Below are 72,089 nucleotides of genomic sequence, written 5' to 3' on the forward strand. Positions count from 1 at the left end.
TAAAAGTATAACACAAAAAGGTAAAGGGATCAGCTTTTGTTATCTTCATTCGAAAAATATTCATGTACAACTTATAATGGGGAACTTGAATGTTGCACCTTTTCTTTGCAAGATATTGTAGGTTTAAAATGGTACGAATTGCCATCTTACTTAATTGGAAGGGCTCTGTACCCTTTATGATGCATAGTGTATTAACTAATTGCATCATTTAACGTGTACAATTTATGAAGGTGTAAAGCAGCCTCTAGGGTGCCGACATTGTACCAACTCCAACGGGTAAGTAATTGAACCACTCGGTTACAAAGAGTAAATAGTTATCTTAATTAGATATGAACATTTATTTAGGAAAGTAACAATAATGAACTATCATCGCGTCAATTGACATGCATGTATTTATCTGAAAGTTCGGTAGGATAGCAGTTATACTTTTATTTCTAAATCAAAGAGTGGAGGGTTCGAGTTTCAAGCAATGATGTAAATTTCTGTTTTGTAAAAAAAAATCACAGCACTTGCATATCGAACCACTCATTAAGGTAATGACAATGAAGCCTACGAATTTGGTCAAATCTTGAATTGATTCAGACCTTATTTGTGTCTCTATCTAAATTAATTACATTATATTGTGACGCCGAGTAGGTCTGCATTTTCCAGTCGGAAAAATAATGGGCATGGACATAATAATCTTTTAAATAATGACACACAATGCAATTAAGAATAACATAAGAAAGTTTTGGTAGTTTTGTCAATACGATGATACAGCTCTTCCTTGGGGTCGAACAATAGAACGTTAAGGCGGTGGGTGCCGGGTGGCGCTAAGATTGAAATCAAAATTGACGGAGCGTTTCAAAATGTCAAGTTATGCGGCCTTCCCTGGACTGTCTCACCAAGATAGTATTACAATGCAGCAGGCTTTATTACATCCACGCCAGTTACAGCATCTTCCTCGGGTAGAATGCTGCGTAGGCCACTTTGTAGAAAGAAACAAAGAAGTGGTGGGATTGGGGAAAGATTTGTTCTTTCCCGATCCAGCATCTGACTCTAAACTTCTTCGGGAGATTTGCTCTATGACGCACAAGATCCAGTTTGGATTGATTTGGTAATACATGAAGAGGTTTTACAACTGAAATGACTTCTGGGTCCCGTAACACAAAGCTTAGTGATTAATCGTACGCTTGATTTTCACGATTGATTGTGCATTGTAGTCAATGCAATCAATCGTAGAAAAATGTTCTAGGATCATTGCTAAGTTTTGTGGCACGGGCCCCTGAATAGTCAATCCAAGCCAGTAACATTAAAACATACGTCCCGATGACGTTTAGCTCTATACTTTAACGTTACAGACCCTTCCGACATACTATGTATAAAGGAACAAATTATCGATATAAGGAAAACCTATGTATAAAGAAAATGGTATAAATAAAGGGTTCTTCTGGAAAAGAAAACCTTCAATATAGAGGAAAATCTATATATAAAGGGAAAAAACTCAGTATGTAGCAAACCTGTTTATTGGATTTTTTTCCTATTACTTGCAAGTGGCTCTTTACTATCTATGTTTTGCAGTCTTGGGATTCCCATTGTACGTGAACATGTTTTATACCTGCAGGACCCTAATTTTGAGCGCTGTTTAGGCCAAGTCATGGTCAAAGCGTTGTTTTAAGTACGTGTTTAAAGTATGGTAAGCCAGGAATGAAAAGTTGAAATGTGTTTACACTTCGTATTACTTGGTGTTGCTGATGCATCACTGTGCGAAAAAAAAGATATGTTGCAAAAATAGTCTTAAAGAATTTAAGTTTTCGGAGATACTTTCATACTTCATAATTACCAGCATTATGTTTTTGAAACAAAAATATATGCCCTTATAATATAGTGAATATGAAAGCGTAATTTTCAAATATTAGAAGCCATGTAGACAGTGAGAACTTGCCCTTATAGTGCATTGCCCCTGGACACAGAAGAGATATCTCCCTATGTATCTTAGTCAAAGCATCTAATATGTGCATTCTTTGCATCTAGCTTCAATCGACTGGGCTTCATTAAACCAGCAAGGGAAGGACTGAAGTTAGCGGCTATCAGATCGATACACCCCTCCCATGTTTACCCCTTCCATTCCAAATCCTCTCCACGAAGTCTTAGATTGCGAGAGGCTCTGCAAAAGAGAGGGAGAGGGAGAGAGCTAGGGAGTGTGTGTGGGTGTGCGTGTGTGTGTATGTGAGGAGACGGAGAGGATCTTAAATCCTTCTTGTTACAGTCACATCCAAAGAAACCGATCAAGGCCATTACGTTAATTCCGATGACATATCCTTAGTCGATTAGGAGTTGGTCACTTTGATGTGACTGTGCATTAAGAAGAATGAGAGAAGAGAAGGGAAGGAGGGTCGGGGAAAGAGGCAATGAAAAAAAATTGCTGGCTCGCTGAAGTATGGCTTCTCGCGTCGGTAGTGCCAGCAAACATGGGCCGGACAATTGCACGGATTTGTCGTAAAGTCGGGATGAAATTGCATCTTTTCAAGGAGTATTTGCTGTGTACATTCATGGGTTCGTTCTCACTGATTGTGCATTGACTTTGTATTCTTGTGCCCCCAGCGAAGTTGTGCCTCAAACTCTGCATGGGCCCTGGGTACGTATTTTGTAGGGGGTGCTGATGTTAATTTGACAAAATAAGAAAAAAAGAGATTCACTGAAAATTTAGGTAATTTTGGCTACATTTGTCGAATTTTTCACACCTACTATGCCTACCAGAATTCCAAAGGGTGCTGCCCATGGATAATAATACATGCAGCACCATACTAATTTTCAATCTAGTATAGTTCAATTCTTTGTAATTTATTAAGAAGTAAAATAAAAGTGAAAGAACTGCGATCCCTCTAAAATTATTATATTATGTCATTTGTCTTAAATGAAATCCATGATGATTTTGTTATTGCTGTGAATGTTAAGACTACAGAAAGTTTTCTTCAGTTCTGATTGAATTAGCAATAAAAAATCCTTTAGCAGAAAAGTCGCATTTAGGTTTGCGGGCATCACACACAAACTCACGTTCATAACTCATATTTCTAACGGTTTTAGCCAAGAACAGGAAGACGTTTCTCTTCACAAGGAACGAACCAATGGAAGACCCACCCCCCCCCCCTTCCCTCCCTTCATACAAACACACACACACCCTCACACACACATCCTTGTACATTCTCATCATTACCACCGATTGAGGACCCAGAAGTGCATGTAAACATAGAGACAAGGAAATTATGCTCAAAATATTTAGCAAATATCGAGGTGTTGGCCAGGAGGATATGGGAAGTGTTTGGACAAACTGTGAAGGTGTAGAGTAAGGTAATCATCCCTTAAATCGCTCACAAATCATCGTCGTTGAAATCTTTCGGAAGTCTTTACCTTTCCCCATTGAATAAGATAGGAAAGTAAGTTCCTTCTCTGCTTGAAAACGGAAGGACATTTTCCAACTTTTCAATTAACAACGTAATGCATTTTTCTCCTCTCTATATATCAAGTCCTTATCAATAATCCTAAATTTGATATTTGCATTTCGCAGCACTCAACCAGTATATCTATATATTTCCTGTTTTTACAAATATAAATAGAATGCAACAAAAACTTCGGGTAGCACTATCCGTCCCACAAAACATCTCCCATTCCGATATTTTCATTAGACATCCTCGTTTTCAATTTTTTTATGCAACAGTCTCTTTCATATTTGCCTTTGATTATTTAGCAATCAGCATACCACTTAGCACGGTTGTTTTCCAAAGTAATCTCCACATTAATGATTATCATCCACTGAAGAATGAAAATAACGCTTTTCCCGAGGGACTTTGTAAGTACAAATTTTGCTTCCAGCTGTAGAAATGATGTATATTTTGTTTTCCAAATCGTATGCTCTTGTCATCACCGTTTACTGTTTATTCGCTTTGATGTAAGCAGGGTACCCCACCCGCCATTTTCTTTCATTTCTATTCTTCTCGCTCGATTTCCCTTCACTCTTTCATTTTCGCTATTTCTGCACACACACACGCACGCACGCACACCACCCCACACATAAACATTCTCTCTGAATTTATTTGTATACATGTGCATGGTATTTCTTTTGAAGGCTTTATTTCTATTGCAACCGTGGTGCATTTGTTCGTGTTTTATGAATTATTCCTTTATCACTTTTCGTCTTTCCTTCCATCTCCTCTGTCCCCCTTTTTCTCCTTTGTCTCGTTCAGGGTCGTCCTCTTCTTTTTATTCCATTAATTTCTTCTTTTCTCTTTCTTTTTCTTTTTCTTTCTATTCTTCTTCTTCTTCTTCTTCTTTCTTATTCTTCTTCTCCTTCTTCGTCTTCTTCTTCCTTCTCCTCCTCTTTTTTCTTCTTCCTTTTCCCTCCCTACATATCTTCTGCTTTCTCTTCCTTTTTTCTTCTCTTTCATCCCATTTCCTCCTTTTCTTATTTTCCTTCTCCTTCTCCTCCTATTCCTCGATCATTATCTTTCGGAAGACGAGCGGACAGGCAAAGGCAACCTACATAGTAGGAATGGAAAGAGCAAGCGGGCGGTGCAAACGCATGTGTGCATCATGTTCATGCATAAAACGAATAGGGGATAGTGGCACAGGAAAAATAAAGGAAACAGAAAGCTGTACATTCATCAAAATTGGAAGGATACATGTATCTTTAAAAAAAACCACTAAGGAATGTCGCATCCATAGACGGCATTTCAAGATCGATAGGAAAAGTGGAAATCGAGTGCGCTTTTTGCTTTCATCACTAGAACATCAATCGTAAAACCCCTGCGCTTGACAATGAGTCCCATAACTGCAAAAGCATGGAAATTGAAATTTGTACAACTTCCCATACGGTACCCTAGCTCAAAAACGTCCACATTGCTATTAAAGCCTTTCCATATTGGAAACTTGGTACTCTCTAAGCTGAGAGTAGTTGTTTCGGCACAAAATGTTCCGCATTGCAGTTTTCATGAAAGTGACATGTAAATGCATCTTTGTCATGTTTTTGCTGTTTTATCATGGAACACTTTGTTTTCATCTAAAATCTTACCTTAATCCAAATGTTTCCAGGGGATTTCGATAGAATGTGGTTCTGTGATAAACAGCTAGCAGACCTGAAGCAGAGATGTCCCGGGTTCGAAACTTCAGTGGATATTCGTAAACTGGGTGATTTGACATCAGCTATTGTTCCAGGCACATGTACATTTCGAAGAAACAAACGTATGCACATTGAAACCAATGCACTATTCGTCAAAATGTATAGAGTGTTTGCCTGGTGTATTACTCATATGCAATCCCCGGCAAAAACCCTCAAATGAATGATAATTCACCAGAAGGTACATGTACTCAGAGATGATGAAGAAGAAGAATTGCATGCGAGTCGAGTCCTGGGTTAGTTCTTTTCCCATTGTGACATACCAGGCGTAAATGTTTATATCTGGCTAATACAGTTCTGTCATAAATATCGCAGATTCAATGAGAAAATCGTGTAACCTGAGGAAGCTTTAATACACTAATTAGATGGCTAGTCCATTCCAAACCCATTATAACAGTAACACCGGTAATAAAGACCTCAGTAATGGAGGGATACTACGTTATTTCTAATCAAATACCGCTCGGTTGAGGATTGGAGTCCCGTTGGTGTAAATTTAGAGAGGTGTCATCTTGTCAAAGTTCCAACAATGCTTGGATTTGGGAATAATCAGAAGTGTCAAATAATAAAGCTCCAAGACTGAGAATCCACGAAAGCTCCAGTCGAACTACACGATGAATGAAAGACATAACATTGGGAGGGATTACCGATTAGAAAGCAACTTTATTGTAAATAAAGGGGATTAATTCTACCCTTAAAATGGGCACCCCCAACAAGCATTAGACTGACATTCTTGTCACTCTATTATGCTATTCTTTTTAACTTGAATTGGGCCAGTATTTGAGGCCCGAGGAGCCATTCTAAATATATTACGTATAGTGCATACCCTGAAAGAATAGCGACGTGGAAATGATCACTTTCACCTATAGGCCACCGCACACCTTACATTTGATCTGCGACCCGATTTTAGAATAAAAAGCAGTAGACTTTTATCCTAATATTGCGACATGGAATGTATTACTGTGTAATGTTCTAAATCATCGTACGAATGCCTATGTTCAAGTTTGTGACTATGCTGTCATTCTCATTAGAATAAAAGTGATTTAATATCTAGCCGCAAATTTAATATCAAGTCGTAATGATGTTATATTTATAGCAATTGCACGATTGGCTTCAATTTGAAATTAATTTGGCCTTTACACCAAACCATCCAAAATTGTTATATTAGTATTCTGTTAATTTGAATCTTAAATAAAAAGATGAATTTCATTCACATTTTCAGAAAATGAACAAAATGCAATTTGTTCTAAAATCGGGTCGTGGACCAGCCGTAAGGTGCGTGGTTGCCTTAACTTGTACTACGAATCCTGGTTATCATTGTTTAGAGCCTTATGAAAACTTAACTGATATATTGCAAAGATATATATTGCTGGTCATTAAAAAACAATAGATAAATCATCATGCCACAATCTGCTTCACACGCTGTTGGGCGCCCTCCGCGGTGTTTATTGAATATATTCATCTTCATGTGTAAAAAGTGTAACTGTGGCACTCATTGAGGGGTGTATAGTGGTGGAATTAATTTGGTGGGTTCTGTCAAAAAAGATAATTGTATACGCGTTGCTGATTTTGGTGAGGATGATGATAAAATCGGATTGATTCAAGTGGTGGGTTCGCTAAGGAGGTATTTTACATATTTTACCCCAACTCTATTCCCCTCTCTTCCCCCTCTATCCCCTCTCCCTTCTCTCTCCCCTCTCTTTCCCATTACTTTATTCTTTGTCTTCCTTCCCACTTTCTGATGTCTACATATTTGATCTACGTAATACAAATACCTCTGAATTTTTAAATGCTTCCTTCTTGTTATCATCCTTTTGGAATATGTGTCAGTATTTTTATCTCTCATGTGAGGATGAAGGAAATTTAGAAACTTAAATCTTGTCAGTTGAATTACTCTACTAAAAATATTTGTGTTGTATACTGTATGAATAAGTTTATATCATGGACCTGCCATGCTAGAAATAATAATAATATGCAACACTTTTATAGCGCTCAATACGAATGCTTATAGGCGCTGCGTGCTATTACAAAGACATACCTCCTTTTATTTATCGTTCGCTGGCCAAATGTTTCCTTAATTGTCTGTCATCATCTACTGCTATAGTCGTACCAATGGAATTGACTCCCAGCCGACCGATGTATTGAAAATTTTGAAATAATGTATTAGCTCTGGTCGGCCTGGCGTCGAATTCACTTAAAGGTGACTATGCATTACTTCCTAATCCTTTCCCACGAGCATGACATGACACATCAGTCTGTAGCCTTAGAATAATCGTTCCCAACTTGGACAAACCTTTCCTTCATTATCTTCAATCGAATCAATCTCATCGCCCAACGTGTCCTTTCCAGTAATTAGAGGGTTTGGACCAAAGTAAGAGACACCTGACCACCCTTCCTACCTCATGTCCTTCAGAATAACCACTGGAACCACGCACACAATACAACCACAAGACCAATTCATCAACCTTGCATTAATACGCGACACGAATGCGATGATTAAGCGAAGGATAACCTTTTTTTATATATACATGTATGTTAGCAATGTTCTTTTGGAACAAATCATGTGAATCATAAAACAGTAATCTAAAAGATAATACAAATATGAAATACATAGAATAAGAAAAAGCAAAAATAAACAAGTAAAAGAGAACATTTATATGAATAAGATAGGGAAAGGGAAAAAGGTTTTGGAAAATTTGAACCCCCCCCCCCCACACACACAAAAAAACGTGCGTTTCAAATCTGTTGAGAGTATCATTCACCTTTTCATTACCAGAAATCTTAGTTCTTCATACTTGGTTATTCTTATACTGGCTTTTAGTTCATGATAATTGTCATTATTTTGTAATATACTACATGAAGGAATTTATTCTCATTCTTCTTTTTCGTTCTCATGTCTTTATTTTGCTCCCGACCCCCTCCTCCTCCTCGTGCCCTCCTCCAGACTTCTTCTTCTTCTCTTTCTTCTCCTTTTTCTTCTTCTTCTTCTTTTTCTTCTTCTTCTTCTTCTTTTTCTTCTTCTTCTTTTTCTGTTTCCCCTTCTTCTTCTTCTTCTTCTACCACTACTACTACTATTACTACTACTACTACTCCTACTACTACTACTACTACTACTACTACTACTACTACTACTACTACTACTACTACTACTGTTACTACTATTACTACTACTACTGCTACTGCTGCTGCTGTTTACTACTACTACTACTACTACTACTACTACTACTACTACTGCTGCTGCTGCTGCTGCTGCTGCATACTACTACTACTACTACTACTACCACTACCATTACTACTACCACAACTACTACGGCTTCTACTACTATTACTACTACTTTTTCTTCCAATCAGTCCTTCTTTTCCCTCTGCTCCTTAATATTATACGATAACAGCTTGACTGCTGCCGAGATTATAATTTTGCCTCGATTTGCGACGCAGAACGAAACATTGAACACAGCAAAGCATTGAAAATGCAAGTCGAATCATATGAACAGTTGGGAGGTCTTTGTCGGAAATTGTAGAATCGGAACAGCAGTCTCGTCCTGCTATTCACAGCTGACAAAAAAAAATCGCAAATACGTCGTTTATCAAGAGTCCAGGCCTAAACTGTTCTTTCGATTCACCAAACCCCGACAAAGACTTAATTGTCATGAAGAGCATATGGCAATGCATTCTCTACGTTCCAGAAAGCGTTCTGCGCTGCGGTTGCAAAAGTATCCATTATTATTCGAAATAGAAATATGAAATAGAAATACTCAGAAAACCTACAATACCAAAAAATTGATAGGAAACGGACGGCAGGAAAACATTATGATTCACTTGTCATATATAATACATCATAGTATCAGATAGATAATGAACAAAGAAACGTATGCTTTCATTGACTCCATTGCTATGAAAATCACCTCTTTTCATCAAAAATAAATGTACATGAATCGTATACTCATATACGCATATTATAAAGCCATAAGTGACCATAATCACAATGGTTTGTTATATTTTTAAGCTCGGTTTCAAAATGCGTAATCGCTTCCATGGAAACTTTAGGGTACTTTCCCTGTTTACTTTAATTATTTCTAAAAAACAGAAAATAATTCATCATCCTGTCTTTTTCCCCATTCAGCAATCAATCAAAGGTCAATACCTACTCTGGAATACTTGTGTTACAACGAATTGGACAGAAGCTAAACGGGTAAAATATTCATTAGCAGTGAAAGTGGCCTTTTCGGAGATATCCCCCACCCCATTCTGATGATGGTTCTAGTGCTCAACAAAGAAAGGAAAAAGAGAAAATATCAAGAAAAGTAGAGAGAGGAGAAGGGGAGTATTGGCAAGGGGCTGACGTGAAGCAATATAATGTCTCTTACGTAAATACACACACACCTACCCACCCCCTCCACACACACACACACACACACACACACATATTATATTTGTTATCTTGAAGCTGCCGTTAATTGGTTTAGTGGCATGGTCGTACGCAGAGGGGACAGGGGGAAGATCCCCTCTCCAAATAAATGTTGTAACTTTCATTTTTTACTTACAATTAAAAAAAAAGAAACACCAAAAGTGTGCATGATATCATTCCATCTACTTTAGAAAATGCAAACTCATTCCCAACGACAACTTCGCTCGCGACCTCGCTTTCAAGTTTCTTCGAAAAATTTCACGCGTCCTGCCCCCATGAAAACAATTTCGCGTAAGCCCATGGGTTAAGGTGACCGACTGCAGATAATACGTCAGACAAAAAGGCGGCTTCAAAGCCGGCGTCAGAGGCGGCCTTAAACCGTCGCAAGTGCATCAGGGGTCTTGGGGCGGTGATACACTTACGCTGAAAGTTGACCGAAGCCGGCGTCGGAGGCGGCTCGACTTACTGCATGTGTATCACCTCCCTTTTTTGAAACCCGGACTGACACCGGCTCGGACTGAGTCCACCTTTGGATGTGGTTCTTCATTCTAACAAACGAAAGGTTAACATTACTAATAATTAAACATGTACGTACGCCTGCCAAACATGCCTCATATTACATTATATTTGTGACCAACCACCCCCAAACCACCAATAAGTCTGCCGGGAAGAATATCTGTCAATGGCCAAAATAGTAAATTGGTCTTCAAAGAGCCAAAATTCAAAACTCCGTTTGTCTGAAGGAGTATTTCTTCATCTTTATACTGTAAAAAAAATCGAGTTGTAAAATCAAATAGAAACAAGACACAAGAGTTTCTTTGACACAAGTTTTTCATGTTTTTGCAGACTGCTAGGAAGTTTCATTGAAATCGCACCGTGGGCACATCTAATTATTGAGTGTATACAAACTTTAAACGTTATTTTCTCTCTGCATTCAATCAAGTATTTGAGTAGGTTATTGTTGATTAAGTTTGACAAATTATATATCACTTTTAAAGCTTAGGATGTTTGTCTAAACTTAATAAATATTTCAAATTCGTTTTGAGTAGGCTATTGTTGATCAAGTTTGACAAATTATATATCACTTTTAAAGCTAAGAATGTTTGTCTAAACTTAATAAATATTTCAAATTCGTTTTGAGTAGGCTATTGTTGATCAAGTTTGACAAATTATATATCACTTTTAAAGCTAAGAATGTTTGTCTAAACTTAATAAATATTTCAAATTCGTTTTGAGAGACTTGTTGGTTTTGGGGTGGCTGGTCACATTTATTCCCACCAACATGACCAACCTGGATTTAGCCTCTTGCACTGTAAAAACTGCGGTGTTAAAACTGACACCAGTTGGTGTTAATAGAGGACCACACCCCGAGGTGTTAAACTTACACCCTACAGATTAAAAATAACACCAAAGCGTGTAAATGTAACAACCAAAGGTGTTGTAATGACACATATAGGTGTAAACTAACACCACCAATTCAACACCGGTGTAGAATAACTGGTGTGGTCCTCTATGTACACCGGTTAACACCACAGTTTTTGCTGTGTGCCATAATGCTTATTGTAAAATAGCATTAAAGCTTTGATCTGATGCGTATACTAGTAATACAGTGTTATGTTTATTTTCTTCTATGAAATTGAATGTCAGTCATAACATTTTGAAATATTTATATCACATTTTGAAGAAAAAAAAACGTTTTGGGTTATTACTTAATATTCTGTCGCCACTGCAAACGACGGATGATGACGTTTGTTTTTGTTCTAAAAGAGAATTGCAGCTCTAACCAGAGCCATTTGTTCACTTTTCTTTTTGTCTCAGTTAAAGTAGCAACGACCAGAGACTCCCGACAGAAAATACCAAGTGACCTTCACAAACAGCAATTTAGAAGAGTCAAAACGGGGTAAATAAGTCCAAAAATGAAGCATTTTCTCTCATCTGTTTTGACATAGATTGCTTGTAAATGACGGTACTAAAATCAACAGTCCTGATTTATGTTGCCTTTTACCATCCACTAGCCTTCCTCTCTCACATTACATACTCTTTCTTTCCTGAAGTTCATACGATAAACTGCAAATTCTAGCCTGATGTGTCTCAGTTATGTGTAAATTGCCATAATATTGCAGGTACGCCTGGGTTGATGATGGTGCCATTTGACGCCGCATGGGGGCGACACTTCATATTGCAAGAAAATGGACTGTCGAAGAGGGAAAGAAATTAGAAGACGGAGCCGTGGCAATAGCTCGAGCGAGGGTTTTAACGTAAATTGCAGGGCATTTCGGATGGAATAGTGCATTTTATCTCCACGATTACTTCTCGCTTGGAGACTGAAAAAAGACCGGTTGAGAAAAAGAGAAATAAGGATATGGGTAACCGGAGACAGACAAACAGAAAAAGGAAAAGCAAAAAGTCAAACCTAATTCGTTCATGTAACTGACAAACAGATTTAGGTACAAAAACTATGTGAAATCATATTGTAATTTCAGCCAACGCGTCATGCAAAAACATTAACAATCACTGAATTTATTTTTTAATTGATTGCTTTGTTTCGATGTTGGTCGCATTTGTTATTTTCTATTGTGCGTAGATATCATTATGTAGCATTTTTTTTGGGGGGGCTGTTTTTTATGTCTCGTTAGCCTGTCTCTAAAAGTTTGTTGTTACTCGATGAATTCTTACGATGTTATTTTTTCTCCCATTAGCATATACATGTAACATGTTGTTCAAATGTCATGAATGTTGAAGAAAAAAAAATAGGAAAACCATCAACTTGCTTCTTTATAAATGAAATAGATAGTAGCGTTGACCGTCTCCCCCACCCCCCCCCCCCGGCCCCATCCCCCTGTCCCGCCATATTTTTACAATTCTGACATATCTAAGATTATAAAATAAAAGTTATGGACATACTGGTGTCCCATCTTCACGTCCGTTTTATAACTGAATTCTCTTCCTCTTCCTCCTTTTTCTTTCTTCCTTGTTTTCTGTCTTTTTTTTCCTTTCTTATCTTTCTTCTTCTTCTTCTTCTTCTTTTTCTTCTTCTTCTTCTACCACTACTAAACTATTACTAATAATAATAATAATAATAATAATAATGATAATGATAATAATGTTAATAATAATAAAAATAATAACAATAATGATAATAGTAATAATTATAATCATAATAGTATAATTGGAATGATAATAATAATAATAATGCTAATAATAAAAAATTTACGAATACTTCTATTTCTGTATCTTCCGTTTGGTTTTTTAAAAGTTCTCTTTCATTTGTTTTCTCTCTTCAGTTTTTTTAATCAATGGTATTAATATGCCCTTCGATTATACCTACCTCTGTCAAAACTCGTGGATTTATTCACATTCTACACATTACAGTATCCATTTATATTATGTGAAATAGAATTCACAATGAATCCCTTCAGCCAGTCTTTTGGTTGCCTTCGTACATTATTTGTTATTTATATTTAATTCATAGATTCGAAGCGGTATCAGGCTAGTCATTTATTCATGGTATGATATGAAGAAAAGCTATCATACGAATAGGACATTTTAAATAATTATGTAGAGTAGGCATATAATTTTTTTAACCCCATATTGGGTAAAATAGAAACATGCATGTTTGTTGGTAAGAAGATATTTTGTCAATTTTACGCAATGTTGCGTTGGAAATTCACTCTTCTAACATGCATTTTACTCAATATTGAGAAAAAAAATTACACAGCAAATATGCATGTTTCCTTTCTACCCAATATTGGGTAAAATTTTACTCTGTATTTAGAGTATATGAACAAAAGCTATCACACTAATAGGACAACTGGAGAGTATGCGTATAGTATAAATGATGTATAATTATATTTGATAAGATTAAACGGTTGCATATCTTTTCAATGTTTAAACATGTGTAAACATATGTAAACATATTAAGCGGTTCCATATCTTTTCACTAATTAAACATACGTAAACTAAAACATTGCTTCAATATTTCCTAATTGCAGATGTATCAATGCCTTGGATGTGAAGCCGTATTTCTAATAATAAATTATCGATTAATGAGCATCTGTAACCCTTTTACTATTTGAAGAAATGTGATATTTTGTCTCGGCAAGTATTTATCATCAACATGCATGACAGCAAAAGATCAGCGAGGTCTTTGATTATGAGAGAGGACTTTTGATGATTACCGACTGAGTGTTTAATAAAAAGACCCTAACCCCTTTTAAATATTTTTCAAAATTAAAAAGCATAATATATCTAGAAGATGTCGATTATGGTGGTATATATATACTTAATATCACACAGAGCAAGTAGAACTAATGGTAATTTGCAAATTCGTCCACCCACCACATAGTCTAACTTTATTTAGTCAAATGCCATTCCGTCCATCAACATTTCGTCTAACAACCATTTGGTCCAATCATCACTTCGTCTACTCACCATTTGGTCTTTGACCATTTCGTCTCATAACCAGTTGGTCTAATACTCGTTTTATTTTCATTCATTTGCCCAAGTAACACTTAGTCTAATTAGATCAAATGGTACATGGACTAAATGGCTATTGGACCAACTGGTTATTAGACGAAATGGTGGGTGGACGAAATGGCAATTAGACCATGCGGATTTTGGATGAACTGATGGTAGACCAAATGATAGTAGACAATTTGGCAATTGGATGAATTGGCATTGGACCAAGTGAAAATAAACCGAACTAACAAACTTACACTTCAAATTCGTTTTGCATTCGGTGGGAAGTACGTACTTTTATCCGAAGTTAAAAGAAGAAGAGCAAAAGTATGACTTTTTCATGAATGGACAGTTTATTTCATAATCAAGATACGATCCATAATGTTGTATTTATTTTCCAAACAGATAATAGGAAATGTTCATTCTACATGACTTGTTATGCTGTACATACATAAAATACGAATATATTTCATAGGAATATATATAATATCATGTATTACACAAATAAGTACCGTACCTGCATGCAGAGAAAATAAATGTTTTTGTGTAACTTTGTTTTAAATTAAACTTACACATCTTCAAGAACAACGATTTAATTTGAAATGAAATGGTGCATATGTGACTTAACACTATTCAATGCATCTCAACTCGCAGATCGATAAACAAAACTATTTTTCTTCAATAGCTTTAACGATGCTCCCCAAGCGTCAATGAAGTGTCACTTAAAATGCTTACGCGATAACATTAACTGCCCAAATGATTCTTCTATTTATTATGCGCCTGACAAAAATAAGCATTCCGTTTTCATATACTCTTTTCATTCAATGTTGGTCAAAATACATTCTGTTTTCAGAGTATATATTGAGGGGTTTAGAAAAGGGAAATTTCCTTATCTTCTATCTTATTAAACCTGATAGATGTGATTTTCATTTAAGAATTCATCATCTTTTTCCTAATATCAGAATTGAATGGTGTTATATTTTCCTTACAAAGGAATAGTTAATCATTTTGTATACACAATCTTATTTTGACTTTATGACTTAAAAATTGTATTTAAACACAAAGGTACTGATCCTTTTAGAAACTCTGTTTTTTAGTGCATAATTTCTCAAGATTTCTATACCATGTGTAATCAAGCTATATATTTTGTATGTGTATGTAAGATTTATTGCCACTTTGCCGCAATCCTTGTTTAACATCTTTATATTATTGTGGCCTATTATACAGATATTGACTGAAGTGGTGTGTAATATAAACATTCTTTGGACCGTCTGATTAATATTTTCCCGAGAGGTTATATTTATGATCACGAGGGAAAATATCAATCGTTTTTACACATTCCATCAGTCAATATCTGTTATATTAGATAGCCTTTGATGATGGAGATAGATCTAAGTTAGGCCTAGGTCTACGATGCGTGCAGCAGGCTGTTGTTTATGATCTCCACAGTGATTGTTGGAACTGGTACAAGTAACGTTAGTCTAACGCAGTGAATGACCCTTTTCTAATCAAATCAAGTTTGTTTTGGCTTAGATCTAGATCTAAGTTAGAGTCCGGTCCAGGTCCATGATCATGTGCAAATTCCGATCTAATTGGGGATGAGATAAAACCTGAATAGGTCTAGAAGTCTAGATCTAGATCTAGCCTAGATCTATATAGATCTAGAGTTCTTTGTCAGACTAACTTAGGTTGCAGCTGTAGATCTAAAGTTGGTGGTCTAGGACCAAATCTAACTAATGCCTCGTGAATCCGTTAGCACTAGATCTATTAGACTGACGCTATCGGATTTAATGTTAGATTTCTCTACCTTTTAGACTCTAGCCTAAAGTTAGATCTAACGTTAGGCCTAACACGTTAAAAAGTTAGACCTAACATATTATAGATCTTACGTCAGGCCTAGATCTCACTTTTGTTAGGCCTAAATCTAAATCTACTTACCAAATGTTATCGTCCAAAAGCTTATCTTATTCCTCATTGCTCATCAAACATCACCACAAATCAATCTTTGACGTTAGGCCGAATCCAAAGCTAAAAGTTTTAAAACTAAGCTAACGTTAAGCTTCAGTGTGTCTATCTGCTAAAAAACGTTTGCTCCACTCACCAATACATATCGAGAAATCGTTAAATAAATCCCCAGAATTTCAGAAATGACGGTTATTCCTGTCAACACAAATCTAGGCTCCATTTTAGTAACTGAAGAAGGCCTAACGTTAGATCAAAGTTAACGTCAAACCTATCTCGTAGTAGGCTCCGGCTACGTTGTCGTCGAACTCACCTAAATTCCGCAGTCCGGTTCGAAAATTGATTGATACCAATTGATATCGAGTGTTGATTGATTGCAAACGATCGCTACTTTAGTCCCACATATTTTATTTCCGTGTAGTTGGTATCATCTAATCCACAAGAGGGCGTCATACACGTAGAAAAATATATTCATTGTTGTTTGGTGGATATTAATGGCGACCAGTCATATTTGACTATAACCGCCAACTCGTTAGGCCTACTATTATTTTCTTTCTTCAAGGACCAGTTGGTCAATTTATTCATCGAAGGTGGACCGGCTTGGAAAATACATTGATTTCGATCATATCACGTGACGCGCTAAGGACCAATAGCACTTGGCTATCTAATATAACTGTTTATTTGACACATGAGAAATTAAAACACTTGAACGTAACTTATTTGAAAAAATAAAATAGTGTCGCAACCAGAGACCACTGCACAATAGCTACCGTCCAAAAATTGCATAAATCTAACCACACTATAAACGTAATATCAGGCTTTATCTTAAAATTTATTTTGGTAAATATTTTTCGCCGTATAGCCTAGGCATAGACTTTTTGTGTAAAATATTTTAGAAATAATTTCTTGATTTATAAGGAAAAGTAGAATATAAATTGTAAAGTTATAAGATAGACACAATCCATAACAAGATTAAATGTGTTTCATTCAGAATAAAACATTCTTATAGTGTACATGATTCTTTCTGAAATATATAATGAACTTTAACTAACTGCCAGATGTGGCATTGTCATTCTTAGGTGATTTTGTGTGAAATAAGTGTTGTACCTGATGGTGCTGCTGCTTTGAACAGGGTTATTGATACAGATGTGGACATGGATTTCCAAGTGAAAAGCAAATGTAGAAGGGGGACGGACAAGAAGAAAGGAAGAAAAAGAAGAGTCACATATTGGTCGCATGTCCCATCTACCCTTGGTCGATATATTTCCTTCGTACCCCTTGTTTTTTTTTCTATGTCTATCATTAGTGCCATAAGGTGTTATATATTTTCAAATTAAATAACCTATGTAGATTTATCAAGTTCTCACCAAATCTTGTGTAGATAATTATTTTGAAAGAGTTAAAGCATTTATTCGTAATATTGTAAAATTGTCTACATGGTTATTTGTGTAAAATGTATAAGTGCGTATATTTCGTAATACGTGGTAATGGTCGTGCTTGCCTTATAATAATGGATTTTTTATGCTTTAACTGCTACAGGCTACATCGCCTAAAACTGATGCCGCCGCTTAGTCCTATGAGTTATTATTTTTTTAGTATAGGCATATTGGCCTTCGTTTGTGGTGATTTTGTGTTTTATTCGAACCTGCTCATTGATTCTGGTAAGCAATCTAATAATTTCCTTCTAATGATATCCTACTTGAAAGAGAATTTTCCTTTTTTAATCCCTGTTATGTCAGAACTCTTGAACACACACTGGCGCAATGAGTCACTCGACCCCGCTCTTGGCTTTCGAAAGACGACTGACTAGGCAAGCGGACCGCGGGGACGGAGCCGCCTGGGCCCCCGAGGCAAGCACTCCTTCGCGAGGCTGCTAAATTTGTGCATAATGCAATCACTTTAGCAACAAAAGGTAGTAAATCGTATTATTTCCGATCAATGAGCAAATCATCTCAACCCATTCTTATTGTAACCATAAGGTGAATATAAAGAGAAAGCTGTATATATAATAGTTCGTTTAATGTATCTCGAAAGTGGTTGTTTTTTTTTTGTTATCAAAGCAGAAATGTAACTTACTCCAGATCTATATAACTTCCCGACTATTAAATATAAACAACTCATGTTATTACTGGACCTGACATATCATATAGTATAGTATAGTATTTATTTTTTCCGATCCAGAAGACATAAAAAACAAGACAAATAATACATATATAAGAGTGAGAGAAACAACAAAATGGAATCGGCTGGATAACCCATATTCAGCTGTGCCAGGCACGACACTGCTGGTCTTCCATGGGGTCCAGAAAAGAAGCTAATTAAAACTGTCATATTTACAAGCAAACAAAAAAAAAATCATTCAAGAAAAATATACATAATTCAATTGTCCGTTGATATTGACATCCGTATTCTGCGCATAGTCTACATGCTTTGAGAAACATTGATGAAATATTGCGTTTCTAGACAGAATTTCACATTCTAGTAGTGTAAGAGATAGTAAAATTCATTCTGGAATCTCTAATTCAAAAAGAGGGTACTGCATTAGAACATCGATGTTTCAGTAATTAAGAATATGATTATTTCTAAATTTGAGTTGAATATCTCAATGATGCACAGGACATACCATGTGTTTGTATATAGGCTATCTATCCCAAAACTGATATAAATGTACATGTACACTAAACCTCATGGGGTTAAAAAAATATTGCATCGAAGTAAGGCCCATAATTCGCAAAAATATATCTAACGATATGTAAATCGATTTTTTTAATCAATGTATGATATTTAATTTAAAGCTTTACCCCTGATCTTAAAGACATTGCTTTTCTTTGAATTCTGATTATTGATAAACTACCAAAATAAAAAATAAAAAGTTAAAATGAGTTAGAAGTCCGATTTTCAAATCATCAGTTTCAAGTTGCATTAATGATCTGCAAAAATTACAGTAACATATTTTTCATGATTGGCAACTGTCAGTAAATTAAAGTATATAATAGGCACCGTCAAAGTTAGATGGGATTGCTTTTTAATTATGCAGGATTTATGCCATTTTGCTTCTAACGGCTATATCGTTTTCGACTGCCATTGCTTATTCATAAGGGTCGTTCGAAAGGGCCTATCTCCAATTGCACACGAATTCTCCATCGGACCCGAAGGGGAAAATCCCCAGTGCATATATTTCTGGTCGCGTACCTCACATCAGAAATACTGACAGTCGCAAATTATTGTTATTACCCCAATGCGATGACCAAATATAAAAGGAACAAAGAGAACTGTCTTTAATTTGCCAGCAATATACCGAGATTTAAGGCTCAACAAAGCTAAACAATCAATTAGGAATTAATATGATGCGGGAATTACGTAGATGAAATCTTCATATACATTTTTTTCTCACTTTCTACCCCCCCCCCCTCTCTCTCTCTGTCTCTCATTTTTTTCCCCTCTCTTTCTATTCCTCTCTCATACTCTCCCTCTCTTTCTCACTCTTAAAAAATCTATCTATCTATCTATCTACACTATTTTTTAAATTTATCCTTAAAATAAAACAAGTTCCTGCAGCAGAGTCTCGAGAACACCTGTAATCTTACCAAATTGCGTAATCTTACAGGAAATTGGTATTTGGTGTATGGAACCTTACAAATTTCCTTTAATAAAACACCCTTTTCCCCTTTTTAAACAGACCTGTTCTGTTAAATTGCAGAAATATTCATGTTTAATGAATTAACAGAATGATTCTGTTGTTACTTTTTGCAGAATCTTCTTTTTTTTCTGTAAAATAAGGGTTTTGTTATTAAACAGTGTAGGCCCTTTCTGTCTGTCTGTCTATATGGCTGTTTATATGTTTATATATGTCTGTCTATCTCTTCTCTACTTCTTTTTTCTCTCACGCACATACATACGCTCCCTTTCCCTTCCTTTCATCTTCTCTCCGATCCCCACCCCCTTCTCTCCTCTCCCCTCTCTATCTCTCCCCCTCTCTCTTCCTGTTTCTCTGTTTCTCCCTCCCTTCCCCTTTCTTTGTTTTTTTTTATTTCTCGTCGGAAATTTATGAGTCTTGTCTCTGTTGCCCCATTTCTTTCTCAATTTGACGGCTCCTCGCTGGCTGGTGGATATATTCATGCTTTTTCAGAAGGATAATATTTTCATTTCTTAAGCTGCAGCAAAAATAATAAATCATTTCTTTGATCATAATTATCGGGCTGATGAAGACCTAAGGGCTTAGATTTCGAGTGCGTTGAATCAAAGCTAGTGCGGAGAATTGATTTAATTTTTCTTTTTTTTATTAAAGATTAGATATAATGAATTTGGAAGGGAAATTTCATAATTGGGAAGATAATTGAGAATGCGAATGTTATTGTAGTTGATGATTCAATCGATGATGTGGTACCAAAAGCGTTAATGACGAAGTTGAATATCGATGATTACTGAAAGCGACAATTTTAAGAAATAAATATTGCTGACTGTTTTTTGTAGCTGATGAAAAAAACCCACCAAATTTATGATGGCGTCTATGATAATGGAAATTTACAATAGTAATATGTACAAAATGGGAAGTTCTTTCAATATTTTGGGATTAATGACGCAAGCTAAAATCGACACAGAATGTTTATCAGACAATAGGATTAAAGACAATAATGAAAATATTTATTTTAACAAATACAAATAAGAGACTCTAGGTATTTTCTAAAGATACAATACGTGATTTTAACGATAATGAGATAAGCAACGGAAAGGAATGGGATAAAATCTAAACCAAAAATTATATGATTATTGGCAGGGACGGATCCAAGATTTTTCGAAAGGGGGGGCACATTTTCCCCGGGACATTTCCCCGAGGAAAAATTGTAAAGAAAAAAATGGGGTTTCAACCACGAAAAGATTTGACAAGCATTTTTACATTACACATTTTAATTGTGGCTCTCAAAATGGGTAGTGGACGGCTGTGCCTCCCCCCCCCCTGGATCCGCCAGTGATTATACATTAATACATTACGTGGTATGTCAACCTTGTTTGAAAGAACACATTGCGACACAGTGTGTTTACAATGTGAATACAATTTCAGACTCTGAACACCATTAATCTGTGAGTGCATTCAACGAATTGCCCGACTTTCATTACATTCTTTATCACGTCAAAGACCCACATCAATCAGCCGTCTATAAAGCTAGGGTTACATCGGAACCGAATCAGCTTCGAATCCATCCGAATACACGTATTCGGGTGGTTTCGCCGGGAGTATTTTGTTCTCCCTCCGCGAATGCGAGCAAATTCGGGATGGATTCGGCAACATTCGACTCCACCTAAACCATCCGAATCAGGCCGTATTCGGGCTGAATCGATCCGAATTTATTCGGGAGAATTCGGTTTTATGATTGCATTTAGGTTATCTTTACTTGCTGTTATGGGTAGGATCCACGAGACCCATTTTTCATATTGCATTTTTTTCTATATATTCTTTTGTCAACATAATACGTTAGACCTCATTCCAATCTCAAATCTTATGTTCAATCTTATACGGATAAAGTTGTAAGAGTGCAGACATTTATTTTTTGTTTACGTGAATTGGAGACTTCCGGCTTAACCCTTTCTTCAATATAACTGAAATATATCCTACACCAATTGAGTAACAGATTCCATTGTGCCATAGACCTACTACAATTTAATAACAATTGTTTTCCAGTTAAAACAAGTATTAGAAAGTCAGCCTCGTTGGAAGAACCAAGAAATATTTTTAGAACCTGAGTGCCACTTTTTGTTGCTGTTGTTGTTGTTGCTGTTTCTCTTGCAGAACTTTGGAGGAATATGGGTTCCAAGACACAAACGTGCCACGAATTTTGTTCATCATGTCACATCCATCCTGGCATCAAAGAAGGGAAAAGATTACCCAATAATGAATTTCCCTCTCCAGAACAAACAACGACCCACACTCGGACCTGTCACAAATCTCCAACATCTGTTTTGAGATTTCCTGACAGAAAATCTTTCCCGGATCGACGCAATAATTGAGGGCCTCTCGCAAACCCTTATCAAGTCTTCAAAATCCGATTGAGATGTGTGATAAGGTAAAGACATTTAAACGAGATTTTCCCCATCTCTGTCAATAATATCATTTTTTTTACATTAGGGTTGAGATAGTACAGTGTCCTGCCGATCTTCTTTATTTTATCATGATTGTTTTTTTTTTTTCAAATGACAATCAAACTTTGCAATATTTTTACATTTTGCAGCCGATTTTGTAGTGCCTTTTTTTTTATTTAAAAAAAATGCCCCTTAGAAACAAAGCAAGACAAAAACGTCTTGCTTTGATTTTGATTGGAGGTAATTTGTGTTTAAAATACAAAATACAAAAGAAATTAAATTAAGTGATGACATAATGAAACTGATATTAAGTCATCACTTTGCCACATTCCCTTTTTTTTTTGGGGGGGGGGTGTTGTGCAAGTGGGAAGGGGATATGAATCAAGGCTATTCTATTATTGCTTTTGTTTCTTTTCTTTTTTGTGTAAACAACTTGTGTTTATGTGACTTGCAATCACTTAATAATCATTTGTTGATTTTGTAATTGACTTTAATTTGCTACAATAAAAACAGAATTAAAAAAAATGAAATTAACAAAATGAAAACGGGGGATAGCGCTACTCAGCATCGATCATGGTGCTGTTGGTTACCAAGGGTTCATAATGTGAAGTGAAATACTTCTCTTTTCTATGACAAATTTCTTTAAAATCATCCATTAGTACAATTACTCTACAGATGACGATGTAGCACGTTTATGTCTTGAAACCCATAATGCCAAAAAGTTCAAATAACAGAAAAATCGTTTAAAAAAAAGTTTTCGTATGTTATACTGATTGTCTTTAAAATGTCAATCCATAAATTTGTTTCTGATTTGTATTACTTTGTAAGATTTATATTAGTTATTATGTTTGAATGGAAATGAAATAAGGAATTGAATTTTAAAGATATAGTAGTCCCATTGTCCAAGATCATGTGACATAAATTCCCTGTATTTTTTTTTAAGGTTTAAAAAATTAAATTTCAATCTTAGCTAATCATTCTTTCTTTCTTTAAAAGGAAGATGGACATTCTTTTCATTACTGTTCCATTTCCTATCTGAGTAAGCATTATGCAGCATGATTGAAATTTATGATAGTAATGCCATTGCTTTTATTTTTGTTAAATCTTATTGTTACAAACTTTCCTTAAAATACTCCCAATATTTATATTAACTTGTAAATAACACACTGCTGGTAGAAGGCTACATTAGTCAGCAGATTATAGAACGAAGCCATCCGTTTTACTTCTAACTGCTAAAATTAGCTTTGGTCATTTTTTGCACTGTGTTCCATAATTACATATCGTTGTGTCATATACTCCCATGTACGGAGCGTACGAAGTGCCATCGACTTGACGACTTGGCGAGATACTTTATCTTGCCATCTCGACATAATAACCTGATTATTTCGACATGGCGAGATACGTTATCTCGCCAAGTCGACTTATAAAAAGTTATATGTCGACATGGCGAGATACGTTATCTCGCCAATTCGACTTGTAAAAAGTTATTTGTCGACATAGCGAGACACGGTATCTTGCCAAGTTGACTTATAAAACGTTATATGTCAACATAGCGAGATATTTTATCTTGCCAAGTCGACTTTAAAACATTATATGTCGACATGGCAAGATATGAAGTGTCCAAGGCCCGGCGAGAGTCCAAACATATCGCCATGTCGACATATAACCTTTTGTAAGTCGACTTACAAAAATGTTCTTTTCATTTATATGCCGATGACTCTGTTTTATATTTCTCGGACAAAAATCCACTTGTAGTTGAAAGAACACTTAATAATGAACTGAAAAATGTTGCAAATTGGATGAGCAAAAATCGATTAAAACTTAACTGTAATAAAACCGTAAGTATGTTTTTAGGTACTCGGCATATGTTGGCAAAACATAAAAATCTTCACTTACGCATTCGCGAAACAGATATTCAAATGGTAGAAAGTGTTAAATAACTTGGAGTTTTTATAGATAGGGAACTTAAATGGAATGTTCATTTTGATCACATGTGTTCAAAAATCGGTAAAATGATTGGTTTCCTTGGCAGACTTAGGCGATTTGTTAATGAATCTAGTTTAAATTTAATATATTCTTCGGTTATCCTTCCACACTTTGATTATGCTGATATTGTTTGGCAATCTGCATCGAAAAAGTATTTGGATTTATTGCAAAAGCTACAAAATCGTGCAGGAAGAATTATTCTAAAAATCGATCCATATTTGCATACTTCATCCTCATACATCCATGATATCTTGAAATGGAAGACTTTAAATACCCGGCAAAAGGAACATATGTACGTAATGATGTTTAAAGTTTTGAATAATTTTGCACCTGATTATATGAAAACACAATTTTCTCGTAAAACATACCCTTACTCTCTGCGTACTGAAAATCATCTCAGTCTCCCAAAACCAAAGTCAAACAGCTGTAAACGGACATTTTTGTATAGGGGGGCTACACTTTATAACAAATTACCAATTAATTTATCGTCTAGTTCAACGATTCAGTCCTTTAAATCAAATCTTCAATTGTATCTCGGTCTTCCATAATCATTTTGCCTGTTGCTTTCTTTGTAGTGAAGTTTCTTTCTTTTCATGCACTAAATTAAGTTTTGAAGTTTTGTGTATATTTTTGTATATTTGCTTTATATGCATGTATTTATATTTTAAAGGACCCCATGGAAGAACAGCGGTATTTTATTAATACCGCTGAAATGGGCCATCCTCCATATGATCTGTATGTTATGTTAAATTGAGCATGTATATATTTTATCTTTTTATGGAAATAAATACAAACAAACAAACAAACAAACTTGGCGAGATAACGTATCTCGCCATGTCGACATAATAAGGTTATTATGTCGACATGGCAAGATAAAGTATCTCGTCGAGTCGATGGCACTTTAAAGGCTCCGTTACCCACGTATTTATTGTAATATATCATTTCTATTCAAGTTTAGTAGGCCTATAACAAATTGTCTGTACAAAAACATTCTATGGTGTGCAAATTTTCTTATATGTATATTATCTTTTTTTATACTATAAAATGTGTTTTCATATATGCATGTGTTAAATGTATAAGATGAATTTGTATTGTATTTCCCGGGTTTTTTTTTTCTTGATATATTTGACATTTATATGTTATGTTTATTCTTTATTTTGTAATATTGTTAAACTGAATTCAATAATATCTCAATTTAAATCTGTATAAGTTTTTGCTTTAAAAGTGAAGGAAATTAAGTACATAATACACTGATGAATATGGCGGACAATCATTTTACTGGGGAGCAAAGACAAGCCTACTCCTATGGTCAGTATGTAACTCAAGTAATTTGATAGTTGTTATTCTCGATATATGTGACATTTTCATGTTATGTTTATTTCATTGTGTAATAATGTTAAACGGAATTTAATTATATCTAAATTTGAATCTGTATAGGTTTTTGTTTTAAAAATAATGAAAAAATGTACATAACAGACTAATTAATATGGCGAACAATAATTTTACTGGGGAGCAAAGGCAAGCCTACTCCTATGGTCAGTATGCAACTCAAGTAATTTGATAGTTGTTATTCTCGATATATGTGACATTTTCATGTTATGTTTATTTCATTGTGTAATATTGTTAAACTGAATTCAATAATATCTCAATTTAAATCTGTATAAGTTTTTGCTTTAAAAGTGAAGAAAATTAAGTACATAATACACTGATGAATATGGCGGACAATCATTTTACTGGGGAGCAAAGGCAAGCCTACTCTTATGGTCAGTATGTAACTCAAGTAATTTGATAGTTGTTATTCTCGATATATGTGACATTTTCATGTTGTGTTTATTTCATTGTGTAATAATGTTAAATTGAATTCAATAATATCTCAATTTAAATCTGTATAAGTTTTTGTTTAAAAAAGGATTTAAATTAAGTACATAACAGACTAATTAATATGGCGAACAATCATTTTACTGGGGAGCAAAGGCAAGCCTACTCTTATGGTCAGTATGTAACTCAAGTAATTTGATAGTTGTTATTCTCGATATATGTGACATTGTTATGTTGTGTTTATTTCATTGTGTAATAATGTTAAATTGAATTCAATAATATCTCAATTTAAATCTGTATAAGTTTTTGTTTTAAAAAGGATGTAAATTAAGTACATAACAGACTAATTAATATGGCGAACAATCATTTTACTGGGGAGCAAAGGCAAGCCTACTCTTATGGTCAGTATGTAACTTAAGTAATTTGATAGTTGTTATTCTCGATATATGTGACATTTTCATGTTATGTTTATTTCATTGTGTAATAATATTAAACGGAATTTAATTATATCTAAATTTGAATCTGTATAAGTTTTTGTTTTAAAAATAATGAAAAAATGTACATAACAGACTAATTAATATGGCGAACAATCATTTTACTGGGGAGCAAAGGCAAGCCTACTCTTATGGTCAGTATGTAACTCAAGTAATTTGATAGTTGTTATTCTCGATATATGTGACATTTTCATGTTATGTTTATTTCATTTTGTTATATTGTTAAACGGAATTCAATAAAATCTCAATTTAAATCTGTATAAGTTTTTGCTTTAAAAATGATGAAAATGAATACATAACAGACTGATTAATATGACGGACAATCATTTTACAGGGGAGCGAGGGGAATCCTATTCCTTTGGTAAGTATGTAACTCAAGTAATTTGATAGATGTTATACTTGTTGTTTGTCCCAAACGGTCGTGGGGTTTAAGTTCGATCTATCAAGGGACAGTAACCGTTTCAATCAAAAACCACTGGGCTATCCGCTAAAGAGATGAAACAGATATCAAATGCGTTATACCAACTCACTCCTCCTTAAGTTTAATTCTGTAAAGACGACCCCTCCCTTTACACACACACACATGCACACACACACACACACACACACACACGCACACCTCTTGAACCTGCTTACGTCACAATCAAAGTAACCTCGTTTGGGAGCCAATAATCAATTACCCATACAACCGCTTAAACCACTAATCACCGAGATCAGCCGCGGCTAAGACGTAGGGTGCTGGTGCCCGACCAATGTCGATGCCTCGCTAAATTAATCCAAACGTGGAGACTCCATCAAACCATGGGGGCTTACTGATCAAACCCACTGAAAAAAAATGAGGGGGGAGTAGCCACCAGGGGGGGGGCTGAAACATTCATCGACTTTCTGTTTGTTTTCCGTTTGTCAAAGTTTTGTCTTTATATTTTATCCCCTCTCCCCATCTTTTTCTTTACTTCTCTAACTCTCTTTGCTCATCTATATTTTAACCCCTCCACTTTGGTCGCTTTCCATTGTTTGTTTTGTTTTTTCTCTCCCTCTCATTCTCTCAAGGGCTCTTTGTATTTTCACAAATTGTCGCGTTGGTCTTTTAGTAATATTAATATCAACAGTCTTTTTATATTATCAAGAGGTTTTTACATAATCACACGTTGTATTTACGTCTTTTAAAGTACGAGCTTTAAGCATCTTTTATCGATTCAATGCTATGGTTATTTTGGGAATCAAAAAGGAACTTTATATTGAACAGCTGGACTAGATTGGGGAGGGGCGTTAACTTCCCATCTCTAGAATTTAAGCTAATTGCCCCCTCCTTTTCCCTCTATTTCATAGTGTACATGCCATATCTCCTCCCCGATAATACAAGTTTCTTTCCACTCTATCTCCCCCCTCTCTCTCTCTATCTCTCTCTTCTGTTTTCCCTCTTTCTTCTTTTTGTCATGTAAAATTACATCATTTATGTTATTTTTCATTAAATAACGAAAGCCCTTACTTATATACAATCCATGAGATTTAGTCCAGAGCAGACAAAGCGTTACTCACTAAAGAAAATTGGGACAAGCTTACCGCAAATCTAACCAAAGCAGCAAAAATATATAGGATCATACGGCTAAATGCGGTATATGGTCCAAATTCAAGAGCAACATCGATCACAGAACAAATCTGCAAGTACTGGAATTGTGACATATTATTCAGTCGTTGTTTTCACCACTTTCGTCCATTTTCAAAGGAGCTTGAACTATATCATGTATACGGAGAAGTGTGTTGCGGTCTTTCGTTCTTCATAAAAAAAACATATGAATCAAAACTTGTTTTTCAGTTGGCGCGGTCCGCTTTTTAACCGAGTGAGTGTCCAGTGGATATCGCTATCGATCGTCCGCCCGACAAGTGCGGTCATAAAATATGTCAATCTTAGCTTCCCGCCAAAATTGGGATGCAAATTGCATCCGGATGAAAGGACGTGTATCAATTTTTCAGGCACTTGGGGAAAGAAAAAAGGAGAGTTCAGTGTTCACTGAGGCAGCATGGATGACCCCTTTCATTATTCGGAGAAGACACAGGTAGTCAGGTTACACTGTAAAATTGCGGTGTAACAAGAACACCCATTGGTGTTCCAACCATATGCGTAGGTGTTAGCAATACACCTTGAAGTTTGAACATTACACCGTATTGAAATGCCGATTAACCATTCGTCATATACCAATTTCAAAACAAATCTGATGACAGAAGGGCCCCGTAACACGAAGGTTAGCGATTAATCACTAATTTGAGAGAACCATTCTGGTTGGTTCCCAGTCAGTCTACTGAGGAAAACGCGCATGCAACGGTGGTCGTGATAGGCCATTTCATTTAACAATTGATCAATAACCTTTGTGTAATGGGGCCCTACAGATCGTTTTTAATAATGATTAATTTAGCACATGAAAACAATATGATGAGTAAATAATAGGCAGTTTCTTATTTTCCGTTAAGGAAGAAGACGAGCAAAGCTTTTCCGAATAATTCATTTTAAAATCTGTATTTATAAATATTCCTTTATTTCATTCATTTTGTGAGCGTAACAATATTAATATTTTATTATGATGCACGCAAACAAATCAAAAATTTTGGAATTATGTGAAGAAATTTGACAAATATTTCAAGAATCTTGCATATATTGACACACTTTTTAAGGCTCTCCGAAAATTGTGAGAAGCCGAACATGAAAAAAATGTTTAAAAAAATGATTACTCTTACTGTTTCTAATATTTTATGAGCTCTGTTTCTTACTTTAGTGGTGAAGAAAGTAATTTCTTTTATAGTTTCCGGGAAGTGCTAGATTACAAATATGTTAAATTATACATTTGGCTTCCCCGATAAAGGTAAACCACTTTATAAAGACCACGCCGGTGTCAGGAATAGGGGCTATGCATTTACTTTCTAAGGGTAATGACTATAAATATTTCATCACGAGAGGGCGCTCATGCACAGATAACTGCGAAACTTAATGAACGAGTATTTCAATTGATATTACAATAATTTTCCCAGTCATGAATGTCGAGCCTGAAAAGGATAAACATTTTTATACTTACGAAGTATTCGCTCTCATTTCATAAAAAAATCCGTTATCTATTGTACACTCGGAGTAAGGGGAATCAAAGAGAATATTACATCGGGCAACAAAGCTTGTAATACAGTCGGTTAGTGTAAAACAAGTATATTTCCCTCTCAATAGTGTGAACAATTCCTATACATTGAAATGTAGGGTGTGTTAACGTAGGGGGGTGGGGGCTATGGGGCGCCAAGTGTCCGCCAGTGAATTCCGTCCAAATCACGGCATTCCGTACACAAAATGTGTTTTTATTCAGACGAAAATCATTTCGTCATGACGCTTTTTTATTTCGTACACAAAATTTATTTTTTGTCACACAAAATCAATTTCGTCTCGACGAAATGCACGAAATCAATTTCGTCTAGACGAAATGTAATTGCGTCCACAAAGTTTATTTGGCGTGCCATACGAAATGAATTTTTATCAAACGAAATGGCGCACCAAATGTCCGATGGTAAATTCCGTCCAATTCACGCAATTCCGTACACAAAATGTGTTTTTGTTCATATGAAAATCATTTCGTCATGACGCAGTTTTATTTCGTATACGAAATTATTTTTTGTCACACAAAATCAATTTTCGTCGAGACTAAATGTAATTGCGTCCACAAAATTTATTTCGTTGCGATGCAAAAATCTATTCCGTCGACGAAATCATTTTGTGTCAAAACCACAAAAAAATTTCGTTGACGAAATGATTTTGTGTCAAAACACAAAAAAATTTCGTCGACGAAATGATTTTGTGTCAAAACACAAAAAAATTTCGTCGACGAAATGATTTTGTGTCAAAAGACAAAAAAATTTCGTCGACGAAATGATTTTGTGTTTTGAGTCTTTTTGACATAAAATCATTTCGTCTCCTCTGTCTCGAAGGGGACATAAGAAGGTCGCTGATTGGCTGCACCTTGCTCAAGCTGTTTTCGCTCCGGGACGATCACACTTTTTCACAGCTCAGATTGGCATGTTGGTGAACTTATTAGCTTAGATTTCACGTTATTCATGCCTACATGAGCTGCATACAACTGCTCTAATCGGTAGGATGTGGACGGACATTGCATTCGTAAGTTCAGCTATGTTTTCGACTTCAAAATTACGTTGAAAAAAAAATGGGAATTCGTTAGTCGTTACCAAACTTGCATTTGCAAAAAGCTGTGTAACAATACTAGTCCCGTGTATTTAAGTTTATGTACTGTAGTCAGCAGACCATTGGGGGGGGGGGGGGTTGGTCTTTTCTGCACACCTAAAAAGTAAAATGGTTATGAATTATACAGGTTGAAGATATTTAGGCCTTGATCTTAATAAATAATGTAAAATTCATTCCGAGCAAAATGCTGAAAATTTCATTGAAATTGGATGACAACAAAAGTTATTGATGCCTGGCCGTACACACCCAAGGGTTCATTACATGCCGCCGCGCACAGAAAAATCAAGCCATAGAAGTCGTGTGTTGTGGACCCAAGAAGTGAGATCCCAGCACGCGCGACCCACTAGTTAGAAATCCACTGCCAAACGCGGTTCGTGGTGCAAGGTTAGTATACTAATACTAACCTCGCAATACGTGTGAGTGGGCCGTACATGCCGTATGAAACTCTAACTTAACCGTTTAGGCTACTCCACTCAGTGACTCACGCGTATTGCGAGGTAAGTATTAGTATACTAACCTCGCACCATTAACCACGTTTGGCAATGGATTTCTAACTAGTGGGTCACGCGTGCTGTGATCCCACTTCTGGTGTCCACAACACACAACTTCTATTGCTTGATTTTTCTGTGCGCGGCGGCATGTAATGAACCCTTGAGTGACTAGGCCTAAAAAAATCAGGCGATGGTTCGTATAGCCAGCCATTAAACACTCCACTATAGCCTATATGTGAAGCGGAGGTTAGCAGTAGTGAAGTGTAGTGGAGCTTACACAAACCATCACCTGCTGTACTAGTATAGTTGTGGTACTGGCCCTGGCCCCACTCATTACTAGTTCGAGGTTAGTTGCTACATATAGTTGCTACAGTAAATGTATAGATCGACTATAGTACTAACCTCGTACACCGAACTGCATTTGGCCCTGGATTTCTGTGAAGTTGGCAAACATCGCTTCATTACAATACTTGTCTTGTCTTGGGTTAAGTCGGCATATGCAGACTTGCTGTACTCCGCCAACTTTTACAGAATTAATTTTTGCCGAAACTCCTCGCTACTCACCGGGGCGCTTAGCGGTGAGTAGCCATAATACAAAAAGTCAATAGTATATTTTTAATTAAATCAAAATCATATTTAAAAAAAAAGCAAATTTGATTACTTTGGAGTTTGGACTAGAAAGTGACTTCGCGTGTCTCTTCTTTTTACGCAAATAAAAGGAAGCCAGATGGTGGCGCTAATAAATTTCACAGCCTTGATTCAGGCTCGCTTCAAATGCAGCTCCTCGGTAATTATGCCCCCGCAGACAAAGTCCGGAGGGGGCATTAAGCGTTGCCCCTGTCCGTTGATTCGCCCGCCCCCCCCCCCCCACTTGGTTTCCGCGCAATAAATCGAAATATATTTCGATTTATATATATTGATTAAAAAAATTTTGGTGTGTAGGTATGTGACACCATAGTACAGGCTAACTTTGAATTCGGAGTCTGCAGGTCCAAGGTCACAGCTCATGAAATATCAGAGTTGGTTTCCACATGATGACTTATGAAATATTCTACATATTTAAACGAATTTGAGTGTGTAGGTAGATGACACCAAAATACAGGTTAAGTTCGAATTCGTAGTCAGCAGGTCAAAGGTCACGGCTCATTAAATATGCAATTTAGTTTCCACATGATTACTTTAAAAATATTCTACATATTTAAACAAATTTGAGTGTGTAGGTAGATGATACCAATACAGGCTAAGTTCGAATTCGGAGTATGCAGGTCAAAGATCACAGCTCCTTAAAGATATCTTATGAAATATGCAACAGATTTTTAAAAAAATTGGGTGTGTAGGTAGATGATGATGATGATGCACAGCATTTTTACAGCGGCGTAACAGGGTTCGGTGGCCAGGGGGGGGGGGGGGGGCAAGAGCCAAAAATTTCCCGGTCATATCATGGTATGAATAGGCGTAATGGTGTAATAAGGCGACTATTTTGAGAAATGCAGCTCCTTGGTAATTATGCCCCCGCAGACAAAGTCCGGAGGGGGCATTAAGCGTTGCCCCTGTCCGTTGATTCGCCCGCCCCCCCCCCCCCCCACTTGGTTTCCGCGCAATAAATCGAAAATCAACTTTGAATTCGGAGTCTGCAGGTCCAAGGTCACAGCTCATGAAATATCCGAGTTGGTTTCCACATGATGACTTATGAAATATTCTACATATTTAAACGAATTTGAGTGTGTAGGTAGATGACACCAAAATACAGGTTAAGTTCAAATTCGTAGTCGGCAGGTCAAAGGTCACGGCTCATTAAATATGCAATTTAGTTTCCACATGATTACTTTTAAAATATTCTACATATTTAAACAAATTTGAGTGTGTAGGTAGATGATACCAATACAGGCTAAGTTCGAATTCGGAGTATGCAGGTCAAAGATCACAGCTCCTTAAAGATATCTTATGAAATATGCAACAGATTTTTAAAAAATTTGGGTGTGTAGGTAGATGATGATGATGATGCACAGCATTTTTACAGCGGCGTAACAGGGTTCGGTGGCCAGGGGGGGGGGGGGGGCAAGAGCCAAAAATTTCCCGGTCATATCATGGTATGAATAGGCGTAATGGTGTAATAAGGCGACTATTTTGAGAAATGCAGCTCCTTGGTAATTATGCCCTCGCAGACAAAGTCCGGAGGGGGCATTAAGCGTTGCCCCTGTCCGTTGATTCGCCCGCCCCCCCCCCCCACTTGGTTTCCGCGCAATAAATCGAAATATATTTCGATTTATATATATTGATTAAAAAAATTTTGGTGTGTAGGTACATCACACCATAGTACAGGCTAACTTTGAATTCAGAGTCTGCAGGTCCAAGGTCACAGCTCATGAAATATCCGAGTTGGTTTCCGCATGATGACTTATTAAATATTCAACAGATTTATAAAAATTATGGTGTGTAGGTAGATGACACCAAATACAGGCTAAGTTCGGAGTCGGCAGGTCAAAGGTCACGGCTCATTAAATATGCAATTTAGTTTCCGCATGATTACTTATGAAATATTCTAAATATTTAAACGAATTTGAGTGTGTAGGTAGATGACACCAAAATACAGGATAAGTTCGAATTCGTAGTCGGCAGGTCAAAGGTCACGGCTCATTAAATATGCAATTTAGTTTCCGCATGATTACTTATAAAATATTCTACATATTTAAACAAATTTGAGTGTGTAGGTAGATGATACCAATACAGGCTAAGTTCGAATTCGGAGTATGCATGTCAAAGATCACAGCTCCTTAAAGATATCTTATGAAATATTCAACAGATTTTTAAAAAATTTTGGTGTGTAGGTAGATGATGATGATGATGCACAGCATTTTTACAGCGGCGTAACAGGGTTCGGTGGCCAAGGGGGGGGGGCAAGAGCCAAAAATTTCCCGGTCATATCATGGTATGAATAGGCATAATGGTGTAATAAGGCGACTATTTTGAGAAATGCAGCTCCTTGGTAATTATGCCCTCGCAGACAAAGTCCGGAGGGGGCATTAAGCGTTGCCCCTGTCCGTTGATTCGCCCGCCCCCCCCCCACTTGGTTTCCGCGCAATAAATCGAAATATATTTCGATTTATATATATTGATTAAAAAAAATGTTGGTGCTTAGGTACATGACACCATAGTACAGGCTAACTTTGAATTCGGAGTCTGCAGGTCAAAGATCACAGCTCCTTAAAGATATCTTATGAAATATTCAACAGATTTTTAAAAAATTTGGGTGTGTAGGTAGATGATGATGATGATGATGCACAGCATTTTTACAGCGGCGTAACAGGGTTCGGTGGCCAGGGGGGGGGGGCAAGAGCCAAAAATTTCCCGGTCATATCATGGTATGAATAGGCGTAATGGTGTAGTAAGGCGACTATTTTGAGAAGGCCAGAACTTATCTTTAAAAAAAGTTGCGAGCGAGCGAAGCGAGCGAGCAATTTTTTTTAACCTTTTTAATACAAAAATCCAATTTTGTGATAGATTTTGACATGATATCCAGATAATAAATTTATTTAATTCTTCTCTCTTTAGATTCCTTTTTTGTCACGGTGGTCTGTACGCGCCACTGTGAAGAGGATTATTTGCGGCAGTAGCGTGAAGAGTAAAAAACAAAACAAAAAAACAACGAGGGGCGCAGTATAGAACATGTGCCAAAAGGCTGCTTTATATATATATATAAGTCCTGAGCGAGCGAAGCGAGCGAGAAAAAAAATCAACTTTTCATGAGAATATAACTTTGAGCTATTTTTTAACATATTCAGTAATTAAAATCATATCCTACAATACTTTTCCAACAAAAAAGGAGGTAATTCTTCCTTTTTTTTTAAATATTCCATTTTCAGTAGCCAAATAGAGATGAAAATTATCCTATTTGGGAGGGTAACCATGGACCTGGGCCTTTACTGTGTATTTACAGTAAACTCTTACTAAATGAACAAATATATAAAAAATTTGGTTTACCCTACATAATAATCCTGGGCCACTTTTAGATTGCATAGCCCGGGGGGGGGGAGGCTTTTTGGTCCCCCTCTTCAGATCACCGTCGATCGCAACGAAAACCAATACACACGTCACCATCAATGTAATCTACAAGCATGGAGCTAAGGGTGTATCGCTGATTTTACAGAATTTAAATTTATTTTTAATAAATTAATAATGCTAATTTATGCCTAAATATAGAATTCTCTGCTTTAAAGGTAAATCTCTAAATAATTCCCCAAATTCTATGATTTCTAAACAAATGTGCTCCTGAAAAAAATGGTAAATCAAATTTCTAATCTTATGTATTTTATTGGTTTTATAATTCCATACGTATTTCTTAGTTTTGGGGCCTTATGTATTTTATTGGTTTTTTTCAATGGGATCACTTCGTGGTACTATTCCAATTATAAAAAGCAAAGATTTGATTATTTTCAACCAATCAGTGCAAGAATAATGATGCATTTGTCAATTATGACTGAAAACAGAATTTCCATTGGATTAAATATGTATACAAAATAATATTTTCTAGCAATTTTTGGTCCAACATAAACTCATAAAATGTTGGGTAACTGCGTATCCGGGCGTCTCGAATTTGGTCTCAAAAGCTCTGCGAGAATTGAACGAAAAAAAAAATTGTGGTACCTCGTTTCTCATTTTGGACTTATCGTGAAAAATGTGGATAGGGGGGCTTATTAAGCCCCCCCCCCCCCCCCAGGGGCTAGATAGGGTTAATATATCATCATGAATATAAAAAAAAAAAACATTTATTTTGTTGCAAGTCACTGGAAAAGGTTTGATTCCTAAATAAATATTATTCTTCATGTATTATCAAATATTTAATTGAAAAATTTTAAGCTATCTTTTCATTCGATGTATTAAGCGCTATATAAAAGCGGATTATTATTATTATTAGGTTTTATCATAATTTTACTTTTTGAAAATTATGCTATTTTGTGACTAAGGCTACGTTTCATGTACTTTCCACCACTAATGAATAGTATACGATATCAATGGATTCTAGTTAATCCTTTTGGGTAAGATTGGAACTAACTCTGTGTTTGGTAGATAAAGTTATATGACTAACTTGTCCAAGTGTTGAGAAACGGGCCCCTGCTGAGTACATGTAGGCCTAGAGTTTTTATGCCCCCACAGACGAAGCCCAGAGGGGGCATTAAGCGTTGCCCCTGTCCGTCCCCCCCCCCCCCCCCCCCCCCACTTGGGTTTCCGCGCAATAACTCGAAAAATATTTAATGGATTTAAAAAAAATTTTGGTGTGTAGGTAGATGACCACAAAATACAGGCTAAGTTCGAATTCGGAGTCCGTAGGTCAAAGGTCACATCTCATTATATATGCAAGTCGGTTCAAAGGTCTGAATTTGTTAATTATATATATATGCATATTGGTTTCTGTATGATATTAAGTTCAATCATATTGAATGGATTTCTGATCGCGTTAAGTAGGGGCATCTGTGTCCTTTGGACACGTCAAATTTTCTTAATTATGTGTAATTGATTTTATGACATGTGTTTACATTTGCTGCAGATTCCCATTCAGCCGTTGGACTGAACCGGTACTGTAACACAGTATGGATGGTCAATATGAAGCGAGCTTCATTGAATTCTTCCAAGAGCTTTGTACTCCGTTTTGCTCATTTTGAAGATGGTAGCTTTGACAGGACTGGGCAAGTGACACGTCTTAGACAGGATGCTGTCCCAACCATATTTGATTTCCTGCCTCGTCTTCAGAAGGTAGAGTAGATCTATATCATACATGTGTTCTAAAGAAATATTTTCTCTGTATTATCTACCTTTGGTTTGATAGAACATTGCTTTAAATATTCCATTTTCAGTAGCCAAATAGAGATGAAAATTATCCTATTTGGGAGGCTAACCATGGACCTGGGCCTTTACTGTGTATTTACAGTAAACTCTTACTAAATGAACAAATATATTAAAAATTTGGTTTACCCTACATAATAATCCTGGGCTGCTTTTAGATTGCATAGCCCGGGGGGGGGGGAGGCTTTTTGGTCCCCCTCTTCAGATCTCCGTCGATCGCAACGAAAACCAATACACACGTCACCATCAATGTAATCTGCAAGCATGGAGCTAAGGGTGTATCGCTGATTTTACAGAATTTAAATTTATTTTTAATAAATTAATAATGCTAATTTATGCCTAAATATAGAATTCTCTGCTTTAAAGGTAAATCTCTAAATAATTCCCCAAATTCTATGATTTCTAAACAAATGTGCTCCTGAAAAAAATGGTAAATCAAATTTCTAATCTTATGTATTGGTTCTATAATTCCATACGTATTTCTTAGTTTTGGGGCCTTATGTATTTTATTGGTTTTTGTCTCGCCTGCATAGCAGAGCGAGACTATAGGCGCCGCTTTTCCGACGGCGGCGGCGGCGTCAACATCAAATCTTAACCTAAGGTTAAGTTTTTGAAATGACATCATAACTTAGAAAGTATATGGACCTAGTTCATGAAACTTGGGAATAAGGTTAATCAAGTATTAGTAAACATCCTGCTCGAGTTTCAGGTCACGTGACCAAGGTCAAAGGTCATTTAGGGTCAATGAACTTTGGTCAAGTTGGGGGTATTTGTTGAATTACTATCATAACTTTGAAAATTTATGGATTTAGTTCATGAAACTTGGACATTAGGTTAATCAAGTACCACTGAATATCCTGTGCGAGTTTCAGGTCACATGACCATGGTGAATGGTCATTTAAGGTCAATGAACTTTGGCCGTGTTGGGGGTATTTGTTGAATTACCATCCTAACTATGAAAGTTTATGGATCTAGTTCATAACACTTGGGATATAAGAGTAATCAAGCATCACTGAACATCCCCTGTGAGTTTCAGGTCACAAAACCAAGTCAAAGGTCAGTTAAGGTCAATAAACTTAGGCCATGTTGGGGTAATTGTTGAAGTGCCATCATAACTTTGAAAGTTTATGGATAGAGTGAATGAAATGTGGACATGGGTGTAGTTGACAGTCTTAAGTCTCCGTTCAAATGTCATTTATGGTCAATGAACGTGGTATTATGTCATTATATGAATGATGTTTTTGTGAATGATTATTTTATAGTAGTTTTCAAAGTTAGCACTGCTGCTATATTAAATTGCGTAATGCAGGCGAGACTGCCAGAGGCGTTCCTCTTGTTTTTCAATGAGATCACTTCGTGGTACTATTCCAATTATAAAAAGCAAAGATTTTATTATTTTCAACCAATCAGTGCAAGAATAATGATGCCTTTGTCAATTATGACTGAAAATAGAATTTCCATTGGATTAAATATGTATACAAAATAATATTTTTGAGCAGATTTTGATATTATGGTATTGTAGATAATGCCATGGGTAACGCGCGTGCCAATTTTCGTCGCGATTGCGAGATCAACGGCCGAGATCATAAGGGGGGCTGAATCAGCCCCCCCCCCCGTCTTCTTAGGCGTCGAAATAGCCCAGTCTATTTAGGGTTAAAGATAAATCCCTAAATAATTCCCCAAATTCTATGATTTCTAAACAAATGTGCTCCTGAAGAAATGGTAAATCAAATTTCTACTTTTATGTATTTTATTGGTTCTATAATTCCATACGTATTTCTTTGTTTTGGGGCCTTATGTATTTTATAGTTTTTTTTCAATGGGATCACTTCGTGGCACTATTCCAATTATAAAAAGCAAGATTTGATTATTTCCAACCAATTAGTGCAAGAATAATGATGCATTTGTCAATTATGACTGAAAATAGAATTTCCATTGGATTAAATATGTATACAAAATAATATTTTTGAGCAATTTTCGGTCCAACATGAACTCATAAAATGTTGCGTAACTGTGTATCTGGGCGTCTCGAATTTTGTCTAAAAGCTCTGCGAGAATTGAACGAAAAAAAAAAATTGTGGTACCTCGTTTCTCATTGTGGACTTATCGTGAAAAATGTGGATGGGGGGGGCTTATTAAGCTTATTAAGCCCCCCCCCCCAGGGGCTAGATAGGGTTAATATATCATCATGAATATTTAAAAAAAAAAACATTTATTTTGTTGCAAGTCACTGGAAAAGGTTTGATTCCTAAATAAATATTATTCTTCATGTATTATCGAATATTTAATTGAAAAATTTAAAGCTATCTTTTCATTCTTCTATCTGTTTTTGTTCAATATTTCTTATATGTTTCTTTTTTTTAATTCATTCATCTCGTACAGAGTTCATCCAAGCCAAGGAATTCCCCGAAAGAAAGACGTTTTGATTCAGCAAACAACCTCCCAGATACTGCAAAGTCTTCAGCACCTTCATTTCTCGAGGACCACTCCTACTCAATATCAGAAAGTCCAAGAGGGGTAAAGTGGAAGATAACAGCAATAATGGACTATTAAAAACTTGGAGAAGAGGCTGAAACCACACAGCAGAAGTCCCGCCGTGTACATTACTTGCTCTTAAGTTTGGACAAACATGACTCGCAAAACTTTACAACAAATAATTTACGCTATGTGCATTCTGATTATTTAAAATAGCTCAATGAAAAAGTTTACCACTGGGCATGTAACAAAAGTGCATTCATTAAATTTGAACGTGTTGCAAAAATGATGTCTTACAGTATATTCATTCTGACTTAGAATGTCAGAAGAGAAAAAAGTTTGTGAAAAGTAGGAATGACAGCAAGCTGACAGAAGAATAGAACAGGATAGAACAAGGCGATAGATATGAATGAGCTGTTGGATAGAGACAAAAAGATGAATTAAGAATGGGGGTGATAGAGAAAGAGAGACGGGTGTTGGGGGAGCCTGTGATCAATGCCTGAGAAAGCGAAGATTACCATAATTTTTTTAAGGATTTGAACAGTCAGGAAGAATCTGGGGTTTTTTTTCTGTTGGTATTTCTCAAAATACTTGTATGTTTTATGTAACGAAACGGGTATAATCCTTCGGAAGTTTCACTCACACAGAAAATATTAACTAAACAAAAGAAAAAAAGCCAAATAATTCACTGATTTTCAATTGTTCAGTAACTCTCATATCCAAAGTGCCCCCCCCCCCCCTCATTTCAATGTATTGGAGAGAGAGTATGAACGGGACATGGCTGTCTGCAGAAAAAAAAATACGGGGGGGGGGCAAAACATTTTTGGGATATGTGCAAGGGAGCGAAGCGACAGCAGAAAATTATTTTGCAATATATGCGAGAGAGCGAAATGACAGAGAAGAAAAATGCAAGAGACAAGAGATTTGGGGAATATGTGAGAGGGAGCGAAGTGACCAAGCAGAAGAAATGTAGAGGACATAAAATTGTTGGGGTATGTGAGGGAGCAAAGCAACCGATAAAAAAAGCAGGTCAAAATATTTTCGAATATGTGTGAGGAAGCGACTCGGTCACTCTTGAGCAGTAGGGACTTGTTTAAAAATAGCTTAAGAAATATGCGTTTTCTAAGCATGGTAAACACATATTGTAGGCCTACGGTAAAATTTAGGTGCTCTAAGAGTTAGATTCTGAATGAGCTGCATTTGCTGGTAAGACATGCGCAGAGGATCTTTGTCTTTCATCCATTTTCCACACTTTTCTTTTGATTTCAGTTTCCAGGCAGAAAGGCCCACCCTCCTGTGGATGCCAATGGGGCAGGGGATTATATGCTTAAAATGCCAATTTTTCTGGTTGGAATATCAAACATTATCCTGAGCTTCGCGCTCATTTTAAAAATTATGTATAAACTATTAATGCTGATAAATACATTTAGATGTGCAGTGCTCTCTTGTAAAGCAGTTTTGTACTGAAGAGGCTACCCTTGGTAAATAAAACAGAATAAATGAATAAAGAAATAAATAAAAATGATGTTTCTAATCTCAGACTTTCTTATGCCCCTCGAAAGCTCACCCATTTTTACAATTCTTTGTTTCTCTTTTGATATCTAAAGTTCCGGTTTTTCCCTTTCTATCGTGCACTATTCTAAGCCCCAGCCCCACTGGCTTCCACAGGAGGGGGGGGGGGGCTTCCCCTGAAAACTGAAATCAAACAAAAGAAATTTGAAAAATAAAAATGGATAAGAGACACAGATCCTTGCCGCATGTCTTACCAGCCAATACAGTTCATTCAGAATTTGACTCGTAAAACACCTAAATTCTACCGTAGGCCTATAATAGGTTTATTGCCATTTCGTCTACTGCCATTTTGTCCACTCATCAAATGGTATGTCATTTCATCTACCATCAGTTGTTCCTTTTCCACATCTTCCAATTACCATTTTGTCCAATAGCTAGTTCGTCTAATAACCAATTTGTCTACTTTCATTTGGTCTAATTGCATTTTTGGCCAATTTGTCCAATAGCCACTTTGTCCATTTTCATTATGTCTATTACCATTTAGTCCAATAGCCAATTGGTCTAAGGGCAAATGGCCACTGACCACTTAGTCTACTTACATTTTGTCTATGTTCCATTTGGTCCAACTGCAGTTGATCCACTGTCACTTAGTCTAAACCCATTTCATCTAACAATCATTTGGTCTAATCATCAATGGGTCCAATTGCCATCCCGGTCAATATTCGTTTTGTCTACAATCAAATAGGAATAGTCTACTACTAGCAGTCCTTCTAGTTTGGTGCCTGTGTATTGCTACCTCGACTCCTGTTGCTCTTGTGATTTGTTATTAATTTACACCTGTCGTTTGATTAATCTTTTATTAGTGTTTTTTTAAGCTCCATTGTAATACATTTTATGTTTTTATGTAATGTTCTCCCCATCCTTTCCCACTTTTCTCTCTTTTTAATTTTTTTTGTACCGTCCAAGGCTGTTATCGTTATTATTATAGTACATTTCTTGTTTATTAGTACTACATTAATTACTATTATTACAATTATTATCATTGTTATATGATGAGTGATGATTATCATTTTTAGGTGTGCATTTGTAAAAAAAAAGAAATGAGGGTAAATTCCAAATCAAAGGACCCTATTTCAATTTTATCAATTTTAACCACTCCAATTCCCCCTTTTGTGTGCGTGATGTGGTAGAGAGAGCGGGGGGGGGGGGGGTAGGAGGCTGCATGCTGTACCGCATCATTCCATTCCTGATAGCAGGCCTAGTTACATATTTTTTTATCTTCAGGAATTTCAAGGTATATTTAAGAAGTCATTTCGTCCCCCCCCCCCGGATGATGCATTATATTTGTATTAGACAACATGGCTATTGGACCAATTGGCTATTAGACTAAATGACTATTGGACGATTTGAGAATTGGACGAACTGGGCGATTTGGTTGTTAGACAAACTGATTATCGGACCTAATGGGTGGTGGACGAAATGATAGACGAAATGACAATTATCCGGTAGATAATTTGGATATTGGACCAACTGATATTAGCCAACATGGCTTGGACTAAATGAACATTGGACGAACTGATTAATGGAGATGGCATTAGCCTTAATAGAATTAGACTAAATGGGTGGTAAACGAAATTGCTATTGGACGAAATGGCATTTATAGACAAAATGAAGGTAGACCATGTGGTGAGTGGACTGTATGGCAGTAGACGAATTGGCAATTTACCTTAAAATATGGGTTTACCATTCTTAGAAAACGCATGTTTCCTAAAACAAGTCCCTACCGCTCGGGAGTGAATGTGTCGCTCCCTCGCACATATTCCAAAATATTTTGACTGACCCTGGGTAAATAAAATAAACAATTACAAAAACAAAAATGTTGTTTTTAATCTGAGACTTTTTAATGCCCCTCGAAAGTTCACCTGCTTTCTCACTCTCCCCCTCTCTATCTTTGTTTTTATTCATTTTCATTTTACAATTCTTTCTTTCTCTTTTGATATCTATAAAGTTCAGATTCACCATTTCTAACTTGCACTATTCCAAGCCCCCGCCCCATTGGTATCCACAGGAATGGGGGGAGGGGGGGCTTACCCCCTGGAAAATAAATTCAAACAAAAGAAAAATGTGAAAATAAAAATGGATAAAGACAAATAATCCTCTGCGCATGTCTAACCAGCCAATACAGTTCATTCAGAATTTAACTCTTACAACACCTAAATTCTACCATATTATCAGTTTACCATGATTATAGAAAACGCATATTTCCTATGCCATTTTTAAACAAGTCCCTATCGCTCGGGAGTGAACGTGTCGCGCACCAGCACAAATTTGAAAAATATTTTGATTGACCTGCTTTCTGGTTTTTTTTATCGGATGCTTTGCTCCCTCACACATACCACAATTTTTGTCCCTCTTTCCTTTTACTTCTGCTTGGTCACTTTGCTCCCTCTCACATATTCTCGAAATATTTTGGCCCCTGCATTTGTTCTTCTCGTCACTTTGCTCTCTCACATATATCCCCAGAATAATTTTTCTGCTCGGTCGCTTCGCTCCCTTGAACATATCCTAAAAATGTTTTGCTCCCCCTGCATTTTTTTCTGCAGACAGCCAATCCATTTCTCATCCAACCTCTCTCTCTCTCCAATACCTTGAAATGAGGGGGGGGGGGTACTTTTGATATGAGAGTGTCTGAACAGTTGAAAATAAGTAAAATATAATTTGGCTTTTTTTTTTGTTTAGTTAATATTTTCTGAATGAGTGTATCTTACAAAAGGATTATACCCATTTCATTACATACAACATACACATATTTTGAGAAATACCAACAGAAAAAACATGTACTATTCATTACTGTCCAAATCCTCAAAAAAAAAATTATGGTAATGTTCGCTTTCTCAGGCATTCATCAAAGGCTCCCCCACACCTGTCTCTCTTTCTCTATCACCCTCAATCTCAATTCATCTTTTTGTCTCTATCCAACAGCTCATTAGTAAAGGTCAAGTCTACCCAAGAAAATTGTTGGTTCAGTTAAATTGAGAAAAATCAAACTAGCATAACGCTGAAAATTTCATCAAAATGGGATGTAAACTAAGAAAGTTATGGCATTTTTAATTTTCACTTATTTCTCACAAAACAAAAATATTCACAACTCAGTGACATGCAAATGAGACAGTCGATAATGTCCCTCACTCACTGTTTATTTTGTTTTTTATTGTTTGAATTATACAATATTTCATTTTTTACAGATTTTACCATAAGGACAAACTTTACTGAACCAAAAAAGTATTGAATAATGCTAATTCCACATGATCAGGGAGGAATAAAATTTTGTTTAACATGACAAGGAGAAAATTAGAATATACCTTATTCTATATATCAAATGAAATAGTGAGTGGATGACGTCATCAGTCTCCTCATTTGCATACTGACTGTGTACAGAATGTGCATATAACTCTTTTGTAAAATTTAGCAAAATTTTTAAATGTCATAACTTTTTTATTTTACATCCGATTTTTTATCAAATTTTCAGTGTTATGCTTGTTGGATTTTTCTCTTTTTATTCATATCAACAATTTTTGGGGTGGACTTGTCCTTTATCTGTCCCCCTTGCTCTATCCTGTTCTATTCTTCTGTCATCTTGCCGTCATTCCTACTTTTCACAAACTTTTTTCTCTTCTGACATTCTAAGTCAGAATGAATATACTGTAAGACATCATTTTTGCAACACGTTCAAATTTAATGAATTCACTTTTGTTACATGCCCACGGATAAACTATTTCATTGAGCTATTTTAAATAATCAGAATGCACATTGGGGTAATTATTTGTTGTAAAGTTTTGCAAGTTATGTTTGTCCAAACTTAAGAGCAAGTAATGTACACGGCGGGACTTCTCGTGTGTGGTTTTCAGCCTCTTCTCCAAGTTCTTAATACAGTCCATTATTGCTGTTATCTTCCACTTTACCTCTCTTGGACTTTCTGATATTGAGTAGGAGTGGTCCTCGAGAAATGAAGGTGCTGAAGACTTTGCAGTATCTGGGAGGTTGTTTGCTGAATCAAAACGTCTTTCTTTCGGGGAATTCCTTGGCTTGGGTGAATTCTGTACGAGATGAATGAATTAAAAAAAAGAAACATATAAGAAATATTGAACAAAAACAGATAGAAGAATGAAAAGATAGCTTTAAAATTTTCAATTAAATATTCGATAATACATGAAGAATAATATTTATTTAGGAATCAAACCTTTTCCAGTGACTTGCAACAAAATAAATGTTTTTTTTTTTAAATATTCATGATGATATATTAACCCTATCTAGCCCCTGGGGGGGGGGGCTTAATAAGCATAATAAGCCCCCCCCCCCATCCACATTTTTCACGATAAGTCCACAATGAGAAACGAGGTACCACAATTTTTTTTTTCGTTCAATTCTCGCAGAGCTTTTAGACAAAATTCGAGACGCCCAGATACGCAGTTACGCAACATTTTATGAGTTCATGTTGGACCGAAAATTGCTCAAAAATATTATTTTGTATACATATTTAATCCAATGGAAATTCTATTTTCAGTCATAATTGACAAATGCATCATTATTCTTGCACTAATTGGTTGGAAATAATCAAATCTTGCTTTTTATAATTGGAATAGTGCCACGAAGTGATCCCATTGAAAAAAAACTATAAAATACATAAGGCCCCAAAACAAAGAAATACGTATGGAATTATAGAACCAATAAAATACATAAAAGTAGAAATTTGATTTACCATTTCTTCAGGAGCACATTTGTTTAGAAATCATAGAATTTGGGGAATTATTTAGGGATTTATCTTTAACCCTAAATAGACTGGGCTATTTCGACGCCTAAGAAGACGGGGGGGGGCTGATTCAGCCCCCCTTATGATCTCGGCCGTTGATCTCGCAATCGCGACGAAAATTGGCACGCGCGTTACCCATGGCATTATCTACAATACCATAATATCAAAATCTGCGAAAAATCTCATTGCTCATTATGTTAATTAATGCGTAAAATCATAAGTTTGCTCTAATTAACAAAATAATGCCCCTAAAATGCTCATTTTTGTTTCACTTACTCTTTATAGGCATCTGATTAAATTAATTTTTAAAAAGGTTGTCAACATCACATTCATTTTTTATGTATTTTATTGTTTTCTAAATTTCTTATGTATTTCTGTGTTTTTCGACTTTTTGTTTTTTATTGTTTTTTCAATGGAAATTGTCGGAGACGTTTTTTTTTTACCATAAACAAGATAAAATTAATTGATTTTGAGCAGTAAAAGGAAAAATATGATACATTTTATAAATTTTGGCTAAAAACACTACTTGCATTGGATTTGTACACAAATACACGTTTTTGAGCAATTTTGGTTCTGCATGCAGTTACGAAATGTTGCGTAATTTCGGAACCCTGTACCTGGGGGTCACAATTTTGGTCTCAAAAGTTGCGCAAGACTTGAAAGTAAAAAGTCAACGAGTGACGCGGTAAAAAAAATGTCGAGCTCCATGCTTGCAGATTACATTGATGGTGACGTGTGCATCGGTTTTCGTTGCGATCGACAGTGCATGGAGATCTGAAGAGGGGGACCAAAAAGCCCCCCCCCCCCCGGGCTATGCAATCTCAAAGTAGCCCAGGATTATTATGTAGGGTAAACCAAATTTTTAATATATTTGTTCATTAAGTAAGAGTTTACTGTAAATACACAGTATAGGCCCAGGTCCATGGTTACCCTCCCAAATAGGATAATTTTCATCTCTATTTGGCTACTGAAAATGGAATATTTAAAGCAATGTTCTATCAAACCAAAGGTAGATAATACAGAGAAAATATTTCTTTAGAACACATGTATGATATAGATCTACTGTACCTTCTGAAGACGAGGCAGGAAATCAAACATGGTTGGGACAGCATCCTGTCTAAGACGAGTCACTTGCCCAGTCCTGTCAAAGCAACCATCTTCAAAATGGTCAGAACGGAGTACAGAGCTCTTGGAGGAATTCAATGAAGCTCGCTTCATATTGACCATCCATACTGTGTTACAGACAGTACAGGTTCAGTCCAACGGCTGAATGGGAATCTGCAGCAAATGTAAACACATGTCATAAAATCAATTACACATAATTAAGAAAATTTGACTTGTCCAAAGGACACAGATGCCCCTGCTTAACGCGATCAGAAATCCATTCAATATGATTGAACTTAATATCATGCAGAAACCAATATGCATATATATAATTAATTAACAAATTTAGACCTTTGAACCGACTTGCATATATAATGAGATGTGACCTTTGACCTGCGTACACCGAATTCGAACTTAGCCTGTATTTTGTGGTCATCTACCTACACACCAACATTTTTTAAAATCCATTAAATATTTTTCGAGTTATTGCGCAGAAACCAATTGGGGGGACGGACAGGGGCAACGCTTACTGCCCCTTCCGGGCTTCGTCTGCTGGGGCATAAAAACTCTAGGCCTACTCAGCAGGGGCCCATTTCTCATTACCTGGACAAGTTAGTCATATATCTTTATCTATTAAACACAGAGTTAGTTCCAATCTTACCCAAAAGGATTAACTAGAATCCATTGATATCGTCATATTGATACTATTGGTGGAACAAAAATAGCATAATTTTCAAAAAGTAAAATTATGATAAAACTTACAATTATTGTGATGAATTTGGAAATACATCCTATCAAAATAATAGCAGAGGCGAAATATGCATAAAACATACTCAAACATGCAGACATGGGCATTAAATTGCTGATGAAATGAAATTATCAGTAATTCATTTCATGACAAAAAAAAATCACATGTATGTGGACATTGAGATGGGTATCCCCAGATATAAAATTTGAATAGTTTAAGTAAACCATACAGGCTTTCTTCCTAAAATGATGATAATTATACAGGTTTTTAGGATTCCAAACACCATCAAAATATTATCATCATGAATAAACTCTTTAGATACCGAAACACACGATTTTATAAATTCTATGCGTATATTAGAGAGAGAATTGATCAAAATCTTGATAAGGGTCTGAAAGCGACGAGTACGAGTCCAATTATGGATGGCCTGAAGTGGTAGAATCTTTGTCAATTCAATTATTTTACTACTTTAAAATGAATGGTTTTGTGATGTTTTACCAACACTTGTTATAATTCTGTGCATTACAATTACTATTGAATGATTTATCCCACTTGTGTACAATATAATTCATTTTCTATGAATTATTATGTAATATTATAATTTTCGAATTTTGAGGCTCATTTGCATGTATTATGGTGTCATCTATCTAAACACCCAATTTTTAAAAAATCTGTTGAAATTTTATAAGTTATTATGAGGATACCAACTCGCATATTTAATGACCCTGTGTAGTGGTCCACCTGCATTCCCCCAACCAGTTATCGGGAGGAGAGACCTGCGGGTCACAGTTCTGTGTGCGCGCCCTTGTAGGCGACCCAGATTGGCTGGCTCCTCCAATATGCCTTTGAATGTCTTTGACAGATATATGGTGCTATAAAAATGCAGTGGCGTAACAGGCGGGGGGGCAGGGGGGGCAAGTTACCCCCCCCTGGCGGATTTCACCGGGAAAATTAAAAAACAACGGGAAAAAGAAAAAAAGGAGGGAGAAAGAAAGGTAAAGGGGAAGGAAAGGGGAAAGAAAAGGAGGAAAGGGAAATGGAAAGAGAAAAGGAAAAAGACAACGAAGAAAAAACTGTTTTTAGTAAAAAAGGGAGGAAAGCGGGAAAATGTACGATAGAATTAACATTTGAAAAAGAACAAATCATTGAGAAAAGGGCCTATGTAATGCAATAGCACGGTGGGAAATAAATTAAAAGATGACAAAATGGCAAACAATAGCGGGAAACGAAGGTAGAATGTAATTAGTCAAGAGCTAAATTAGAAAACAAAGAAAAGGAACAAGAAAAAAAATAACACGACCGGGCTGCTGATGATTGAAATTAAAGAGCGGGAAGAAAGATGGACTGCATACAACATTGTGCTATAAGTTTTCTAAATTTTATGCAAATAAGCTACCGGGGCTTTGCCCCAGACCCCACAAAGTAGGGGCTCTTCATTTATAATCTTCAAATGGCTCTATAACGCCCCCGTTCAATCACGTTCAATCACTGCCATACAGACGGGGGGGGGGGGCGGTCGTGGTTCCACGCCCAAGAGGATATAAAAGAAATTTTATAGGAGACAACGTACATGACATATAATGAAATGAATGAAAACAAGGAAATGTGTTATTTGCTGATAATAATGGAAAAATCTATCACATAATTAGATTTTAATTTAAATAGGCAATTTTTCCAGCTCGCTTTGCACACTGGCGACTTTTCACAAATTTTTCCCACATTTCTATGTTTTGCCCCCTCAAAATATTTGGTTCATTACGCAACTGGGTTGAATAAATGTGTTGTGTAAAAGTTATATTATGCCCGCGATTTGATTAAAATTGGGGAAATCTGCAAGGTTTAAATGGCTTTGATATCAAGAAGTTCCTGGGGCTCTGCCCTGGACCCCAAACACACAGCACTGCGTATGGAAGGGTTGGGCCATGGCCCCAAAAAGTTCTACAGCCAAGAAAAAAAAAAAGGAGGAATTGCCTCCTTTTTTGTTGGAAAAGTATTGTAGGATATGATTTTAATTACTGAATATGTTAAAAAATAGCTCAAAGTTAGATTCTCATGAAAAGTTGATTTTTTTTTCTCGCTTGCTTCGCTCGCTCAGGACTTATATATATAAAGCAGCCTTTTGGCACATGTTCTATACTGCGCTCCTCGTTGTTTTTTTGTTTTGTTTTTTACTCTTCACGCTACTGCCGCAAAGAATCCTCTTCACAGTGGCGTACAGACCACCGTGACAAAAAAGGAATCTAAAGAGAGAAGAATTAAATAAATTTATTATCAGCTGGATATCATGTCAAAATCTATCACAAAATTGGATTTTTGTATTAAAAAGGTATTAAAAAAATTGCTCGCTCGCTTCGCTCGCTCGCAACTTTTTTTAAAGGTAAGTTCTGGCCTTCTCAAAATAGTCGCCTTACTACACCATTACGCCTATTCATACCATGATATGACCGGGAAATTTTTGGCTCTTGCCAACCCCCCCCCCCCCTGGCCACCGAACCCTGTTACGCCGCTGTAAAAATGCTGTGCATCATCATCATCTACCTACACACCCAAATTTTTTAAAAATCTGTTGAATATTTCATAAGATATCTTTAAGGAGCTGTGATCTTTGACCTGCATACTCCGAATTCGAACTTAGCCTGTATTGGTATCATCTACCTACACACTCAAATTTGTTTAAATATGTAGAATATTTTATAAGTAATCATGCGGAAACTAAATTGCATATTTAATGAGCCGTGACCTTTGACCTGCCGACTATGAATTCGAACTTGACCTGTATTTTGGTGTCGTCTACCTACACACTCAAATTCGTTTAAATATGTAGAATATTTCATAAGTAATCATGCGGAAACTAAATTGCATATTTAATGAGCCGTGACCTTTGACCTGCCGACTCCGAACTTAGCCTGTATATGGTGTTATCTACCTACACACCCTAATTTTTATAAATCTGTTGAATATTTCATAAGTCATCATGCGGAAACCAACTCGGATATTTCATGAGCTGTGACCTTGGACCTGCAGACTCTGAATTCAAAGTTAGCCTGTACTATGGTGTCATGTACCTACACACCAATTTTTTTTTAAATCAATATATATAAATCGAAATATATTTCGATTTATTGCACGGAAACCAATTGGGGGGGCGGGCGAATCAACGGACAGGGGCAACGCTTAATGCCCCCTCCGGACTTTGTCTGCGGGGGCATAATTACCGAGGAGCTGCATTTGAAGCGAGCCTGAATCAAGGCTGTGAAATTTATTAGCGCCACCATCAGGCTTCCTTTTATTTGCGTAAAAAGAAGAGACACGCAAAGTCACTTTCTAGTCCAAACTCCAAAGTAATCAAATTTGCTTTTTTTTAAAGATGATTTTGATTTAGGCCTAATTAAAAATATACTATTGACTTTTTGTATTATGGCTACTCACCGCAAAGCGCCCCGGTGAGTAGCGAGGAGTTTCGGCAAATATTAATTCTGTATTGTAATGAAGCGATGTTTGCCAACTTCACAGAAATCCAGGGCCAAATGCAGTTCGGTGTACGAGGTTAGTACTATAGATCTATACATGTACTGTAGCAACTATATGTAGCCACTAACCTCGAACTAGTAATGAGTGGGGCCAGGGCTACCACAAGTTCGTGTAAGCTCCACTACACTTCACTACTGCTAACCTCTGCTTCACCTATAGGCTATAGTGGAGTGTTTAATGGCTGGCTATACGAACCATTGCCTGAGTTTTTTAGGCCTAGTCACTCAAGGGTTCATTACATGCCGCCGCGCACAGAAAAATCAAGCAATAGAAGTTGTGTGTTGTGGACACCAGAAGTGGGATCACATCACGCGTGACCCACTAGTTAGAAATCCATTGCCAAACGTGGTTAATGGTGCGAGGTTAATATACTAATACTAACCTCGCAATACGCGTGAGTCACTGAGTGGAGTAGCCTAACGTTAGTTAGAGTTTCATACGGCATGTACGGCCAGGCATCAATAACTTTTGTTGTCATCCAATTTCAATGAAATTTTCAGCATTTTGCTCGGAATGAATTTTACATTATTTATTAAGATCAAGGCCTAAATATCTTCAACCTGTATAATTCATAACCATTTTACTTTTTAGGTGTGCAGAAAAGACCAACCCCCCCCCAATGGTCTGCTGACTACAGTACATAAACTTAAATACACGGGACTAGTATTGTTACACAGCTTTTTGCAAATGCAAGTTTGGTAACGACTAACGAATTCCCATTTTTTTTCAACGTAATTTTGAAGTCGAAAACATAGCTGAACTTACGAATGCAATGTCCGTCCACATCCTACCGATTAGAGCAGTTGTATGCAGCTCATGTAGGCATGAATAACGTGAAATCTAAGCTAATAAGTTCACCAACATGCCAATCTGAGCTGTGAAAAAGTGTGATCGTCCCGGAGCGAAAACAGCTTGAGCAAGGTGCAGCCAATCAGCGACCTTCTTATGTCCCCTTCGAGACAGAGGAGACGAAATGATTTTATGTCAAAAAGACTCAAAACACAAAATAATTTCGTCGACGAAATTTTTTTGTCTTTTGACACGAAATCATTTCGTCGACGAAATTATTTTTTTGTGTTTTGACACAAAATCATTTCGTCGACGAAATTTTTTTGTGTTTTGACACAAAATCATTTTGTCAACGAAATTTTTTTGTGGTTTTGACACAAAATGATTTCGTCGACGGAATAGATTTTCGCATCGCAACGAAATAAATTTTGTGGACGCAATTACATTTAGTCTCGACGAAAATTGATTTTGTGTGACAAAAAATAATTTCGTATACGAAATAAAACTGCGTCATGACGAAATGATTTTCATATGAACAAAAACACATTTTGTGTACGGAATTGCGTGAATTGGACGGAATTTACCATCGGACATTTGGTGCGCCATTTCGTTTGATAAAAATTCATTTCGTATGGCACGCCAAATAAACTTTGTGGACGCAATTACATTTCGTCTAGACGAAATTGATTTCGTGCATTTCGTCGAGACGAAATTGATTTTGTGTGACAAAAAATAAATTTTGTGTACGAAATAAAAAAGCGTCATGACGAAATGATTTTCGTCTGAATAAAAACACATTTTGTGTACGGAATGCCGTGATTTGGACGGAATTCACTGGCGGACACTTGGCGCCCCATAGGGGGCTAGATGTTATGACCGATTAGTTTTATTTCTTATTGTTTTGGTATGTTATTTTTATATTGTGTATAATTTATATTTGAGTAATTTTCTTTTATGCTTTATGAGGACCCCTCGGTAGACCAGCAGCACCATGATTGATGCTGCTGAGTAGGGCCATCCTCCCGTTTTCCATTTATTAATTCACATGTATCATTTTATATGTATTGTTATTTGTTTTTAACGGAAATAAATTCAATTCAATTCAACAACGGTCATTTCCTTGTAAATTACCATAGGTAGGCTTTACTTAAAAACTAATGTTTATTTATAAAAAAAAATCATATGTAAGTGTGTATTTACAGTCATGATTACCGAGGAGGGAGAGAGAGAATAGAAAGTTAGCAAGGGGCGGGGGGGGGGGGGTAAGATATGAATTATCATGAAGTAATGATAATAATGATCGTGATTTTGAAAATGCTTATGACATGTTCATTGTTATTGTGATATTGATTACAGATTTATTGTGTTGTTTTAGGAGGCTTGGTCCAATTCCGTATGCCTGATATATATATATATATAAAGAAGCTCCTCTCAGTATTTGACGAGGAAAGATAATAATGTAGCTATTTAAGACAATATTGAACAATGCATTTGCCTCTTTTCTAAATCGCCCCATGTTTTTGTTCTTCTTCTACTTCTCCCCCCCCCCCCCCATCTCTCCCGCTCTCTCTCTCTCCCTCTTTCCCTCCTCTTCATCTAGTCCCAACTCGACTTCTTTCCTTTCATTTCTTTCCCTCTCTTCCTCTATCTCTCTCTCCATCTATCAGATATTCTCTTACATGGTGGAGGCGCCACTCCGTCTGCAGCTAAGCAATCAAGCACTACACTCCTGCCTTGGGGCGCGAGACATCGAAGGTCAAAGGTCATTGCTTACCGTGATAGCTTTTTACTTCGAGAGGGAATGGAAAAGAAAATACCTAAACAAAATAGCCCTCCTGAAAAAATAACACTTCGCCACTAAACTTAGAAACGAAATTTAGCCACGCGACACAATTTCTCCCATGCTAACAATTGATTTACCTTATTTTTATTATTTTTGGTACGTATTATCATGATGAAATGTTTGTTCGTTTACTTTTATTTTTGTCGGAATCGCCATTAATGCATACAGAAAGTAACACCCGAGACACTTTAGAGAAACGAATGGGATTTCACACTGGAAATTCCCTTTCGTAGATGCAGTTATCTGCCTTTCTAGTGTGAAAGGTGCAAATTTGCGTGATGCAAAGTTCCACTTTTAAAACGTACTTCCAATGTATCATTTGTTTGTATGTTTTTGTACACATGATAGAATATGTAATGGTAAAAATGGTAAAGATAAATATGTAATGGTAAGCCTAAAGCATCCGCCTGGTCGTCAGCAATCAAATTCATTCTGATCTTTCATGAAGCTATAGGTACCTTAGATAAAAACATGATTACTTATGTTATGATTACGTAATGCATAAGAAGTTGACCATTCATAATTAACAAAACTACACTCAATTTCCTATAACCTACTCCCTCCCACAGGGTTTACTTTTAGTTAAGTCCTGAAATAGTTTTTTTCTGTGTATAGTCAGATCTTAAACACAGTGGTGTCATGGATACCTCGACAGTGTTACTGTTCACAGCGTGTTCACATTGTCTATTATATGAATATGCCATTCCCACTGTTGAAATGCTTAAATTCAACAGAGTAAAGGTGATTTCACATTCTCTTCCACACTGTGAACAGACTGTGGGACACCGTGTTCTTGCCAGTAGGGATATTAATTTCATAGCGGGGAGGTGAATATTAAAAGGGTTTCTTCTCCCTTCTATGAAATATATAGAGGTAGTGTATAAATTTACACTATACAAGATATTTTAAGACTCTCTTTTGCCACTTCCTATTCCAGTTTATTAATTCTTTTTATGATCCTTATATTTAAACAAAAAAATTGGGTTCTCAACCCCTCCCCTCCCCCCCCCCCCCCCCCCCCCCCCCCCCGCCGTTGGTTCATCCGGGCCTATTCCGGGGGTTTATCTGATTTCCAAGGAGAATAGCTAAACCGTTGTCGAAAGTAGGTCTGCTATTCACAATATTATACACGTCATCGGTAATGTTTTATGAAGTAAAAGTTTATAATGGATCTAGAGTAGATGTGAAGTTGTCGGGGATTATTCGATTTGATATTGCAGTGAAAATTTCTTGAAAGTGCTCGAAAATCGTCTAATGGATTGAAGAAGGCCTAAACCTTAAATGTGTATACCACAATAAATTTCCATCAGAACATACACACACACACACACACCAACCAGGCACCAACAGACCAACATTCGTTCAACATGTTCAATGGCGATTAGTTCGCTCTGGTTCGCACCACTCGGAATGCAGTGAACCGTACGCAGTCTGCGCACGTGGGTGTGTGTGTTATTGCATTGATAGAAGGGCACACACTAATAATATTAACAACATTTCAAAGCGCCATTTTTATTGATGTGTTTGAGAGAGAAAGTGAGAGAGAGAGAACGGTGGTATTTACAGATGGGCATGTGAAGGGAGGTGTGAGTATGATGTGTGTGGGTGTGTGTGTGAATTGGGGTGGGGAATGTAGGCCTATTTGGTGAACAATCACAGGTTAGACCCATAAAGAAATGGAAATTTCATCTTCATTATCAAATTTACATTGATGTGTATGCATTTAGTAAGTTGGTTAGTTTATCTTGTGAAATAAATGGGGGTGTGATTTTTTATTCTGAAAACCCCTTTCATCGAACTGCATAAGAAGTGTTTCCATCTGAAGTTGGGTTGCTCCCAAGATTTGGATTAAATTTTGCATTTCTTTTGTTGTTTTTGCTTTTTGTGTTATTCCACTAAAGGTGCACTGAAGTCTTCACAACGGGAGTAAATCTGCCCGACCTAAATTTCACGAGACGAAAATATTTCTGAACTCTATAGAGAGAAGGGGAACGAGCCATTATTTCCCCCCTCTCAAACATTTATTCGTAAACGCTATCAGATCTTTTGGGGAAAGTGACTGCACCTGAGAACGTTATTAAAACACACCCGCAAACCATATCCCACCAGCTGAACTTTTCGAACAAGTTCATTCAGATAAAAACACCTCTTTATATTTGTTCCCTTGCAGTAGAAAAAAATACTAAATGGCGAGGAACATGTTACGACGTATCACACTGATGTATGCATAACCTACATTGTACAAGCGATCATGCTACACACCACACATGTTCAAGATTTCAAACACACACTCACTCGCTCTTTTCTGGCGCCTTTTTCTTCTTTTTGGCGCGAGGTTCTCCTTGATGTGACGATCGATTTTCCAAATACTCGCGCGTAACGCGAACTTGACAGAATATCCTATGACATGTCAACACATGAACAAGATGACTGGCTACGATGACATCGAGATTTTTAGTCAACAAGACGAGATTTTATTGAGGTTTTTCATCCATTAAATGCCAGTTACCTATTGCTGACTTTGCGTACTTTTTTCTGCGAAAAAAGGTTATCGTAAGTTAGCTAGAGTAAAGGAATGCCTTATGCATGCATTCACTACTTTCTTGACTTGAATGACGCTTCTGAGCCCCGTTGCATAAAAGTTACCATTGTGGTAAGTTTGCCATCCAATTGTAACTTGCATGGAATCCTTGATTTTTATTGGCTGTTGATGAGCGTAACCATGGTAGTTACCATTGGATGGCAGAGTTACCGTAATAGTAATTTTTTATGCAATGGGTCCCAGGAGGTATTATGTCACTTAGATAACCCTATGGCTTTATTTTCGAGCTTGCCATGTACAATCAAAATTATTCATTTTCAAGTGCATATTTTAGAAACTATTCAGTCTCATGTTTAAACAATTACATATATTTGTCAAGACTTTAATAAGACTTCATTTACACTTAAGAACAAGTACACGAGCACTTACAGAGCATTCGAGGTAAAAGCAGGGTATAATATTTCCAGCGCTTAGAAACATGTTTTATTATAATATCGCAGACTGAATGTATGGAGTTCTATATTTTCTTGTGCCGCAAGGGAAATCGCCCCCCCCCCCCCCCCCACTCCTCTCTTTATCCATCTATATCTGAACTTGTCAATCAGTCTCCCGTTCTAGATTTTATCAAGGGCTGGTTGAACCAGTTTAGCACAAACTCAATGCAGGCAACACACTCATGACGTAATCAAGCTGAAAGGGCGGAGAGGACAGCGATGTACAATGGAGAGTAATCAAATAAGAATGTGTGGATTGACGATTTGAAGTAAGGGAAGATACTGAAAGAGAAGGTGAGAAAATGATTGAAAGAGAGGAGTAGGGTAGATAAAGGAAGTGCGAAAGAGAGAAATAGAAAGGAGAGAATGGGACCGAGGAACCCACAAATGAATGACGAAGGCATGATATAAAAAGGAGGCACATAATGGGAGACTTAGGTATGGATAGAGAGAGGTGATAGAACAGAGAGAGAGAAGGGAAAGGATAGTAGGAAAGAAAGAGAGAGTGATAGAGGGAGCTTCAAAGACAGAGATAGAACTGATAATGTATCTGCAAGGCAACCATGGCATGAACAGAAAATGAAAAGAAAGCAAAAGGTTGCGATGGGAATTGAAAGAAATAGATACAAGAGCGAGACAAGAAAGATGATCATGCATACGAATAGAAGGGGGAGAGGGAGACTCAAGGCGTACAATGTAGAGGATGAGGGTCCGAGTTAAACCGAGAAAGTGATCTTGAGAGTAGGTAACTCATCTTTTTCCACACCTGACTAAAGCCATGATAGATTGAATGTTTACCGACCTGACAAGTGCGCCGGGAAGCTGAGCGTATCACTTTCTGTTGACACGGCTGCATCGGGCGAGTAGGGGGGTTAGAGCCGAAATGTAGCCTGGATTTCCGTCCATCGTTTCCCCCCGAGGCTGGGGTGGATGCAGTCATGGCTGTCAATGACAACCTTGATTTCACCTGACTTAATTTTATTTCATTTATATTAATTTCATTTCATTTTACTTAACATCATTTCATTCATTTGATTTGATTTTTAATTTCATGTCATTTGTAACTTTATTTCATGTTGTTTGTTTTAATTTGACTTGGTTTCATTGGACTTGGTTTAATTCGATTTGATTTCGTTTGATTTTATTTTATTTTACTTCATCTGACTTGATTTCATTTGATCTGATATGATTTTATATTGATGGTACAAGTATTGATAAGCTTTCATTATTTGGATCTGAATGTATTTGATTTCGTTTGATTAGAATTTACCCCCCCCCCGAATGCAAAATCGGTTTGCCAAGTCCATATTATGATTTGATTGAATTCAATTATAAATAATTTGATGCCTTGTGTTACGCCTATGATTTGGGCAAAGATAATTTCATTTGTTTTGATGTTAAATCAATATAAGCTACACTATGTCATTTCATTTTAATTGATTTTTATCATATATGACCCTTTCGATAATTATGGTTTCATCTCTTGATGGGGGATTATCAGATGACATGAGCTGTCGGAAGTTCCGGGGGGTTGGGGGTGTAGAACATTAACAAAGAGGGTGTATCGATTTAGTTAGGGCCACCGCTGCATTATCTCCCCCAATCCAAGAAAAGTCATTTCAGATTGGAAGACATTTATTTTCAAATTACAAAAAAAAGTATTTTTGTGATCAGTTTCAGTTATTCAAAAATGATATACAAAATACCTGGAAAATAATTAAGAATGTTTTGCATGGTAATTTAAAAAGAATCTTTTGTTTACAAAATAAATGTTAATGGCGAAATTATAGAAAATCAACTTACTTTGGCCAACACTTTCAATTATTATTTTTCTAGTATAGGCCCAGATCTTGCCGGACTCATTCCAGACTCTACAAAACACTTTACTGATTTTCTTCATGACCCCAACCCAAATTCAATATATTTTTCTCTTACAGATGAGGCAGAAATCGCGGATATAATTCATGGCACGGGGCATGATGGCATCAATAATATTTTGTAAAAAAAAATTGTAATACCATTATTAAACCCTTGGCATATATCTATAATTTGTGTATGTCTACTGGGATTGTTCCTTCATCGCTGAAACTAGCTCGAGTTATACCTGTATTTAAAAAGGTGACAGTACTGCGTTAGGTAATTATCGACCCATATCACTGCTGACCCGTTTGTCTAAAGTACTTGAAAATTTGATATTTGTTCGTACGACGAAATTCTTTATTTGCATGATTTATTTTATCCCTTGCAATTGGTTTTCGTGAAAATCATAATACTACACATACATTATTAACAATAGTTGATAAGATTGCCAGCGGAATCGACAAGTTTCAACATACTGTTGGGGTCTTCCTGGACTTCTCCAAGGCTTTTGATACCATTAATCATGAAATTTTATTACACAAACTTAATTACTATGGAGTCAGGGGAATAGCCTTGGAGTGGTTCAGGAACTACCTAGACAATAGAAAACAATTTGTCTCTGTCGAAAATTGTAACTCCGACACAAAACTTGTTACTTGTGGGGTTCCGCAAGGCTCTATTTTGGGTCCCCTACTTTTTCTTATATACATAAATGATTTTTGTAAGTCCTCCAATAATTTATCCTTTATTCTGTTTGCTGACGATTCTAATATTTTTTTTCTCCCATAAGGATCCACGCCATTTGCTTGCCACCATTAATCACGAACTAGTACATGTTTCTGAATGGATCAAAGCTAATAAATTATCCCTGAATCTCCAAAAAAACAAATTATATGCTCTTTAGCAATATCATAGATGAACTTCCAGGTAATATAATTTTCGAAAATACTAATTTAAATAGAGTTGGCAGTACTAAATTTCTTGGGGTAACTATTGATAATAATCTTTCCTGGAAAGAACACGTAGATCACATTTGTAAAATCATTTCGAGAAATATTGGTATCATAAACAAAGTAAAATTTTCTTTCCCACTCATATACTATTTAATTTGAATTCAACTTTGATCCTGCCTCATTTAAACTACGGTATAACAGCATGGGGGAATTGTGCTGACTGCCTCCTGAACAGAATTTTACTTTTGCAGAAAAGGCTATTCGTATTATTCGTCATGCATATTTTCGTTCACACACTGACGAACTTTTATATAAATATAATATTTTGAAGATTGACGACCTGTATCGATACAATCTAGGAAAAATCATGTATAGTTTAGATAAAAATGAACTTCCAAATATTTTGTATTCCATGTTTACTAAAAATGTCGATATTCATTATTATCCTACTAGGTCCGCCGGGCTCTTTCATCCACCAAGAGCTAGAACCATCCTTTTGAATAAAACATTTATTTTTACAGGTATCAAACTTTGGAACTCCCTTATAGAATCATTACGTAACAAACCAAAACATTTAAGTTTCAGTAGAGGGTTAAAGAAAATTCTTATCCTTGGGTATAAGCCCCAGAACTCTAACGTTTTGTTTAAGCAGCTACCACCTCTTTTGTTCTTCTTCCCTTCTTATTTTATTCCTTCTTCTCTCCCCCTCTCCTCTCACATTTCTTTTTTCTCTCTCTCTCTTCCTATCACCTTAATGTCTAGTTATATTGCTTTTTTAATCTTCCTGTTTGTCTATGTTTGTAGTGTGTTTTGTTTTGTTTCTTTTCCTTTTTTTTATCGCTGTCTTGTCCTGTTCTGTCCTGTTTTGTTTTTGTTTGTGTGTGTGTGCCTTTTTTTTTAAATAGTTTTCGTCTTGTCTTACCAAGTGATTGTCTGTTCACACACTCCTGAACTCAGGGTTTGTTTGTTTTTATACAGCAGGGGTATGATATAATATTTTTTTATTTTATTGTAACATAGTGAGTAGGCATAAAAAGCTTGACCCCACTAGTATTCTTTTTCATTGTACAAACCTTTTCAATTTACGATTTGAATTTTCATTGATCAAAGATATACTTTAATTAACTATTTATTGCAGGGAACCCATACTAACAAGCTTTGCTTTCCAGTGGGTTCCTTTTTTTCATTTCTGTATATTATATTTTTGTGTTTTGCTTTACATTGTAACTTTTGTTAAATTTTTGGAATGAAAAAGAATAAATGCAATCAATCAATCAATCAAATGTTATGCCCGTTCATATTCGAAATTAGATTAATGGGAAAAAAACGTGCATTTAAAATTCATTTAAATCGCCGAAATGTGCAGGAATACGTTTTTTTTTACACTCTAGAAACACTGAATAATTTTTACCCAATATTGGGTAGAGAGGGAACATGCATGTTTGCTGTGGTTTTTTAACCCCATATTGCAGGGACCTATCCACGGAGGATTAGTCTATTGTTACTGGGGGTGCTGAGCATTGTCACAGCACCCCCAGTTACAATAAATAATCCTCCGTGGCCAGGTCCATGGCATATTGGGCTACTTTCACCAAACAAACATGCATATTCCCATTTTAACCAATATTGGGTGAACTTTTTTTTTTAGAGTGTACAAGTAAACTCTAATATTTTCAGAATAATTGTTTACATAACATCTTATTTTTCTAATGAAGCAGTTTATTTGTAATATACCCTTATATATTTTCATTTTGTACAAGATGTACAGAAATCTGCATTTCTACCAGCAAAAGCATGCAGAAAACAGAAAAGGAAAAGGAAACTGGAGAACTTTAGAGGCAGAGTGGCACCTTTTTTCTTACTATAATTTCAAGAGCACATTTACTATTATCACTTGATGTACTTAGGGGATATAGGAAGACGACTCTTTTCAAACACGGACACCCATGACCTTCAAATTTTGGCTGAATTGAATTCGGGAGGGATTTTTAGTAATTGAATTTCCGTAGTTGTAAATACCACGGGTCATGCGTTGAAAAAAAATACGCCAAAAATATTAGCTGGATGGAAAAGTGCATTCGGGTAGGATTGGGGGGAAATTGGGGTTTTCTTAACATTTAGGAGATCGTGTTTCCTGGGTCCTTTTTCTTTTTTAGGGGGATAAGACGGCATTTAAGTCTACGCTTGGCTGCACACAATACGTAAGTTTTTGAGAAAAGAAAGCGCATTTTTAACCAAATTTTTTACGAAATTTCACCATCAGGGCAATTATTCAGTTACACAGGAGAAAAATGAAAAAGTGCCCTCATGACAAGCTTGGTCATTTTGCTTCCGCGCTTTCTATTATCTTTGAAATTGTTATGCATCTTGTCCCAACTGGAAAAAAAAAACTGTGTACGCATTGAGTCTACAAACTAAGCTCTATTTATTTCGCTTCTTTCTTTATATTTATCTTCTCATCTCTATATCTCTTTCTTCCCCTCTCCCCCACCTCTCTCTCTCTCACCCTCTGTCCTTCTCTCATCCCTCACCCCCTCTCCTTTTCTCTTTCATCATATTATCCCGAATCCCGTACCTCGAGGGCGTGCTATGTATCCCATCATTGTGACGTATCTCTTTCGACATTTTACGCGTTTCTGACTACTCTTTAAACAAAACCAGAATCCCACTTGACGAAATAAAAGACAAAAAACGAGCCCCTATTCTTTGCTCGGTAAATCTCTCCTCTCTCTTCCAACTTGTCTTAACCCTAATAAAATGCCAAAGTAGTATTTGTTATGCACCCCTGTCCTCGCAAATGCACTCTGACGTGCGCTGAATGCGATACAAGAAATGATGTATAGTTCTCTCTGTCTCTATAATTTAGCATCCCAAATAAATAGATGAGCCGCAAGTTCACTGGAGAGAGAATGGGACGAAAGAAGAGGTAAGCGAAATCGATTCGTCCTTGATCTTTTACTAATTGCACGACTTTTCAGATGATCAGGAGCATCTAATCTGTTACCTAATTCAAACTTAAAGGGATGAAATAATCGCTTTCCTTGGGGGTTACTTAAAAAGAGTAGAACAGCGGTAATGTTCCCTCTAAGACCATAGTGATTGATTTGACGCATGCGTCGTTGTGGTTTCCATACAATCCTCCATCTGCCTCCCATGCCTTTACCAAGGTCTCCAGACCGATGAAAGCTATGACGTTATTTCAATTTTTTTATTATCGGTCGCTATGGAGTTTAATGGTGATGATGATTATGATGATGATGATGAAGATAGCGATTATAATGATGATGATGATGATGATGATGATAATGATGATGATGATAATGATGATGATGATGATGATGATGATGATGATGATGATGATGGTGATTATGGCGATGATGATGAAGACGAGGACGACGACGATGATGATGGTGGTGGTGGTGGTGGTGGTGGTGATGATGATGGTGATGATAGTGATGATGGCAATGATGATGAAGACGAGAACGACGATGGAAATGGTGGTGGTGGTGGTGATGATGATGGTGATGGTGATGACGATGATGATGACGATGATGATGATGGTGTAGCCTATAATGTAGGCGCAGCCCTGAGTCTTCCGCATCAGACGTATTGCTGACGTTCCGCGTAACACCATCAGACTCGAAAAGACAAAGACAAGCTGCAGCCTCCTCCTAAATTATGGGCTAAGGGTGGTGGTAATGATGATGATGATGATAACGATGGTGGTGGTGGTGGTGATGGTGATGGTGATGATGGTGGTGGTGATGATGATGATGATGAAGATGATGATGAAGATGATGATGTTAATGATGATAACGAGAACAATGATGATGATGATGATGATGGTGATGATGATGATGATGACGATGAAAATTATGACGATGATGGATGCGTATCATCAATTCACGTGAATCACGATCAATATAACCATTTTATTTTTAGCACAATATATTGGGAAAATTTGTTAACAGTTTTACAGCAATATGCAACCCTTTCTACTTGAAGCTGTTTAGAAAAGATACATGTAATACAAAAAAGTATAAGCTTAATTATATAATGATTCAAAATATGAAATATTGCAATCGAAGATCAAGCATCTTGAAAAGGCAAGGATGCTAGAGATTAGCAGTGTGGAGGCTACAACTCAAGATGATGAAGATTAAAATGGAGAACGGTCGAAAGCAAAATTATTCCATAACCATTCTCGGCCTGTTTACTCTGGGTCTTTGGATGCGAGATGGGTTCATCTTGGACAAATCGATGAAGATTGCTCCAGACCGTCCAGCTGATCATCCGATTGAGTTGATGAGAAGTTCGTTGCCATAGCAATTCACCATCGGATCGCATCACTGGAACCGGGAATGACCCCTGCGGTCAATTAAAATCCCGTCCGCCTGAGTGCATTGTCGGTTATACAAGATATGCAAGAGGGAGACGTAGAAGAGTATAGCACAGCTTATGTAATAAATGCACCATTAAACATCCGGAGCCTTCAAACCACGATGTCATAATCGTATTTAATCAAACCATATTGCGACGGACACCGATTCAATGAATAGAGATGCAAAATTATTTAGAGGATGGAATAAGAAGACTAGGCAATTAGCATTCCAGAACGTTCGTTGACTGTTCTTGGTGTAATTATGTGGTCATTTATTTTTAATGGACTTCAAAAGAGATAATGGGAAATACAATCTAGAATGAAAATGATTCAGCTCATTTCATGTTGAAGTGACAAACAAATGACTAGTGATGTAATTTTGATGATGTCATCCATTCCCTGCCACATTTTTTATAAGTAACTTGCCTTTTATTACAACTTGAACCCCTATGAAAATTGTTGCCATCCATCCCCATTTGTTTTCCTATTATTGTGTTTCTTCTGCTTTTTTTTTACGTAAAGCGTGTGTTTGTTTACCCACATCTATTCTCTATTACGGAGTTTTTTTATGTTGACAAATTTCTATGGAGCATATCGATTTTTTGAAAAAAAAACCTATTCCAAAGTGCCCCTATTTTATGTAAAAGCTATATCCTCCTCACCATGCTGACCATCTAATGACCTTATCTTGAATCAACCGCTCCAAGTCGTAGATGTCAAAATAGATAATTGAATCCCCAAGAAAGGCGTATACTTGAAGTTTTCAAAAAATGCTCATTTACAATTGAAGAAGGCATGTCATAACCATGATGTCATAATTCGATTTGCGTCGGTCATATCTCTAAGTGGACATCATCAATTTATGCATTATGGCACATGACTGACGGATAATTGAAGTGATCGCTCGTCATGACGCTAATGTCATAACTTGAAATGGTCATTTCTTTAAGTGGACATCGTCAATATCGCCTAAGGGGTAATGACTGATTACCGATGAATGACTGGTCACTTTGATGTACGCTGATACAGTTCATTCCGGGAGATTGTCCTCACATTCAACCCCCCAAAACAGATATTATATTTGAGATTATTACATTTCTGCATCTTACTTTTGCTAGTGTTTATAGATGCAGTAGTTGAATCTACCACGCCTGAAGGCTTGGCCCACATTATGCAATACTTTCTTATTAAAGATATCAAAATCAATTGTAAATTGTCCTATGTAAAAAAATGACAATGAGTGAAATATAGCCTATGATTTATAACAAAAGTAGCTATCAGATGTAAGCACTGCATCTGTATCTGTTTTAATACAACAACCATTTTCTACGTCAATTGTCATTTAATGTTCCTTGTTGATAATTTCAGATCACTGACTTTTTTCTGTAGAATAAGAAGAAGAAGGGAAAAACACAATATAAAGTGAAATGGATGATATTATTTCAAACCTTTTTTTATGTTTGTCTGAACGAAAACACAATTCTGTAGTTATTTCTCTATTAAAGGGAAATGTAATTGAAAAAATAAGACATAAGAAGAAACCGCAACATAAGGGCTACACGCTTTATCGACAAATTTCATTCCAATAACCCATCCCCCCCTTCTCTCTCTTTTTCTCCCACTATCTTTTTCTTTCTTCTTTATCTCTCTTTCTCTCTATCTACATATCCTCTTTCTACACTCTAAAATTTATTGGGTAAAAAATGCTCCATGAGGGCAATTATGTATCTAACCAACATTGGGCATTTCTTTTGGGCATTTTTTTTATTTGATTTGATTTATTTTATTTCCACATTTCAAAACAAAAACAAAGAATATACAAGTATAATATTTTTTTTTCAATATTACATAATAGGCAAATATTTTTTTAAACATAATGAATAATGCACATAAATCATTATAAAATATCAACTGTACTGTGAAAATTATATCTATATATACATTTTCTTTAATTACTGAACATATATATATAGAAATGTGGGAGACCTCCATCTTAAGCTTGGAGCTTGAAAGTGATTTATTTACCCAGTGTGATGACAATTTTGCCCATTCTAAAGTAATCGCTGTTTATGTGTTAACCTTACACCGGACAATGTGCTTCCCGCATTGAGTAAAATACTGCCCCAAATTGGTTGGACACATAATTACTCTCGTGCTGGTTAAACTTTTACCCAATATTTTGTTACAGTCTATATGCTTCATCGACAAATTTAATTCCAATAACCCCCCCCCCCCCTCTCTCTCCCTCTCTCTTTCTATCACTATATGTCCTTTTTTTCTTTATCTCTCCTTTCTCTCTATCTAGATATCCTCTTTATATTACTCGCGCTCTCTCTCTCTCTCATCCCTTTTGCTTCTTCTCTTCCAATTTTCTACTATAAAGCGTAGCATGTAATGATGTGCATATGGAAACATAAATAAGACGTGAATGGAAACAAAATAAGTCTTGAATTCATATCATGACGGAAATAATTATGCAAACAACCTTAACACCGTGTATTCCATGCTCGAAGTATTTTTTGCGCCACTTTTCGCCTCTGCTTATAACCAACATAGTAGGGAAAATCCCTACTTGTTCTTTTGCACGATTGCACATTACATGGCGCGTATTCATCAAAGCCCAAACATTCCCACTCTACCTGAGCGTTAATTTTTCCGGTCAATGAAAGAAAACCAATCAATACATTTATTGCCAGTTGACGATTTTTCATTTTGCCATACTTTAAGAGAAGAAAATATTATCGAAATTCTTAAAATAATTTATGTATTTCTCTTTTTTTTGCTTGTTTCTCCCCCCCCCCCTCCTTTTTTTTACTTTTACGCTTCCTTGTTCTCTGTGCTCCTTACCGATTCGTTACATCCGGCAGAAAACATGAATGAATTCGGGTTGTTTTTCTTGTCGTCACCTAAATACAAGGACACATGATAGGATAAAGATGCGCTAATGCTTACCCATTACCATGGCAACGCAGATCCCGGGGCAGATCTTGTATCAATTTCTACCAATTTGTTCCAATCTGTGTCAGTTAGAATGTTAAACTACCCCCTTAAATAGGCCGCATGAGGTTAACCTTTCCCGACGGGTAGAAAGCAACCCACGTGATTAAAAGGTGAGTGTCACATGATCATAATACCTGTATATTGGAGCGGGTGCGTAGCGATGATGAATATAGGGAAAAATGGGCACTGCAACTATATCAATGGCTCAAAATAGGGTGACCCATCTACATTTTTTTAAGTATTAATATTACACTTACTACCATTTCATTTGACAATTTGTATTGTACATGATACTGTACATTGTTTGTGTTGCTTTACAGTACATTAAATCCGACCAAACGACGAATTATCTCCTAGTTGCGTATTCTCGTTAATAATTTTAAAACTTTGTAGAAATATAACTGTCCTGTACCCTGTGTTGTAAAATATACGATAGACCACTGGCAGATCCAGGGGGTGGGGTACGGGAAAATGTGCCCCCTCCTCTTTTGGAAAATCCTGGATCCGCCCCTGCGATAGACGATAATCAACGTTAACCTTTGGATTGCAGAGCGACCACGGTGGGGCTATCAGAGGTTGTCATAACCCGCGACTGACAGCGCGGCTACCAATCTCGAGTGGTGATCAGTAACATGTCATTCGTATGTTATTACCATTTTCGATATGTAACACGTTTTACGTTCCTTATCGAATGCATTGTGATACAGTGTGATACAATCCAGGAACTGCCTTAAAACGCAAAATGATGATTGTAGACAATTAACCTGAAACATAAAATCCTTGATCCCCTAGTTGTTAAACAGCACTTTTTATTCAGCTCTATTAGCAGTCAGGTAGAATACCACACATCAGTAAACCAAACCAATAAAGAGTAACTTCCCTGTGCGTATTGAACAAGTCTGGGGACATGACACATTCTTATGGGACACATCATCGGGCCTTACATTGCAAAAACTTGGCAACATGATACGCCGCACGTGTACATCCTTGTCGAAGAAAATCTTTTGTCCGTGTTGCGACTCTAGTAGGTGTCTATATTTCACACGTATTGACGTCATCTCACCGCCAGTTTAGAGGCTAAAGCCATTGATTTGCAAGCCTTGGTGATCTGCAGCTGGTGCACCACCGTGAAGGAGCCGTGGTGTAGTGGTTCTGACTCTCGCCTGGTAAACAGAGGGTCGTGTGTTCGAATCCCACGGCGGTCTGGCGCCCTTTGGCAAGGCGTTAATCCACACTTTGTCACTCTCGACCCAGGTGCTAAATGGATACCCGGTAGGATGTGAAAGTCATTGTAGCTTGTCCAGTACTGTGTGCGCCTCACCGGCGACTGACTGGAATACTACCCAGGGAGTGGAGGATGTGCACACATTGTGTGCGGGAATGACTGATTGAATCCGATGACCGGGGTAATAATATATCTGTAAAGCGCTTAGACACGTCGTTCCGATGTATTTAGCGCTATATAAAAGCGGATTTTTATTATCAGTATTATCATTATTATTAGTAGTAGTATTATTATCATTATTATTATTATTGCTTTTATCATTATTCTTACTGTCAACTCTACGCGTAGTCCTATATCCTCTAATGGAGGGCGCTATGAGATCATGATGTCATACGCAAAAGGTCTATAATGGGTTAATTGTTAATCAATTCTGACCCGATACTAAAGATAAAATTTCGGAAGAAGTAACTTAGTAGAAAACGACTAATGACACGGATTGTATCGCCATGAGACACTTGGGACATTCAGAAGAGGTTCGTCTTTACCTCGGATGTTTAGGGAGTGGGGGTAAGGGGAATGATATGGCTTGGGTGATGTGGGTAGAAAGTATGCAATAAATGTTGGAGGATAGCCGAGTGAGAGACCGAAGCGCTGTGTGCCTGGATCAGTCCAGAACTGAAGGGTTGTCGAACGCAATGATTAGCAAAGTTGCTACGCTTTCTACCATTTAGTAAGAGAAGAGGAAAAGAGGTAGTGGAAAAGGTATAAGGAATAAAGGGAGAGTGGGAGAGTTGAGCAATGTGAAGCAGGTCCTCTAGCGATGTAATAATCTACCCCAAACAACCTTCCCCTCATGAATATTCACAACTGCATATAAGAACTAGGCCTGCGGTCAAAAATAGCACCAACGGTATTATATCGAACCGTGAACAGAATAAATTAATCCTTTCATTTTCTGCCTTTATTTTTGTTTCAGAGAAATAAGGGCGGCTCGAAACTTTTATTCATATGGCACTGTCCCCTCTGTATCCTCTCTTTTTATCTTTCTTTCTTTCTCTCTCTCTCTCTCTCTCTCTCTCTCTCTCCCCCCCCCCCCCTCCCCCTCTCTTTTTTTCTCTCTCTCAAAACGTACACTCTGATCCAACTCTAACTGTATATACATAATTACTGCATAATTGTCATATCTGTTCATTCCGTCTCCCTATCTCTTCCTCCCCCTTCTCCTCTCTCACTAACTGATGATGTCTTCTTCCCTTTTCTTTTCTCTTTCTTCTGTTGTTGATTCCTCTCCCTTTCTTTCTTTTCCTATGTTCTTCTTCTTATCTATCCATTCCTTATTCTTCGTGGTCTTCATTATTTTCCTTTTCCTTCCTCCCTTTCGTTCTCTTCTTCTTCCTCCTCATCACATTCTTCATTTCTCCTTTTTAACCTTTCTTTTCATATCCATACTCTACATTATGTTCTTCTTTTATCTCGTTTTATGACTGTTTGCTTTTTTTTCATACACGCTGGTCTATCGTTTAAATAAATAACATTTCAACTCCCCTCCGAAGCTATATTTTTCCCTCGGGAGAATATTTTCCCTCAGTGCTGCGCGTTTCGAGCAAAATATAATCCCTTGGGAAAAATATATCTCCGTCGGGGAGAGGAAATGTTATATTCAAAGTCTAGGTAGGCAATATCTGTATAATATCACATTTTATACAAGAAAAAATCCATGGCCCTGAAAGCTGGGTTGCTGGAGCACCCCAATATTTTCCTTGGGAGTGCTGAGTGTATTATTCTCCCTAGGCAGCACCCCCTGGAATTTTGGAAGGTGTGTCAAAATGGAGAAACGTAAGAAAAGCGACGTTCATTTTGTACAGAAACACGTTTTTTTTTTGGTCATTGTTGTTTGTTGTTGTTGTTGTTGTTTTGCTTGCCTGCTTGGTAGTCAAAATTCTCTTGACCAAAATGACAGCCTTTTATGAAGTTAAACCTTTTTTTGGAGGGGGGGGGTTGTCAAATTTAAATCAGCACCTTCAGTAAAAAAGGTGTTCCCAGACCATGAAAAAGTTCTGTCAAAATTCAAATGAACAACAGGAAGCACCACCTACTTCCCTCCCTTGCTTTCCTCCTCGTTTACACTTAAGTTCCATAAGTGCAGTTCCAAAGGCAAAGGCACACACGAGATCTTTGAAGGGCAAGGAAAGAGAAGCCCCAAAATGGAATTAATACATGCTCGGAAGTGGGGGCATTTGGAATAAATCGATAGTCAACTTGATCCTTGTCTCAGGCTGGCCTTTCGGATAGGGATTAAGGGGCATTAACAAAGCAAATCGACAGCTAGATTTGCTGAGATTCCTAAACCGACGGCTATAGAATTTTCATAAACCGAATTGGTGTCTGTTCCTTTTTTTTCTTTATTGTGATTCAGCCTTGTTCCGGTGACTACAACTGTGTTTCTATATCCTCTTGAGATCCCATGAATCGAATGAAATAGATTAAAAATAGTCATTAAAAAATCAAGTTTTTCATACATGTATAGAGATAATACTCAAATTTGCTTAATCACATGATATTAGTTTATTAAAGTCATCTAGGGGCTTGCTTTATATATCCTACATTACATGTACTTTGATATTTTGCCTTAAACATGTTAAGTACTAATAAATCATAGGATTGCATGTGTCGTACGTCTAAATCTGCAAAATGTATGGCTATAATATCGACTAAAAAATTATCAAGGGTCTGTAAACAATTTTTATGTCAGCCAAAAAAAGTATTGTTCAAAATACTATATTCTGGCCGGAAACAAAACAAATGTGACCTTTTTGTCCTTAAATATTATGTTTCTGGATTTTGTTAGTTGTCGAGTAATGCTACGATAACGTTAACGTCTCAAGAAGAATGGTTTGAAATTGTTTTTTTTTTTTGGTGGTGGTTTGTTTGTGTTTTATGAAGAAAATAGAAAAATAAGTTCACATCAGTGGTAGACAACACTTTCTACGACGGGACCAAAGAACGTAGAGGGCGTCAATATTTTAAAGTGTTAATAGCAACACTGCAAATACAGTACTGGAACAATGAAAATGACAGTGAGAATTACAATGATTTAATACCTATGACGACCACTCCCATCGCTCAATATTTCATACTGATGTTAACTTATTCCTTCCATTTACCTGTATCTTCAGAAAAAGAAAAAAAAAGATATCTGCATGTCTAAAACGTCCACCAATATCGATGCAAATTAAATAATCAGATACTTAACACATTACACACTTAAAAGGTTGGCCAGCATCTTGTCCACTATTTGTGTTATATATTTATATCTATATATATATATATGCATTTTACATTTTGGGCAATTATTATCCAATTGAGCAAATTTATTACCCAATTATTAGTTTTATTACCCAATTTGGACAGATTTTAACCAAAACTTGTGTGGACAGTATGTTGCCCAGGGTTGAAAAAAGGTCATTTTTGCCCAAGTATTTTAGAGTGAAATAATAGGAAATATACACTGCAAAATCCCCGTTGTTGATTTAACACCAGCCCGGAATATATTTATGTCCACACCAGAGAAGTATCAAAACAAAACCAGTTTGGAATCAAACCGATGCTGTTTTAATACTAATTAGTGTTGTATAAGCACCTTTCTGGTGTTAGACCAAAACGAAACTGGTGTTGTTTAACACTTCTCTGGTGTGGACATATATAGATTCCGGGCTGGTGTTAAATCAACACCGGAGTTTTTGAAGTGTATTCAACTCAAGCGTTGATACATGGAGCATGGGAAACTGTGTAAATCCCCCACCTAACGTTATAGTACCCTGCGATGATATGGATGAGTATTATTTTTGTGTTCCCTTTAATGATATTGGACCCAAAAAAGCGTGCATATTTGTGAAGACCATTTTT

At 36.6% G+C, this 72,089-nt stretch overlaps 2 long non-coding RNA genes across 2 annotated transcripts; one reads left to right on the forward strand and one right to left on the reverse strand.

The window, feature by feature from the left end:
- The first annotated feature begins 30,272 nt into the window (after positions 1-30,272).
- LOC135157322 (uncharacterized) lies at positions 30,273-39,677 on the forward strand. The gene is made up of 3 exons (XR_010296328.1): positions 30,273-30,500; positions 36,621-36,826; positions 39,299-39,677. It is a non-coding gene; the product is annotated as an uncharacterized LOC135157322 (long non-coding RNA).
- Positions 39,678-44,100: 4,423 nt separating this feature from the next.
- On the reverse strand, positions 44,101-52,023 carry LOC129272947 (uncharacterized). The gene is made up of 3 exons (XR_010296245.1): positions 51,862-52,023; positions 46,782-46,991; positions 44,101-45,000 (listed from the first exon to the last, which is right to left on the reverse strand). It is a non-coding gene; the product is annotated as an uncharacterized LOC129272947 (long non-coding RNA).
- Positions 52,024-72,089: the final 20,066 nt, after the last annotated feature.

This window comes from Lytechinus pictus, chromosome 17 (assembly GCF_037042905.1).
Source record: "Lytechinus pictus isolate F3 Inbred chromosome 17, Lp3.0, whole genome shotgun sequence".
NCBI lineage: Eukaryota > Metazoa > Echinodermata > Echinoidea > Temnopleuroida > Toxopneustidae > Lytechinus > Lytechinus pictus.